Here is a 67,030-nt window from a genome sequence, read left to right as displayed (position 1 = left end):
CATTTTATTTTTTACAACGACTGACTTTAGTGACTGGATAACCAAGTGGGATACCTACATTTTACCAAAAAAAATAAAGAAAAAGCAATTGCCAAGGAGCATTAGATATATAACATAAGTAACAAAAATTGTCATTTAAAGAAAACTGTTTTTCTGTATCAGGAGTAGAGAATCATCATTTGTGTTAAAATGTCACACTAAAAGTGTTACACTCCTGACATTTTTGGGTAATTTTTTTCTTGCAAATTTTTCACTTGTAGCATGATGTCCCTTAAACTTGGCATATTTTACAACTCTGATAGATGCTATATTTAGCACATATAACAATATATACATCTATTAAAATATTAGTCTGGGTAGCCTTTAAATGTTTGGCCTCATTATTTTTGACTTTACCCAGATGTCATTTGGTATTTCATGCACTGCTACCGTTTTCACTCAGAATACTCAATGATTATTATCTATCCGAAAATTTGCAATTGTTCATAATTGGAATACACGGCCTACTATCATTGAGTTACATTGAAATGGCGGCCCCAGAACTGACACTGAAAATTTCATTTTAGGTATAGAATTCTGTATATTTTTAATTGTATTTCTATTTGATTTTCTTTTAAACTACTCATGTAGTCTATAGCTGGGTAAGCCAAACCCGGGCAAATGTAGGCAAAGCTTTTGAACCGGGAATCAAGAAAAAATTTGTTCACTTTTTTTTATTTTCGGTTTTCGTTTTGAAAGTGTCATTTCGGTATTTCTTGCACTTCTTTCAGTCAGAACACCTCAGCAATTATTCTTAAGCCAAAAAGTTGCGATTGTTCTGTTATCGAAATAGCATTTATCATTGAGTTACATTAAAAATGGCGGTGCACAATTAGAAATGATACAATGATATTGAAAATTTCACTGGATTAGGTATAGAATTATATATAGAAACTATAGTTATAGATATATTTATTATTAAAGTTTGATTTCCTTTTAAATATACACACAGGGCAAAAACACCATTTTTGGGGAAGGGGCCTCAGCCTTTTTCTTGGAGAAATATGCGTGATTTTGGCATACTTTGGGAAAAGGGGTCTCAAATTTAACACAAACTTTTAACAAGTTCTTCAAAATAGAAAAGTAAAAAGCACTGGGAAATACTAATTAAGCAGTAAAGACCTTAATTCAACACCATCATTTAATATTGTTCTAAATTCTATGGGAAATTTCAAAAGGCTGGGGATTTTGAGGACCAAACTGGGGAAAAAAAGAGGCTAGTTTGGTTGGGGAAGCAGCCTATATTCGGCCTCTACAAAGAAGGGTTTTTTGGCGCTGACACATGAAGTCTATAGCCGGGCAAGTCAAGTTATATTTATTTTTTAAGTTTGATTTCCTTTTAAATATACACATGAAGTCTATAGCCGAGCAAGTCAAAGGGCTTTTGTCTTGCCCATATGATATTAAATAACCTGCTGATGGAATATTTTTTTTCAAATTGGGAAGCGGCTCTTGGAGGCATGAACTAGGATTGAGAATGTGCCTTATTTTGTCCCTTGGTGATAGGTTGAAAATGCCCTGCCCTAAGATTGATATGACCATACATATTGATCATTATCATGATGTGTTTTGAACTAAGGTTATTAATGATTATGTCACTGAATTCAGAAAGTTGGATTCAAATTTCAGGATATTTTTACAGTTTAAGAAATTATGTGACTGCAGTCGGGGTTATGTGAAACCTAGCTAATGAAGCCTGAATGGTTTTACAGATTTTACAGACTGTTGTTCCTAAGTACTGTCAAACCATTCTTTTTGTTTCATTGCTGTCACTTAACCAGTTAAATATGGCTGTAGTCATATTGAGCATATCTTACCGTAACAAATTGCCAGACTGCATTTTCTTTAACAAACCCTATATATTTCCCAGTGTTTATTTTAAATGTTGTGTGGTGCCTTTGGGCAAATAAGCATGTGTTTGGATTACAGCAATATCAGCAACGTCTTTTTTAATTTCACTTTTTAACTTTTCTTAGTGGCTTGATGTGCCGACTGTCTACATGTAAACTCCACAGAAAATGAAGAATAGATAGATAGCTTTAAGCTGTTAACATCTGGAGAAAACATTCAGTCATTATATTACCTATGTCAATTGAACATTCTTTCAATAATTTGATTGAATATTCAAGTGATTAATCAAGAAATGCTCTATAATGGGTATGTTTGTATGTATTCTAGGCTTAATGAGAGTCCACCCGTCCTTTCAGGCACCAAGGATACGGACCTTGCAGATGTCACCATTCATGTTCTTAAAAGTTAATATTATCTTCCAAAAGGTGGCCTATAAATTTTGCATTCTGTTATTCACTTGACGATACTAGATATGTATGCAAGTCAATTTCCCCATAATGGGTCCGAGGATGTGCATGTTAGAAACAATGAGTCCCTTTTGTTTGTGCCATTCCCCCCCATTTTAATACATGTAGTAAAGTAGTAAAGATCCTGGTCAATGTTGTAAAAAAAGAGCATGTAAACAGCTTTCCATGAGTTGTATTGTAAAGTATGTTTACACATAGGATTTTCTCTCAAGTTTGTTTGTCCAGTAGATGTAAAATTCTGTTAAAGGCTGCTTATGTAAATATTTGAGAAAGGCAAACTGTTAAATTCTCAAGACACTATTTACAGGTTTATAGGTCTTATGCTTCCATAAAGTATCAATTAAGACAGGTTAACTTATGTGAATGTGCAATATGTCCAGATACTAATTGTAGCATTATTTTTTACCATCTTTACATTGAAATCTGCAACAATTGGCAATTGAAAAATTCAAAGGAAGACAGGTCTGTTATATAGATTTGATTGGGTGGGGGGGGGGGGGTGGATTTGAAGGGGGAGGCAGGGGGGGGGGGCAATGGTCATAACTACATTTCATTATTTTATAAAAGATAAACTATCAAACAAAGACATGTGTGACAGTGTTGTTTTTCAATCTGTGCATAACAAAATTTAATACATGCAGTCATGTTAATGTGGTATGGTAAATGTTTCATTAAGTGATTGATAAAAATCTAACTTTTTTTCTCTTAGGCTTAAATGATAATATTCATTGTGATGTTTTTTTGGGGGGTGAGTGAACAAAGGCTATGAGTCTGAATTTTTTATTTAAATTATGGATTTCATTCATATAAATCACAGGTAACATGTGTGTGACTTGGACTTTCGTTTAACAATCATTATGGCACTCATCAGAATCAATTATTTGAATCAATATTGTGAATTTGGCAGACATTGTAGTAAATGTCAGCCCCTTCATTGATGTAGTGTTAACAGATGTTTTTCAGTAAGGGTTTTTTTGGGGTTTTTTTGTTGATTTTTTTGTCGAAAAATTGTGTATCTTTGAAATAAATAATGATAATTTTTGCATGTGCATGATCCATCAACAAAACTCATTAAAATATTTTGGAATATGTTTTATTCTGTTGGCTTATAATATTCATGTCTGCTAGTTTAATCTTCGCTAATAAATAATATTATTCTTTTGTTATGGTATATTTAAACATAAACTTTGAATTCTTACATAAATCATCTCGGTCACATAAAACGGCAAAATGTGTCAAAGATAATAATAAAAATATACCCAGAATTATATTGAAAATCAATTGTTTGTGCGATTCTTACGTAGATAAAACACTTAAAACACTTTTTTAACATATGAAAATCAATTATTCTGGAAAAACAAAGTGAGAAAATGATCAGAAATTTTGCACACAAGTTATCAGACCTACAAGTTAAATGGTACATAAATCTTGAGAAAAAAATATTTCAAGTCAAAAAAACCTCAGTGGACTCTATTCCAGAAATCTATGTATTAATTATTCACAATGTAAGTGAAACTTTAAATGTATTTTATATGCTTCAAAACTAAAACGGCAAAAATCATAATATTATTGATTAAATTTTAAGTTGTCTGTGGTACATGTATTTATTGTCCAACCAAATGGCAGCATATTGTGTGCCAGACAATGGCACAATGCATTTATATCCTTAATTTAATTTTCTGTTGAAAGTAACACCTGCCCAGTTAAATATTGATAATACTGGTTAAACATTCAAGGTCCATTAAGTGGGATAAAAACATCTCACATTTTGCTGTCATATGAGTACAGTTCATTGATCAATTGTAAGTGAAGGATCGGGTATTATATTGTAACAGATGTGTTTAAATTCTTAAAACAAGAATGATGCTGAATAATGGAAATTATGAAATTCAGAATCATATGTCACATGTATATAATTTCTCATTTGTAGTTTATACAGAATTTATTTTACTCAACTGATAGTTTGATTTTGTAGAAAGCTATCAGCTTTTATATGCACTCTCAAACTCTCATTTTGAACTTGGTATTTCCAAAGAATTTTTTTTTATAGAAGATGAGAATAAGCTAAAAAATTTCCACCCTCAAACCAGAAATATGATAAAAATACAACTGTATTATATAAAGTCAATAAATGAAATAAATGATGATATCCCAATATCAGATATTGTACAAGTTTTAGGGGCAGGGGGCATTTATTGAAGAATATATGGTAGATAGTACAGTGGGTTGTGATAATGAATACAGTTAAACCTGAACTCAGAATCACTTAAAAGACAATATCTAAAAAAAACCTGTAAGACTCAGCATTTTTCTGTCGGGAAATTACAATGCTAGGTACATATAGACTGTTAACAAAGACTTGTCACTGATCCAGTTATTCGTGTTTAAATAATTAAAGATGGACATTGTTTAAACAAGAGATACTGTACATATGACAGAACAAATTGAAACAGTATTTATGAAATGAACAACCATTATAGCATGTAATAAGTAAAATTATAATTCACTTAAAAATAAATTTTCCATCGAGATATTTTTTAAGCATAACATCTAGTTTAAGAAAGTTCTTATGATGGTATCAGGGTTTTGTTTCAAATATAAACTAAATTTTTATAATGGACTTTAAATTTGGAACTGTTCATCATTTTTTCATACTTCATTTGAATGATCAGAGTTCATAGAATATAGGCTGACTGAAAATTATAAAAGTGGCTAAAGGGATACTCCGGTACTCGCCAAAATGTGGGTTTTTCCCCATCTTATCCCGGGATACAAATAAGCTTTCACAGTTGCAGCTTTACTAATATATTGATAAAAAGCACAATCTAATTGACCAATGGCCACTCTATTGTGAGCAAAAATACACAGCTAAAGGTTTGTTTGTACCCTGCCAGTACAAAAACACACATTAGTCGAGTTATAGATAATCAACTTCTGTAGGAAAGTCATTATTGTTGCAGCATTCAAAAGTTCACTAAAAAATTCATGATATTAACTAATTATGTCCAAACAGCGTTCAACTATTGATTATCAATGACACACCTTATAGGATAAGTAATACGTATCTGTCTATGAAACAAAAATTAATGTACAATTATGCAGTATGTTTACACAATTATTGATTGTCCATATACATGTATACATTATTAGCTGTTAAAATCAGCTGTTAATCATCTAAAGTGATTCAAGATGACAACAAAGGCTCAATAATTTAGGAGCCAGTTGATTTCTTAAGGGGATTAGTTGAATAAGATATGTTTAAATCCTTTTTGTATGAATTTTACAGAGAAAATGTCAGTGACGCTGATTGTATCAGGATGTAGAATTATTAAGAGGATTTATGAATACTTCAGTTTTCTATTTTGTCATTGTATGTCCTGAAACAAATCTTGAAAGTTCAAGGACTATCTTCAAAGTTTAAGGACTATCTTGAAAAACAAAGAAAGCCCCTAATGTTTGTACAATGACATGTACAACGAGGCTGTTTATACATACGTATATATGGCTGAGAACGGAAGTTAAAAGTTTAGATGGGGAACCTTTCATTATCTCACACAGTGTCTCATGATCAGATTCTGTGACGCTCGAGTGTGCAACTTTGACCTAATACCTAACCCAAAAGAATAAAAAAATGATAGAATAATGTTCAAAGTTTTGTTGTTAAACCTAGTGCTACAGACCACCTAAAATTGAACAAATACCACACATAAAAGTCTTGTCACAAAAGGCCAGTGCAATTGAATGATTGTTTTTACATTTGAATGTAAAGTACAGATATCAAGAAATATGTGAAATCCTTGGAGAATCGAGGTATTACAAAAAGCATGACGTTTAATGAATTGTAAATTTCTTGGACACAGAAGAGTGATTCCAAGACGATAGCATGTAAAAATTTTGTTTTCAGGACTTGCAAAATTTCCAAATAAAAAAGAATAACTTTACACTCATTGCTTAGTACTGATTGATTCCAGGAATGGATTCAAGAGTGTTCCAATAAGCTAATAGCTTCCAACACAATGGAACTAAAATAAATTCATATAAACTAAAATGTAAAGAAAAAGTGATATAACAAGACAAATCTTAAATTTTACATTTTAGGTTTATGTGGGAATGAGGATCTTATTGTCACAGTTGAGAATCGCGTCAATCTCCTTGGAAACAATGTCACCTTCCGATGCCTCGTGCAGAGAAACATGTCTGATGGCTTGCGAATGATTGACGTTCCAGAAGATATTGAATGGACGTTTCTGCGTGTAGCGTCAAGTGTTCCGGTAGTCATTCTTAATTCTTACGAGAAAAACCGAACTGAAGATGGCGTCAGCGGTACAAGTTCGGACAGCAAATCCGATTTTAAATACCACAAAGAGGTGTGGCCAGATATCACAATACACGCAACAACGGAGGCAGACGCTGGTTCTTACACTTGTAAACTGGTGAAAACTGGACAAACGGCAACAGCTCAGTTATATATTATTGGTGAGTATGTTTTTTCCCCATTCTTTTCATTATGAATAATTGGCAGTTAGGGAAAAAAAAGAATTCCTATGTAGGCTATTCATCTATTTATGCATACAATGTTCTCCTCCTTCAATGACATTAATTGACATTATTAAGACAAGTCTGTAATATATATCCTTTTAAGACTTGAAAGGAAATTATGGCCAAATACCGGTATGGATTTGAATGTGAAGTGTTTTTGAATCTTTTTTTAGGTGTAATTGGCTGGGGAAAGTAATCATATCCTTGAGATATATATTTACATTATTTAGTTTTATTGATTTACTGAGGAATTGTTCTTAGCCAGACATCCAAATGGAAATACTTTGTTTTTCAATGTTAAAATTTAGACTGACTTTAAATCTCTTTGTCAGAGTTGTTTAGGTAAAATCTGTACAGATTTCTTGCTGTAAATGAAATTAGAATTAATTATTAAGTTAAATACATGAAGTTTAGTGCATTAATAGTTTTAAATTCAGAAACATACAAATTTAATAGCTAATTAAGTATTTCTTTAAATATTGAACAAAATAAAGCATATTATGGAAAATCAAAATAGAACTTGCATACATGTATCTTTAAAGGCACATTATGCCTCAAAAACAAATAATTTTTACTTCTTTAAGAAGGGTAAACATGAATTTTATAACATTTAGATATCAGTTTTTGAGCATGTCAGATTCTGGTTACCTAAAAGAAATAGCTATAAATGTGAAATAATTTGTCTTCAAAGAAGGAAAATGTAATCAAAGAAGTAGTTTGACTTCCATACAAAATACTATTTCACTATAAGTGTACTTATTGCCAAAAAGTAACAGATGAAAAAGATGGTTCAGGTAATTGGCCAGTGACTGAGTAACTTTTTGGAATCTATAAAAGTACACAAAAATATAATAAAAGCTTTTCAGAAATAAAAATAACAGCATTTCCAAGGCATAATGGGCAATTAACTGACAAGAACTTTCTATCAGCAAATGCCAAATGTCTGTTGTCTGTCTGGTTTTTGAAGCCATAATCATCATCTAATCTGTATGTAGTTTCAACTTTATAAATTTTGGTCAGTTCAAGAATGATAGGTCCTTTCAAATATTAGGTCACAAGGTCAAATCATAGGCAAAGATTTTAAATCCTTGACTCTAGGTCAAATAAGCATTTGATTGAAAATTTGGTGAGAAAGTTAACATGGTGGTAAAATACATGTCAAGCTCAAAGAATAATTTATCCAGGTCAGAAGGGTACTTCCAAGGAAAGCTTTGATGACACTGTAGAAGGAATGAATATGGTCATAATGACACTTGGTAATAATGAATACCAAAATACATGTACATGTATAATATAAAAGATTATGACAAAAAGTTTAGTAACATTAAAAGTTACCTCACAAAGTATTGAAGTTTAGTGAATAAGTAGGAAAAATAAGCTCATACATGTAGGTTTAAATTTGTAAGTTATTTTTTTATTGTTTGTTTTTTGGGATTTTTTTTTTTTTTTTTTTTTAAAGAAAATCATCTTGGGAGCAATTCAAAGGCAGAATAGCACTTATGTATACTTACTTTTTATGTCAGCACAAGTGTTAACACAAGATGTATAAAACTGAATTACCACAAATATTTCTCAAGAAACTTTCTATAAAAGCCATTATTTCGTCTAGTGTTTTCATGTTTTCTGATTTTTACATTTTGGCAATTGTCAAATCATTTTCAGCTTTTACAGATTAAGAGAAAGTAAGAGACAAAAAAAATACCAGGCACGAAATGGTAGTTTTCATAGCTTATGTAGAAATAATGCAATAAAAGTAGTCTGGTTCACTGTCAAAGTTGAGAAAATGGACTGGTTGCAGACTTGATGACCTATACTACAGGAATCAATATCAATGATTAAATGAGACCCAGTCATCTAGTTGAGTCATTAAGAATTAATGATGATCCTCAGAAAGAATTTATTATGGCATTTTTGTTTTTGTTTCATGAACATTTGTATTTCCAGGCTTTAGTTGGAATTAAAGTTGTCAAGAATGCATTAATTATTCATTTGTTTAAAATTGTCTTTTGTGCTGTTTAATTTTGAGATGGAAAGGAGGTTTTAGCTTGATTAAATGTTGAAATGATTAGCAGCACTTGTACAAAAAAGTACATGTTTTAGTAACATTTAACCCTTACCATGCTAAATATCTTGAATGGACTTGCCCATCTTTCAAGTTGGACAAAAGCATTAATCACTTTTAGGGAATAATTTCAAAATTAGTAATGACTGAATAGCGAACAGTGCAGAATTTCATTTGGTAACACTGGTAATTTTAATCTGAATAATTAAGTTATATAATGTCTTGGTTTTAGACTGAACTATCATCACTTTTAAGTCCTATGTCCAATTTGCAAAGAATGAACTGTCTTTTGCTTCTGTTGCCTATGGGAATTAGTACAGTATTTTGTTTGGAAGTCAAAAAACTACTTTATTTACATGTTGCTACTTTTATGACAAATAATTTCACATTCTGTGCTACTTTCTACAGGTACGAAGCATTACATCATCACCTTAGTGCAGTAACATGTTAACTCCTAATATGTAATAAAGTCGTTAGCCCATTACTGCACTTCTGTGATGACATGCTCTGAAACCATTATTTAAAACACAGGAATGCCCTTTCTTAATAAGAAGGAAAAAAAACCATTTTTTTGAGGCATTTTGTGCCTTTAACTCTATTTATTATTTTAATAAGTTGGAAAAAGGAAAAAATAAAAGTATCAATGCACTGCTGTTTGAAGAGTACATTCTATGTATCGGTAATCATGAAATACTGAGAAATCAGATACAAGAAAATTTCACAGACAATATCATTTTCAAACAGGCAGAAAATTCCTGGATTTATTCTGCAAACAATTGAATTAATTGGCTGCATTGCCTGTAGAACATGAGCAAATTGGCTGATAACTTGTCAATGTAATAATAGAAACATTGTCTACATCACAAGTCAATATTTGTAACTATTCCAGGGAAGTCTGCAGGAATATATATATGAGCCGTGTCATGACAAAACCAACATAATGGGTTTGCGACCAGCATGGATCCAGACCAGCCTGCGCATTCGCGCAGTTCGATCAGGATCCATGCTGTTTGCTTACAAAATCTATATCAAGTAGAGAAATTGATAGGGAACAGCACGGATGCGCAGGCTGGACTGGATCGATGCTGGTCGCAACCCATTATGTTGGTTTTGTCATGACGCGGCTCAATATATATATATATCAACAGTATAGGAGGATTAAGGTTATAAAGAAGTATTAAGAGTAGCTTTTGTCTTGTAATAAAGTGTTATAACATTATTACTTTGACTGAAGTTAAGACAAGCTATTAAGTTACATGACAGATTTTACGTCTTGGCTGTATACAGTAGCTTTTCCCCCTATTATCAAATCAAACTGCCATGCTAAGTTTTTGAGGAAGAGAAAAACAGATTTCTAGAGAGAGAAAAATCAAACAAATAAAATCATTGGAAAATAATGCAAAAAAAATGAAGAAGGGTCTTATCCACATTGAATGATGGACAAGTCCGTTTGAAATAGTTAATGGGAACTATGGGGTAAGATTTAAAAATATATGAACTGTTTTATTTTTACTTTTTTTCAGATACCTTCCCAGTGTGTACTAAGAGTAATGATGGTCCTATCTACTATGAAAATGACATTGTGACCTTGACCTGTACAATGGGTTTCCATGGCAACCAGAAACCAAAATTAGACTGGAAGCTCCCAGAATACCATGTGGATTATGAGCATTTGAAGTTTAAAGAGGAAAATTCTGTAAACTTGGTAACAAAGATTATTCACGTTATTTTGTTGGATTTGTTTGTTTTTAGCATCCATTAACATTATTATGCAATTTCTAAATAAATGCACTGTGCTTTCAAGTGCTAGCCTATTACTTCTGCACAAGTAAATGTCAACGCTTTTACTGAAGTCGTTTGAAAGAATATTACCGGGTAAACATTGAAATGGAATCTATATCTGAGAGAAAATTTTTTTTTCATGTAAAATTTTAGCTTGATTAGATTGCATGTTGCATCACAAGCCCTTATGCACAATATGTTTAGCAACAAAATGTCATTCTCAGAGATCCAAATGTAATGTCTGATTTATTATGAAACCATTGATTAATTACTTTGCCTTTCACATGTCATATGATCAGATTTTAATCTAATCAATATAAAAAGTGTTTTGGAGAATTCAGAACTTTACAAGTTGAACAAATACAATACTGACTACTGTAATGTACTTGTTAAATTTCAGTTGCTAATAAGATGTGATTCCTATTTATTTATAACTTTACTTTGCTTTGACTGTGTATTGTTTAAGAGAAGTAACTTTTCATGTTTATTAAAAATATTCATGTAATATATAATTGCCATCCTTTTATTTACATCATTTCTCATACTGTTTATTTGTTTTGTTTAGTTTTATGTTTCTAATGTTTATCCACATGTTCTTTACGAGTGAGACTAAAAAATGTGTTATAAACGGGTGTTTGCAGTATAACCCTCGCCTGGCAACTGGGGTTATATATACAAACAACCATTATATAGGGCCATATAACCTGTCAAAAAATCTTAGTAACAAATAATATATAAATATGATTCTTTTCTTACAGATTTCATCTAGTGTTACACTTAGTTTACAGCACATGATTGACGGGAAAACTTTTACCTGTTATTCTTCTTTTGTAAACACTTCTTCTGAACCCTACAACTGTACGACAATGTTTCAGCCAGAAAGTGTTCTTTGTAAGTTTAATATTTATAAGTACTTTTCATATTTGAGAAAAGTAAGTGTTATTCAGTCTTCTTTTGTTAAGAATTATGCATTGATTTAGGTAATGTTCTATTTGTGGTGACCTGCTATAAAAAATTGAATAATGAATGGTGCATAATTCCGTATATCGAATGTGGTTAAATTTATAAAGCTTATGTCATAAATTTGAAGTGACATCACAGTTTGTATTTGTGGCTATGTTTAGTTTATAGTTGAATCTTTGTTAGAGACCACCTTTAGGTAAAGTGTAAATAATGAAAACATGCCCCAAAAAACTATCGCTTAATTTCCCATTAAAACAGTGCAACTAACAGATAATGTATATATTTTTAGTCCCCTACCGGTTTAACCGGAGGTGACTTTAGGTTTACCCTCCGTCCGTCTGTCAGTCCGCACTCACAGGACAGTAATTATGTGGCTAGAGGGACAATAGGTAACTGTTCTTTCTCTTTGATGTCATTCATTCCGTAATGCTTTTATGTGGCTATTTTCTTTTGTGTGGCTAAAAAGAACAATAGAGAGAACAATGGAGTAGCCACATTATTACTCTCCTGTTAGAACGTCCGTCAGTCCGTCCGTCCACAAAACTGGATCCCGCGATAACGCAAAAAGTACTGAAATATTTTTATGAAACTTGATATATGGATAGATGGCAGTATGGAGATTATGCACGTCTTTTTCTTTTCTTCCTATGTTGAAAATTCTGGTTGCTATGGCAACAAATAGTCTGAAAATATGGCAAATTTAACACATAAACTGGATCCAGTGATAACTCAAAAAGTACTGAAAATATTTTTATTAAACATAAAATATGGGTAGATGGCAGTCTGCAGATTATGCACATCTTTTTCTTTTCTTCCTATGTTGAAAATTCTGGTTGCTATGGCAACAAATAGCCTGGATTTCAAGATTTCTGATTTAATTTTTTCAGCTTTTTCGCTATAAGTTCTTTATTTCTTAAGGTGTTTACTTCAAACTTTAAATATAAGTTTCTGGTCATCAACCACATCATATGTGACAAGGTTTACAACTCTAGCACAAAAATTATCAGTATTACCTCCCTTGAACTTAGAATTTTTATGAAAAAAAATGTTGTCTTTTTTAAATAACTTCTTTATTTCCTAATGTATCTACTTCAAACTTCATATATATGTTTCTTATTATCACTCAACATTTTTGAGAAGGTTAAATACTCTAGCAAGACTATTTCCAGAATTATGTCCCCCTTTAACTTAGATTTTTTTCGAGAAATTGGTATTTTTTACTCACAACTTCTTCATTCCTTATAGGATTTACTTTAAAATCCCACATCGTAATAATATGACAAGGTTGTATAAACATAATTGCCTTACTAGGCAGGGAAACTTAACACATTACTGTGAAATAGACAAACATAGAACTCAAAAGATTTAAGTTCATTCATGTCATTCATTCACTGGTAAAATTGAAATCAGAATGTTGCTGGGGTTCTAATCGGTAGGGGACTTATGGATTGCTTGCAATACTATGATAATTGCTTGTTTTTTTTTAGAGAAAGATTAAACTGTTTATAAGGACCATGTTTTCTCCATGTTTTGCCAGGGTGGCTTCTGAAGCAAGGTTTCACTGTACATCATGTTATGTATGCAATGTGTATTTTACAGATCCTCCATACATTTCTCACATGAGAACATTCCCATACACGAAGGAGCACAACCGTCAGGTAAATGAAGGCTCAAACTTAACACTGGCTTGTGAAGCACATGGTAATCCTAAACCAACATGGACCTGGAAATTCTTTCCAAACAAGGTAGGTGTCGCTGTATGTGTAAAGTGAACTATCCAATAGCTGTTAAAATAATTGTCCATCCTGATTATGCTTGTCCGGGGCGAAACTCTGTCATTATTAGGCAGAATTTCAAATAACTTAGCACAAATGTTCATCATCATGAGATAATGTGTCACATGCAAGAACTGTGTGGCAAGGTCAAAGGTCAAGGTCATACTTTAAGGTCAAATGCAAAAAATTTAAATAGCTTGTCTGCACCATAACTCTATAACTAGCTGGTGGAATTTCAAATAACCTGATACAAATGTTCAACATCATATCATGAGATGGCGTGTAACACCCGAGAATTGTGTGGCTAGGTCAAAGATCAAGGTCATATTTAAAGGTCAAATGCATAGAAATGGTCTCAGACAGCTTGTCTGCACAAAAAGCAAAAAACTATAAAAACAGTCAAAAGGTGGTGACAGTGGCTTTATTACAATATTTATGATATTTACCAGCTCTTACAGTTAACAAAATGGTTTGTAGGCTTTAAATGATAAACTATTTTTACTTTCTTCTGCCTGAATTTGTTTTGTGTTCACCTCTACATATTTTTGTACATTTTACAGGTAAATAAGTCTAGATTGTTACCATGTAAGTTAGTGACATGTCCACTGAAGCACTTGACAGGGATAGACACAGGCTCTTATCAGTGTACAGTCACCAATACAGTGAAAGGTGTAAACAGAACAGCTACACAAACACTTTACATCAAAGTTAATGGTATGTTTGTTTAATTTTCTTAATAAGAATATTAATGTTTTGAATAGCTGAATACTTATGAGAACAGACTATAAAATCTAAACATATGCATCTGTGGTAGAATGGTTATGGTCTTTGACTTCAAATCACTTGTCCCTTACCGCTGTGCCTCTAAATCCCAACAGTGACTTTGGATTCATTCGTGTGAAGATGCTAATGCAGCTATCCAGCTAGCTTACAGAATGTCAGTGGTGCCTGATTTTGCCAGAAATAATGCATGGAAGGGCACCTAGTCTTCCTCCACCCGTAAGCTGGAAAGTTGCCATATGTCCTACGCTGTGTTGGTGTGACTTAAAAACAAACCAAAAGAACCTAAAAAATTGATTGCCCTAAATTTAATTTATGTCCTGAAATAGGTACAATTTAAGTGTTTAAGGATTTAAAGAAATATGTTTTAGAATAGTCCTGAATATAATCTTTGTTTCATTGTCAGAATATTGCCCAATCATAAAATGTTTATAGCTTATGATAAATAAGTTATAAACAATAACTCATTGTAAATTATTTACTTAAAGCATTTCAATGTGTTTTGCTAATTGTGTAGCTTTGTAAAGGTAGGACTTTCAGTTGGACCTCATTACCTTGACTAACTGACTAACAAAAAAAATCTTCCCCAACTGTCCCCTTCCCAATTACTTAATTACCTTCATATGGTAACTTACATATTGTTAAGTGTACTTATTTCTGTCTTATAATGATTGATACTACAAGTTTCAAGTCTGAATACCAGACAACCCAGAATCAGTTTCTTTTTTTTTGGAAACCTTGTTTGTCTTTGGAAGGTTTCAACCAATGTAATCTAAGTGAACAAACACTCAATTCATTACTGCCTTGCTGTCCTTTGATTCTGTGTGGTATTTGCATATTGCAAGCTTTAAAGTGCATATTGTTTAATGCAACTGTATATATATATTTTTTATAATATTTCATATGAATTATGATTGTTATGATAATGCCTGAAGAGAATCTAATGTATGGTTCTCAAATGTGTGTTTATATTCTAGGAGTGAAAGATTAGATAATTACCAGTCATTTTTTTCTATCACAGGTAAAGGACCATTTCCTACTGCAGCACCTGTTAATGTTGAATACAAGAAAGAGAAAGGATGTAAGTGTTTCAACTTCACAAAATATCTAAGTTAAAGTAAACATTTTAAAAATCTTTTTCCATAGATATTCTCCATATTATATAAGCTTAAGAACAGATTTAGCTGTAGATTGGTAAGGACTGGTCTGTTTTTAGCTCACCTGTCACAAAGTGACAGGGTGAGCTTTTGTGATCGCTTTTCGTCCGGCGTCCGTCCGTCGTCCGTCCGTCCGTCCGTCCGTCGTCCGTCGTCCGTCCGTAAACTTTTACTTTAAATGACATCTCCTCATAAACCACTAAGCCAATTTCATCCAAACTTCATAAGAATGTTCCTTTGGTGGTCACCTTTAAAAATTGTTCAAAGAATTTAATTCCATGCAGAACTCTGGTTGCCATGGCAACCAAAAGAAAAAACTTTAAATATCTTCTTTTAAAGAACCATAAGAGCTAGAGCTTAGATATTTGGCATGAAACATCTTCTAGTGAGTGTCTACCAAGTTTGTTCAAATAAAAGCCCTGGGGTCAAAATTGGCCCCGCCCCGGGGGGTCATTGATTTTCCCTATATGCATATAGTAAAAACTTAAAAAATCTACTTTTAAAGAACCCAAAGAGCTAGAGCTAAGATATTTAGCATGAAACATGTTCTAATAGGTGTCTACCAAGTTTGTTCAAATAAAAGCCCGTGGGACAAAATTGGCCCCGCCCCGGGGGGTCATTGATTTTCCCTATATGCATATAGTAAAAACTTAAAAATCTTCTTTTAAAGAACCCAAAGAGCTAGAGCTAAGATATTTAGCATGAAACATGTTCTAATTGGTGTCTACCAAGTTTGTTCAAATAAAAGCCCTGGGGTCAAAATTGGCCCCACCCCAGGGGGTCATTGATTTTCCCTATATGCATATAGTAAAAACTTAAAAAATTCTCTTTTAAAGAACTCAAAGAGCTATGGCTAAGATATTGAGCATTAAACATGTTCTAATAGGTGTCTACCAAGTTTGTTCAAATAAAAGCCCTGGGGTCAAAATTGGCCCCGCCCCAGGGGGTCATTGATTTTCCCTATATGCATATAGTAAAAACTTAAAAAATCTTCTTTTAAAGAACCAAAAGAGTTAGAGCTTAGATATTTAGCATGAAACATGTTCTAATAAGTGTCTACCAAGTTTGTTCAAATAAAAGCCCTGGGGTCAAAATTGGCCCCGCCCCGGGGGTTCATTGATTTTCCCTATATGCATATAGTAAAAACTTAAAAAATCTTCTTTTAAAGAACTCAAAGAGCTATGGCTAAGATAATTAGCATCAAACATGTTCTAATAGGTGTCTACCAAGTTTGTTCAAATAAAAGCCCTGGGGTCAAAATTGGCACCGCCCTGGGGGTCATTGATTTTCCTTATATGTGTATAGCAAAAACTTAAAATCTTCTTTGAAAAAACCCAAATAGCTAGAGTTTAGATATTAAGCATGAAACATCTTCTAGTAAGTGTCTACAAAGTTTGTTTAAATAAAAGCCCTGGGGTCAAAACTGGCCCGGCCCCAGGGGTGTCATTGTTTTTAACTATATGTGTATAGTAAATACTTTAAAAAAATCTTCTTTTAAAAAGCCCAATGAGCTAGAGCTTAGATGTTTAGCATGAAACATCTTCTTATGGATGTCTACCAAGTTTGTGCAAATAAAAGCCCTTGGGTTAAATTGGCCCTGCAACGTTGGGGGGGGGGGGGGGGTTTGGGGGGCCTATATACAGGTGAGCGACCTCAGGGCCATCATGGCCCTCTTGTTAGATTTTACTTGTGAGAATTCAGTATTTTAGTGATATTTAATGAGAACTACATATTTATATTTTTTCCTTTGATTTTATCTTTATGTGATACCAATACAGTATATCAATAGGGATACTCCGGAACTTGGGGGAAAAATATAGGTTTTTCCCGTCTTATTCCAGGGTACAATCAAACTATATCAGTGACATTTTGCTAAATATTTTGGTTTATAAGCATTACGTGTTTATCACATTATTTGCCCAGTTCCAGATATGATCATTTGGTAATTCATTATTTCATATAGGAAGTTTCCACCTTATTTAGGTAGTGTAGGAAAATGTAGGATCATCATGTCAGTTGTCTCAGCTGGCCCCTTTCTGCTTTTTTTCCTGTTTAATGGATGATATAAAATGTATATTTAAATGATATAATGTTTACCACATCTTGTTTCAGTTTCACCATATGCTATTGGAGCCATTGTATGTGCTAGTCTAGCTGTAATACTTATCATTATATTTATCTTACTGGCATTGAAAATGAGGGTAAGTGTAGTTACACGGTATATCAGCATTATTAACTGATACAGTTTAGCATTTTATTTTCATTCTTATAAAACCTTAGGAAATGTCTGAAATAAAAGTCAAATCGGACATTTTTTGTAAATATATTAGATTACTTTGATGACTAACAGGATTTTCTTTAGCTATTTTTATATGAAAAAATAAAATTAACCAGATTTACACAGCTTAATAGTCTCAGAATGCTTAAGGTTTTAAAAGGGATGCCAAAAGTATCTGCCACAGTTAAACCAAACAAATTTGGTTTAAAGAAACACTGTTTCATTATGTAAAATAACCTAAATGGAGTCCCTTTAAGGGTGTATGGTAGCTTTATTAAATTGTAACGTAGCTTTATACTATTTCGTACCGATCATTGCCATGAAGTATGTTGTTTTATTTTTTGGCAGAGAAGAGAGCATTTGTTACATGAGCGTATGACTAGAATGGGGGATGAAAACTTTGATGACCAGGAAGTTGAACTGCTCGATGAGAATATACAACCAGATAATACAGAATTGGTAAGTTTTATCACACACCAGTGCCGCTTTTGTGGCTGCGTAAAAATGGTATTGCATGGGTGTGCATATATTTTGACGTGATGTCATATGCATTTCATAAACATAGCATAAAGATGAGCTAAATGTTAGCATTATACTGAAAGCGCGTCAATGAAAAATTGTTCTTTTTCACATGAAACAGTCTTTATTTTTGGTATATGATAAATAGAATATTAAATTTGTGTACGCTCATTTACTGAATTTATTGAACGAGTTGATAAATGATATTATGCGAGTCTCTAAACTTACACTCATTCAATATCTTCTATTTGCTCGGACATATTAGATCGGGTATTTTTTTGTTGAAGAGATAATGTTTTGTTGATTTGACTATTCTGAACAGGTATGTTTTGTTGTTAAGAGATGATACAGAATTGGTATGTTTTGTCCATCAGGAATGTATTTATTCAATGTTTACCTTTGAGTTGGTCACTGACAATTTGTATGTTGTTGCCATGGTAAAACACATTTAAAACTTTTTTCCAATATCTTTGTGATCTGGGACAATGAGTCTTATGGTCATTTGTCTCTCATCATTGATCCAAAATGATGTGGGATTAGTAGTTGTTCACTTGCGGAGAAATTAGTAATTACTGGTTAGATATCCAGGAAAGCAGTTTAGGTGGACCAGCTTCTGAGATATCTCCAAAAGTGTGTAAATAAAAGCCAAACAGACAAACATTTGTTTGTACCAGGACAGCTTTTGGCACATTCTGATTTTATGAAATTGGACTTCAAAATAATTTTGACCTTTGGCAAATTCTCAATTTTCAATATTCTTTCTATATCATGCGGCATACTGATTTGACAAAATCAGGAATTAAAATAATTTTGACTTTTTGACCTTGACCTTGTAGCCAGCTGAGTATGGTAGATTGAAGCAGCAATGGGAGATAGCCAGGAAAGATATACGACTTGTTGACCTGATTGCGAAAGGATCTTTTGTTGAAGTATGGAGGGGAAGAATGAGAAAATATCCAAGAAGAAATGAAATTATGAAAGTTGCGATCAAAAGAATTGTTTGTAAGTCATGTTTTGTTTAATCATATTATATTGCTTATATATATGTGTAAATATAAACAGAAACAACAGGTTTTTCAAAAGCAATGAATAGCCAATGTGTTTATGATATATTTAAAACTTTGAGAGAATGGTGGGAATTTTTTTTACAAAAAGTAAAACTATTTATAATAGCTTTTTCAATATCTTTTGTAGATTTTTCTGTTATAAGTGCACCTGTTGATCTATGTAATAACTTCAAGTTCATTGCCAAACTTATATTAATGTAGATTTGTCCAGCTTTTTCATTTAGAAAAAAGGTCCATTTTTATTTTGAAGGAGTCTAATTCCAGGAGTCTAATTCCAAAATGATTAAATTGAACAGCCAGACTGTATGGAATCAGATATAAGTCAATGTCACCTCTACTTTTTCAAAGGATTTACCAAAAAAATATCATGGATGCATATTTTCAGGCTAATGTGAAATAGTTGTATAACATAAGAAGTTTGATTATTTTTTATAATACGGGAAGTATTTTGTTGTTTTATCTAGCTGAGGCGACAGAGAAGGAGCGAAGATTTTACCTCGCAGAACTTGAAGTTATGAAAGCTATACAGCCACACCCAAATGTCTTGCCACTGATAGGATGTTATACTGGTAGTGGTAAGTTTAAAGTGCATATTATGTAGGAATGATTTTAGAAATAGGGATGCCTTTTTTTAAAAATTTAACTTATTGATTTGCTGTCGGTACTTTGTCATGTTTGGTTAAGTTGTTTTAAGAATAACTTAAATATTAAATTACATTGATGTTAAGTTTTGTATAATGCCATTCAAAAAAAATCTGCATATAAATTTAAAAAAAAATAATAATCAGAGGCACACCTGTTCTCCCTATGAAGAACTGGCATATTGCCAAATAACTTGTACATTTTGTATTGAGTTAAAATTATATAACAATTAAAACAAGAACAAAACCCTATCAATATAAAAAAACGCCATGAAATTTATTTGTTTAGCAAGTAATCTTTGCTTAAATCCAAAATTGATTTATTTTATGAATAATGATTTAAAAATTCAAAATTTGAAATAACAACTTTTTATGTTCCAGATCCATGGCTAATAATGGTAGAGTATGCTGTAGAAGGAAGTCTTTATCAATATTTACAGCACCGTCGACCCGGTGACCTTCGTGTAGAGATCAGCACAGATAACCATGACAGCGTTAGCTTACGTAATCAGAATCTCACTGCCCATAAATTACTGTCACTCGCAGCTCAAGTTGTCAACGGTCTTATACATATCAACAGGTTTAAGGTAAATAACTAAGTTTTATTTTTCTAAACAGAAATAAAGGGTATTGAATTAGTGTTATAAATCTCTTACTGAAACTACATGAATGTCACCAGAATAATCACGTGACTTTTTTTATGATCTTTGGTTTTACACAGGTGTCAATTCGTTCATTAATTAGTGCACAGACGGGCACCTGAGGTTTTCCTCCACCAGTTAAGCTGGAAAATTCCATATGACTTATACTGTGTTGATGCGACGTTAAACCCAGCCAAAGAAAAAATAAAAAAATTCCGATCTTCAGAAAACGGTCTGGAATCTCTGGATAGTAATTTCTTCCAGAACATTTGTAATATTTCAAAAATTTCTATAAGATCAAGTTTAGAGCCTGCTTCTTCTAGTGAGAATCCCATACATACAATGATTCTATTTCAAAAAGTGAAACAGCATGCACATTTGGTAATAATACTTCCAAAATATCACGGTTTATCATTTGTTTGCACTGTTTTATTACTCTATTTTATTATGATAAAAAAAATTGCCTAATAAAAAGCAAATTATAAAGATTGTCTTACATAAACAATCAAGGTGGCCTTTGGGAGGCCTCTGCTAATTTGGCTAATTAAAGTGCCAAAAGTAAAGTAAAAGCAATGCAACATCACAGAAATTAGTTGGTCAAAAAAGACTGGATAGAATATAATTTGTCATTTCAAATTTTTATCTGTAAATTGCCAATGTCCAATTCCATTTTCATTTACAGCTCAAGAGAACTAAACGAGGCACTAAAAGAGTGGTATTATAATACTATATTAAATGACTTTGTTATTGTAGATGATATTTTACCGTCTTCGAGCCTCAAGCGTGCTGGTATGTAAAGGTGGAGTTTGTAAACTGTCGGGGTTTGGTTTTACACAGGACATTACTGAGCGGAATCTGTATGAGGGCGTAAGTGTAATTTTATGAAAAAATTGCAGTGTTGAAAAATTTTAGGTCACAATGTTTGATGGAAGAGAGGAATGAAAAGAAAATGAGTATTTGAATATATAGAAAAATCACGAAAAATCACGAAAAATTGGCACACCGCAGCTGGGAGACTTGAACCACTGGTCTCTGGATTGCCGGTTCAGTATTCTATATCACAGTGGCCCGTTTCATTTTTAGCTCGACTTTTCTATGAAAAGGGGAGCTATCCTACTCGCCCCGGCGTCGGCGTTAGCGTCACACCTTGGTTAAGTTTTTCGTACCACCCCACTTTATTTCAGAAGTATTACAAGTATGGCTTTGAAACTTACCATACTTGTTCACCATCATAACCTCCATCTACAGACAAGAGTACATAACTCTGTCAAGGTTTTTGACAGAATTATGGCCCTTTTTTGACTTAGAAAGTGTATTGAGCTTGGTTAAGTTTTTTGTACCACCTCACTTTATTTCAAAACCATTGGAGGTATTGCTTTGAAACTGACCATACTTGTTTACCATCACGACCTTCATCAACAGACAAGAGGACATAACTCTGTCAAGGTTTTTGACAGAATTATGCCCCTTTTTGACTTAGAAAATACATTGAATATGGGTAAAATCCACTTATTGCCTTAACCCTTTGAGATATTGCTTTGAAACTTTTAATGCTATTTCACATCATTACCCCCATCTGTACGCAAGAGAAGGTAACTCTGTCAAGGATTTGTTTTAAAAATTAAGGCCTTTTATCGACTTAGAATCTTGGTTAATAATTCTTCACTAAATATCTTAATGCTCATGGCCATTGTTCACTTTAAAAATACAGAGATTCTTGTATTGCCTTTTACTGCAAAAACTTTTTTTATTGGCAAGCAATAAAAAAGTCGAGCGCGCTGTCTTACGGACAGCTCTTGTCTTCATGCTTATTGACCTTATATATGCGTGTGTTTAGAAGAAAATTTCATAGAGATCACATTGTGAAAACATGACTTAAAAAGAGGGCTAATTAAATGTGATTGTAGGAAATAATCCTCTGCAGCTGATAAAAGAAGTTATTGTCAGTTGGTGAGGTTCTTATTTGGAACTTATTGACAAGTTCATGTCGAAATATTGTTTGTTACAGAATTTTAATGCAAAATGTTACCACATTTACACATTCAGTGTAAGATTATTATAAAGAAGTTAATTGTAATCATTTTCATTTTATTATAGAATTCTTCGCCAGTCCGCTGGATGAGTCCTGAAAGCTTGTTTGAGAATGTCTTCAATATTAAAACAGATATCTGGTCATTTGGAATACTTCTATGGGAAATTGTGCATTTTGGTAAGAAGTTTTTGTAAAGTGTCAACATGTCTGCCAGATTTGCCAGATTTTTTTTACACTTTTCTATGTCACTTAATGATAAGGGTAGATAAACAAGATCCAAGAATCATAGTGGTGTTTTGTTCTATTTAGAACCTGTACAGAGATCTTATCCATTTATCATTTCCTTGTATAATCCTGTACCAATACTAGCCTTAATTTTCCACAACCATGAATAAATTCCTTTAATGAATAAGCAACAAATTGTTTGTATAGAATTGTACTGAAATAAGGGAGGAGTGATTACAATGTCTAGTGTAAAATGATTAACAGAAAATATTCAAAATTTGTAAAATATGTATATGTATATAGCTTATTTCTGTGTTATACAAGTACATTCAATTTGTTTTTGATTATTAAGCTTTTTGGTAGCATTTTAGCCTGTAAAAATGTAATGTATTGTAATAAATATGATTTTATATATATTATAGGACATTTGCCATATCCTGACATGGGCCCTCATGAGGTGACAGAGAAAATACAGACCGGATATAGAATGTCACAACCTCCACATTGTAGTAGTGACATGTATGTATTATAGTTATATTTCATAATGAATCGATAGCTGAGGAGGTAGCATTGCCTAGTGGTAAAGGTTCTTATAGCATGGTTCGCATGAGTCTTGAAAAAAATCCTTGAATTTTATGTTTGGCATGAAAAACGCTAAAAATGATATTTTGCCCAAAGAACACTATAAAAACACATATAAAATTTAACTTAATGGTCTTGAAAAATCCTTGAACTTTATATATCAACATTGATTGTAAAAAAGATCATAAATTTATTAAAAATGGAAGGAATTTTATTTGTCAGTGATAGTTCTTCAAACATCATCTTGCTCATGTATAAGGGTTGGTCAGTATGTAATGCAATATGGTAAAAAAATTAAACAAAAGTGTAAATATTTTATAATTTTGTATTTCAATTCCTCGGAATAATCTCCTCCTCCAGAAATACAAAGTCTTATATGTTTATCTCAATATTGTGATATAAAGGCAAGAAATCCCTGTTTTAATTGCTGTTCAGTTGGTGATGATAATGACTTGTCTTGGTCACCTGTATAGAGATAGGATAACCTGTAATTCTGTGTAATCTTTTCTTGTTTCTATTGCCTGTATAATGTTGATATTGGAATGTTAAACTACATGTAATGTAATTATAAACTGCTTCAATTTTTGTTACATGACAAGTCCATGCCTCGATGTCATAAAACTTTTTTTTACTGAGTTCTGTCTCAAATCTGAGGATTTTCATTGGTCATTGAACATTCTATGGCAGTTTCTGACCAATCAAATACCTGAGATCTGAGTTTGAGCTAAGAGAATTTCTTTATTACCTTGGACCCAGGATTGTTAAGGTAAATCATGCAATTTTTATGCCCCCGCCATGTAATGGCCGGGGCATTTAGTGTTACCCTCTTCCGTCCTTCCGTCATGAGAAAATACAGGTCAAGTTCGAATTTGGTCATGGTTCAATGATTTTTGGCAGAGTTATGCCCCTTTCACTTTGAAAATAATATGAAATTTTCAGTTTCTGTTCATTATCTCCCCAACGGTACAACACATTCAACTCAAATTTGACATATGGATATGTTTTTGAAATGCCCAGGCCAAGTTCTGAAAATAATATGAAAATTACAGTTTCTGTTCATTATCTACCCAACAGTGTTACATATTCAACTCAAATTTGACATATGGGTATGTCAAAGGAATGGGCAGGTCAAGTTGGAATTTGGTCATGGTTAGATGATTTTTTGGCAGAGTTATGTCCCTTTCACTTTGAAAATAATATAGATACATCTTAGGAATAAGCAGTTTAAGTTTGAATTTGGTTGTGGTTCAATGATTATGGACCAACTTATCTTTCTTGAATGTTGGAAAAATTTTGAACTTTCAGTTTCAGCACTCATACTTTTGTTGAAATGTATGTAGCCATTATTTTGGCTACAAATATGCATTGAAAAGTTTTAAGGGCTTTGAACTTAAAATGAAAAAAATAATTTGTGCAAACAAATTTGGAACTAAATATTATAACATCTGAAATTTTGGCTGCATGCGGGGGCATCCGTGGCATGATGACACATTTCTAGTTTAATTAAATGCATAAAGGAGAATGACTTTGGTATCACATGAACTTGGCTTTGATATTTCAGCTACAATTTGATGTTGATGTGTTGGGCAGAAAATCCAGAGAATCGGCCATGTTTTGGTGACATCATGCAGAACTTGCATCATTTGACCCAGCAAGCGGACACACATATTGTTATAGACAAACTTCCCGATGGTCTCCGGAGTGCCGACATTATTGATAACACTGAAAGTATAGCTTGAACCAGACTGACAACAATATTTCCCAAAGTTTTTGCCATATTTTAGTTTAAACAATTTCTAATATTTTTATCATTTTTTATTTTTTTTAACTTACCAATACTGGTTTCATTTGAGGAAATATGGTCGTGACCTCAGTAGGTCTCAAACCCCCACTTCCTGGATGTTGTTTTATAGAATGTTAATTATCCAAAGCCAGTCTAAATCTCTGGTATTTCATTGGTTAGATTTGAAATATGAAAATAGACCAATAGCAAAACTGGATTTGAATACTGGTAGCATTTTATGTAAGATTAAAAATTTTGCAGCTAATTCTTGTTTCAGAAGGTAAATCTTCGAGTTAAGTTTAATTAGAAAATTATAATTATAGTAAAAACAATACATATAAAAGTTTATCAATAGAAATCCATTTTCATTTTGACATTGTATGCATGTTTTATAAGATTTGAAATATCTTACTTTATGTTTGTTATAGGTTTAAAATACACATGTTGTTCTAGTTACAATGTATAAAAGTTAGCTAACAAAGTACATGTAGTATGAAATGTAAGAAATTTCTATTTTGGTATATCAGAAATCCTTCAACCCTTGCATAGTTACACCTTAACCAGTCATATTGTTTTTCATTTATGCCACATTATGTATATTTTTTGCTGTCAAGCTCAGTAGAATTAGTAATATATTTCAAAAGATTGACTTTTTTAGTGGTAATGGACCAATAATTGATACCAAAAAATGTTTAGGATAAAATATAAAACTACACATGTACCTTAATTATAAAAAAATTGCTCCACTCATTCTAGAAATTGAATGCTACTGATACATTTCAAATGATATTTATAGAATTTTCCCTGAGTCATTATTATTTTTACATACCAAATGTAGAATTGAACACAATTATGGCAAAATTTAAAGTTGCTTTTGAATATTACTCGTGCACTCACCATTTACACTTGGATGGGCATAATGTCATTTTGATGAAATGTTTTTTTAGAATGCTAAACTTGTGCATATATTTGTGATAGAATCGAATTATTCATAGACCCATTTCTATAAAGCTCACTTTTAAAGATATATGTTCATATTGAAATGCTCAGATATTTATATAAAAAAGTGTGTGTCCTTTACAATTTGATTATCCCCTTTTAAATTTGTTAAAAGAGTATAAATTTATATCTTATGGAATATTTTTATAAGATTTATAAATGATTAAATTATATAGTTTCCATAATCTTATGGTTGATTCTCAAAAGAGTTTAACATGCCATGGTATGTCTCTATTATGTAACACACTTGAATATTGTGTGTAAATGAAAATAAATATTGCAGAACAAAAATATTATGCTACTATTTTAGGGAGAGTTTAAACCACTTAGCAACGATTTTATGCATGTGCAATTGGCTCTTAAAGGAAATATTCAAACATTTTTCTTTCGTACATGTATTTTGGATTTTTTCTTTTTTCAAAATTGAATTAATAATTTTGTAAATTACAAACATCAGATATTTATTGTGTGTAGAAAATAGAGCTGTTTATAAACTTTGATGAGTGTAATGAGTTAGAAAATGGCACAGAATCAGAATTATGAAGGAAAATTATGAGATTATTCCATTTTGACTTGCCAATAACATGTAAGACATGAAAAGTTTTTTTATGATATGCATGCATAGTGCTATGTTTTAAGTAAGAATATACTCATTTTTTATTACTTTTGAATAAATAGTTATTGTTTCTTCATTATTAGGTGGACTGTACCAGTTATATGTTAGCAAATTGAATTAGGATTGGATAGTAATGAAGTTTGATAGTAAAATATTGAGTTCCTTAACCCTTTCAATGCTTTAAGTAATGGGCTTGTCCTTTCAATTTTAGCAAGTACACATGTATGTATGAAGACTCCAGTTGGTATTGCTTTTGGACCCCCTGGGGTCAAGGTCACCATTGCTTAATATAGAAAAATGGTTTCTGGACAATAACAAGAGTTGGGAATGAGATATTGTAATCAAACTTTTTATATAGCAAGCTTATACGAAGACCCTGGTTGGTATTGCTTTTGGACCCCTGGGATTAAGGTCAAGGTCACCATAACTAAAAATAGAAAAATGGTTTCCAGACAATAACTAGAGTTAGGAATGAGTTATTGTAATCAAACTTGTAAGTGATGAAATTGTCGTTTTAATTTTTAAACAGTCCATTGGCAGTTTTAGAGTTTTCAATATTACTATGATAATATTAAAGGTCCTGATTAAACTGCAAGGATATTCAGGCTACCCTAACTGTTATACAGTTAGCATACGTCTGATACTTTGCTGATAAAGGAGATAGTTATGCTGAGCTAACAGGGTGATACAATGAATGAGAATAGTGCTTGTGTCAAAATGAAATTCTGTTATGTGATCATTTTGAAATTTGTTGTTGTTGTTGTTATAGCATTGGAATATCTGTCTCATGATTCCACTAGATGCAGGGGTGCTTATTTATAAAACATACATGTACATTAATAATATGCATATACTTGTACTTATTTTAATCATATATTTGTATTGTAATTTATACATTTTTTGTTGGCTAACCTATTCTAGGCTTATTTTCCATTTTCTTTACTTACACTTTTTCAATTCTGCTGACGTAAGCTGTATCTTTTTTGCTGATGTAAACCATATCACATGTTGTGATGTAAGCAGTACCATTAGTGCTTTTGTATTCAGTATCAATTATGCTAAAGTAAGCTGAATTCATCCTGTTATTGTAAACTGTAATGTGGGTGTGCTTATGTAAGCGGTATCAATCATGTCAGTGTGATGTAACTTGTATCAATCATATAAATGTGATGTAAGCTGTATCATTTATGTCAATATGATGTAAGCTGTATCATTCATGTTAATATGATGTAAGCTGTATCATTTATGTCAATATGATGTAAGCTGTATCATTATGTCAATATGATGTAAACTGTATCATTCATGTCAATATGATGTAAGCTGTATCATTTATGTCAATGTGATGTAAGCTGTATCAATCATGTCAGTGTGATGTAAGCTGTATCATTCATGTCAATATGATGTAAGCTGTATCATTTATGTCAATGTGATGTAAGCTGTATCAATCATGTCAGTGTGATGTAAGCTGTATCATTCATGTCAATATGATGTAAGCTGTATCATTCATGTCAATGTGATGTAAGCTGTTTCATTAATGTCAATGGGATGTAAGCTGTATCAGACATGCTTTACTTTAACATTTATGCTAATGTAAGCTGTATCACAATATTTTATTGTAAGTAGACCATATCAAGCATGCTTATTTATCCAATCTCCTCACACCGGTCATGTCATGCTTTGCTACTTAAACTACTGCCAACACTATAACACATGTGATGATAGGTATAACATGTGACAAGACCATGTGACCACTTGAATATGCCTGTTATCTTAACAAACATTCTTTTTTTACATATTTTAAATAACTCTTTTTTTACATTAAACATTATAATAAAATTTAAGACAGTTGGCATGATAGAAAACATTAAATTGAAAATAAAAGTGAAAAAATATTTTCAATTCTGTGACAGTCGAAATTTAACTCGTGCTGAGCCTGGCAGTGGTGTCTGTAAGAACAGGGGAAGTAACTGCTGCAAGGAGTTTGTTATTTTTACCAGGACCATGACATTTGATGTATCCTTTTGCCATATAAAGTCTTGAAAATCTTGCCGTCCTTTTTAAAGATATTATATATTTATTTATATACTGCTCGCTGTAGATTTCTTCCTTTTATTATGCAAACTTTATTTAACATGCTGTCTTATTCCCTGGGCACGTTGAGGTGCATAAGCTGTATTTATTTATCTATTTTTTACATCAAATAGAAATTCTTGCTTTTTTTTCAGTCTATGTTTTGCCCTATGCAAAGAATGATACTGAAGTGTTACCAAGGAATAAATTTTTTCTGTTTAACATAAGTTCATAGCTTATTTAAAAAAAAATATAAGTACTTCACTTGATTGCTCCAAAAACTAGATTACTTTGTGCTATTTTTGCATGCAAAGTGTTACCTAGGTATACATTTTCTGTTTAACATGAATTAATTGCTTATTTTTAAAAAAATTGTACTTCACTTAATTGCTCCAAAACTATTTCTTTACTGCAACATTATTCTGTGCTGTTCTTACATAAAACAGCTCATAATTATATGTATGTTTTTGAGGTCATAGTTTTTAAGATTTTCTTGTCTAATGCCCTGCCAGTCATAGTTTAACATGTCAGGTGTGTTTATAGTCTCTCTTTGGCATTACATGTACTATTCTATGCTGTAATAAACCTTCCTCAAGCCCTTTCGTTACCTGTTATATACAATCAGGTTGTAGGCAGGTGATTCATTGCTAAGAAAAGGTGAAATGTACCTTGTTTTAGGTTGTCAATTATTTTGCTTCATATTACACCTTTGTAAAAATTGTTTAGCAATGCCTACATCAGTTTAACAAGGGTAACCACAATTCCTTGAATTGTATGTTTCTTTCATTAGTGGTTTAATTCTAATAGGTTGTAGGCAGTATCTTCATTACTTACGTAAGCCTGTTACGGCTACAATTTATTAAATCATGCACTTCTTTCATTAGTGATTCAATACATTAAATGTTGTAGGCAGTATCTTCATTACTTACGTTAGCCGTAACAAGTCCTACTACATTTGTTGAATCAAACATTTTAGTCATTAGCTGTTTCATGCCATCTTTTCATTTGGTGTTTTATCCTTGCCAATAGTGGACATTATCCAACATTTCTAACTAACATATGCTGTTATATATCTTGTTTCAGTCCCCTGACTCATACATTCCATTTGTTAACCTTGTTTATGCACATTATAGACAATAGGTATATAACTGCTTCCGTAAGCTGTAACAAACCATTGTTCATTTACTTATATCATACATTCCTTTTAATAAACTCTTTCATACATGTCGTGTTGTTAACATTATCTCACATTTCTTACGTAAACTGTAACATGCCTGGCTTTAAGTCTTTTGACCATATTTTCATATATTAACTGTTGCTTATATCGATGTAGACTTTATTTTACATCTCTTCTGTACACTGTTCCACATTTTGCTACCTTGAATCATGCATTCCCTTTATTTTCATTTCCTACATTCCTCCTGTAAACTGTATCAAACATTGTTGATGTAAGCCGTATCAAACATTGTTGACTTAAGCCGTATCAAACTGTTAATCACCAGTATTATCACATGATACCATTTACATGTATAGTTTTTTTTTCCTACTTTATAATATGTTAAAGAACTAACATTGATATTGTGTGGCAAAATGAAAGTAGAAGTAGCCTTTATATTTTGATTTTATTGGTCAGTCAGTATGTGTGATATAACGAGTAATAGCAACAAAATATAGACATCATTTCATCTTTAAATGAATGAACATTTGAAATTGAAAAAAAAATGTGAAAATTTATCTTTTTAGTTTACGATAGTTCAGATTGCCATTGTTGTTGTTGTTATACCTAGTTTATATCAAGCACATATCACTAAATGTTGTGTAAGTTTTTACTAGTCTTTTCCATGTAGATCATGTGATTTATATACATGTATATTTCATTTTTTCATGCATCTTCCAGGCTTAATTGTTACTTTTATACTTGTTTAAACTGGTAATATTTACAAAAGGTATGATTTTTCTTCTTCTTTTTGTTTTTTTGTTGATGAAATTAGAATCCATTGCTTTAGTAATTATAATCAAACCAATCCTTTTCCATTACCAAGCTAAATATCTTAAATGGACTTGTCCATCTTCAAAACAGGACAAAACCATTCATCATTTTTAGGGGGAAACTTAAAAATAAGTACTGACCCAATAGCAAACAGTGCAGACCATGATTAGTTTGCACCAATGTTCCGGCTGATCTTGGTCAGCACTGGTCATGTGGTTTGAAGTTCAATTTTAATACTTTGAAATGTTTAATAACTATATAATTGTTAATGTGTTCATTTATTAGCCTTAATGCCCATCTATAGGCTAACATATTTTTGAAAAATACTTTCAACCATAAGTCTTCTTGTTTAACTTTAACTGTTTCATCTGAATTGTATTGAACTGTCATTTTTAGATTTACATTTTTTGGTTATTAGGGTTATGTATGCATGGACCTCTTGCTTTCATAATATTTTTTATAGCCCTTATGTATAATTTAGATTTAGTTGATGATTATGTTTAATCATAAATGTGCAATAGATATTTTTTGTCATTCTACCTCTGGAAAACCAAATTTACAGAATGTCAATTTTGTTTGGCTTTAATTTAATCGAATTTGTTTAAAAGTGTTTTATTTGGCTTTAATCCAAACTCTAGATGCTGATTATACTTAGAAATTTAAAGTGTTTTCACCTCAACATTTTTTTAATTGATTTAAATTACTTTTTTGTAACCCTAAAAGTCTTCCTTGATATTTTTTTTATCATGTCAACTTAATTCCTTAAATTATAAGTCAAATGTATTTTTTAACCAGGTTTTCAATTTTGAAAATCCTGGTTATTAGATTGGGGTATGGCGGGCGGATGGGCGGATGGGCAGATGGGCGGATGGGCGGATGGGCGTCAAACGAAATTGTGTCCGCTCTGTAACTCTTCAACCCTTTGAAGAATTTTGATGAAACTTCAGACAAATGTTTACCACATCAAGATGACGTGCAGAACGCATGTTCCGCATGGCTGGCTCCAAGGTCAAGGTCACAGTGACATTAACATTGAAAATCCTGTCCGCTCTGTAACTCTTCAACCCTTTGAAGAATTTTGATGAAACTTCAGACAAATGTTTACCACATCAAGATGACGTGCAGAACGCATGTTCCGCATGGCTGGCTCCAAGGTCAAGGTCACAGTGACATTAACATTGAAAATCCTGTCCGCTCTGTAACTCTTCAACCCTTTGAAGAATTTTGATGAAACTTCAGACAAATGTTTACCACATCAAGATGACGTGCAGAACGCATGTTCCGCATGGCTGGCTCCAAGGTCAAGGTCACAGTGACATTAACATTGAAAATCCTGTTTACATGATTTTAACTTCGGGCGTCAAACGAAATTGTGTCCGCTCTGTAACTCTTCAACCCTTTGAAGAATTTTGATGAAACTTCAGACAAATGTTTACCACATCAAGATGACGTGCAGAACGCATGTTCCGCATGGCTGGCTCCAAGGTCAAGGTCACAGTGACATTAACATTGAAAATCCTGTCCGCTCTGTAACTCTTCAACCCTTTGAAGAATTTTGATGAAACTTCAGACAAATGTTTACCACATCAAGATGACGTGCAGAACGCATGTTCCGCATGGCTGGCTCCAAGGTCAAGGTCAGAGTGACATTAACATTGAAAATCCTGTTTACATGATTTTAACTTGATTTGGCAGTCAAAGGTCATATCATCTTTGGAGGTAATTTAAAAAAGATATGATATATTATTTCATGTCTACTTTGTAACTTGTTTTTCATTATACAGAATTATCAATATAATTATAGTGAACAAATTCTTCTGTGCTGAACTCGTCCTACATTTCTCAACGGATTTTGTTCAAACTTTCACAGAAGCTTTGTCATCAAGCACCCTGGCACTTATTGTCGGGGTTTTGTGATTGGATAGTTTTTGACCTAATTATGGCCCTTTGTTTTTTTCCTTATACATAATATTATAGTGAACACTTCTTCAGTGGCAATTCCTCCTACATTATTCATGTTTTACATTGCACATAGTTACATTGTTTGTTGCTTGTATTTGTATTTCAAATACAACATATTTATCTACAATGGTGATAATTGAAAACCTGGTTTCATGGCATTGCCATGTTTCTTGTTCTTATTATGTTTTAGAGTGTTACATAGTCTCAGAATTTACTGATAGTTCTTGGGTTTGATTATGTTTTGTAACTTCTTAAATAACCTTAGAGCTATAACATGAAGGCAGTTTAGCAATATTAATAAATATATCCTTTTTATTTGCACCATTGTGAATGATCCACAGAAAATGTAGTGGCATTGGTTTATACAGCTACAGTCCTAGTCAAAATTTTGGATTAATCAAAAACTGTCACTAAAAGATATATTGATAAAGTATTTTCTTGAAACTAATGAGGAACATATGTGGTATTTTAGTCATAACATATCTATCAAGTATATGTTTCAGTGAAATAGAACTGTATTAAAAAAGAAAATATTACAAAATTGGTATCTTACACTAGTCAAAATTTTGGATAAAATAAAAAATCCTATCACCAAAATGATAAAGTATTTTCTTGGAAATAATGGGGAACTAAGGTGGTATTTTAGTCATAAAGATCTACAAAATACATGTTATAGTGGAGAGTAACATACATAAAATTTATCTCCATTTAAAAAGGTATCCTATCCTAGTCAAAATTTTGAATTAATCAAAAAACTATCACCAATAGATATAATGAGCTACAGACAAATTATTTATTCACAGATATCTACCAAATGCATATTTATAAAAAAAGACTATATTTAAAGTAAGACATTTAAAAATATTTTAGTCAAATCTTGTTCATATTCAGGACTAAATACTAATTGGTACTGAATTAATGTTATTAAAAAATCTTTTTCATACAACCATATTCTTATTTGGTCCTTTATAAGCCATTCTCCACATCAAAATTATTATCATCATTTTGTTTTTCAAAACCAAATGTATAAACCTTTCATTTATTTACTGTAGCCTTTTAATTAACACTTTTACATCTATAATTATGTATTAATATCCCCCGCCGAAAAATTTCGGCGGAGGATATAGAAATAGTCTCCGTCCGTCCGACCGTCCGTCCTTCCGTCCGTATGTCCTTCCGTCCGACATTTTTGTCCGGAGCATATCTCTAAAAGTATTTGAGTTATCAACTTGAAACTTCATAGGTGGATAGACCTCATTGAGGAGGAGTGCAGTGCACAAGAATGATAACTCTACCTTGCATGATTTTTGAGTTATTGCCCTTTGTTATTTTTCAAAATTGATTTTTGTCCAGAGCATAACTCCAAAAGCTTATGAGATATTAACATGAAACTTCATAGGTGCATAGATCTCACTCAGGAGGTGTGCAGTGCACAAGAATGATAACTCTACCTTTCATATTTTTTGAGTTATTGCCCTTTGTTATTTTTCATACCTAATTTTTCACCTGAGTGGAGCATAACGCAAAAAGTGTTTGAGATATCAACATGAAATGTCATAGGTGGATAGATCTTATTGAGGAGGAATGTTGTTGCGCAAGAATGATAACTCTTCCCTATACAATTTTTGAGTTATTGCCCTTTTTTTTCCCATGCTATTTTGTCCAGAGCTTATCTCAAAAAGTATTTGAGGTATCAACTTTAAACTTCAAAGGTGGATGGATCTCATTGAGGAGAAGTGCAGTGCTTAAGAATGATAACTCTACCCTGCATTATCTTTGAGTTATTGCCCTTTGTTATTTTTCAAAATTAATTTTTGTCCAGAGCATAACTCAAAAAGCCTTTGAGATATCAAAATGAAACTTCATAGGTGCATAGATCTCTGACTCAGGAGGTGTGCACTGCACAAGAATGATAACTCTACCTTTTATAATTTTTGAGTTATTGCCCTTTGTTCTTTTTCATACTTTAATTTTTTCTCAAAAAGTATTTGAGGTATTTACTTGAAACTTCATAGGTGGATAGATTTTACTGAGGAGGGATGCAGCACACAATAATGATAACCTACCCTGCATTATTTTTCAGTAATTGCCCTTTGTTATTTTCAGCCATCAGTATTCACATAGGTTTCAAATCTGTAATCACTATAGCCATCAGTTTTCATTACCAAAAGACCTCTTAAATTAGAATTATTCCGCTCTACTACATATACATTCTTCCAATGAGCAAACACATTCGGCGGGGGATGGCCATGTTGACATGGCTCTTGTTATGTTACTAAAGAAAGCCATATTTTGTTTTTTATATTGATATACATTTAGTTGTCTATTTAATTAATAGTATTAAATTTATGTTATTTTCAGTTAACATGCTTATATATACAAAACTTGTATCCATTTTAAATTTTTGGCAAACATTATAATGCTGTTGTTTAATTTTCTATATGGTTCAAAGGGGTATTTTTTTGTGATTTGTCTTTTGCTAATGAACCAGAGTGATTTGATATCTTTATCATTTTTACAAAAACTATTAAAATCATTGATTGAGCTGTTCAATAAAATGTGTGAACCCTAGATCTATGAGAATTATCCACAGGCACTTGGGGTTATGTGCGTGGCTCCCCTTCTTGATCCGCACTTGTATACACAATGTCTATTTTTATCTTGCAAATATTTTTGCATATTATTACGACTTGGTCATGAAACTTGTTTTCAGCTATTTTGACAACGTTTAAAAAACTCCCTGAAATATCATAATTCAGAAAATTGAAGCGTTGGTAAAAAATTGACTTTTTTAAAACGTTATGAAATTCTATTCAAACTTGTTCACGTGTAAGACAAGTCACTGTCTCATACTAATATAAGCAAAATTTTAAAACTAATTCTTGTAATAAAGTTTAACATTCAGGGGCGGAGAAGGGAGGGGTCTAAACTTCAAGTGTCTGTGATTTTAACTTCCTTACAAAATGCTTAATCACTATAACTTTCCTTTTGCCAAAATGCAAAAGAAGTAAAAGATGGTTATGCTATTGTGCCCAATTAGTATTTGTTTGAAACCTGTAACAAGGCACTAAAAATAAAAGTTGCTTAAAAATAAGAATTATAGCATTTTTGACTCAATAGATCTTTCAACTTGAATTCTGTTAAGAATGCAATAGTTTTTGGTAATTAATCCATAAACCATGAAAAAACGTCATATTGTTTTGAGTACAATGTATTTAACTATAACTTGGAACGGCCCATTATTTAGTGTCAGCATCAAAATGACAAAACTGCATTACAAACAGAGATGATTTTATTATGAACTTCTGGCATAGATGATCAATTATTGCTGATAGATAGCTAGGTAAAAATTTATTTTTGAAGTTTAAAGACTGTACACAAACCCAGTATGTCAAAAAAGGATAAACAGGTTCTAGAGAAAATTAGAGAAATTATTGTCACAATGCTTAGAGACAGGCGCTCTATGTTTTTTGTGTTGTTTTTTTTTACTTTCTAGAGAATTTCTTTTTTTATGTTTTTGTTTGCTTTGGTATTGGATATATGACTGTTTATGCTTCTTTGAAATAAAAATGAAAATTTATACTAGAGTTATGTTTGTTTGATATGCTATCTATCCCCTTGTTATCCATATAACCATATTTATGCAATACTGAGTTCCTTACTAAGATTGTACTAATGACTTATTAAAATATTAAGCAGCTGTAAATAGTAAAATTGAACAAAAGTACATGTTGTAGTGGCATATTGGCTGTATATAGATTGCCTAGACTTGTAGGTAAGTCTTTTCTGCTTCTGTTGTCAAAAGCTAATATACAGCATTATACTGCTAAAGATATTTCATGTAATCAAATGCTATTTTCAATAGTTAAAAAATATGGAAACAAAGTGATCCCTCGGAACCATTAATCACAACAAAATTACATGAAAATTGCAGACTCGGTTTGATTGAGTCTGTTCATGAGGGATAATGGATAAGTGCAACATCCCTCACACCCTTTATCACCGGCTCCAACGGTACTCAATTCAACTGTGTAGTGGACCTCTACCAAAATTTTTCAAATTATAGACCTGGGGTAAAAATTGGCCTTGGACCGGGGGTCATTGATTATTATTATGTACATATAGTAAAAACTTTATAAAAATCTTCTCCCCTGAAAATGCAAGGCCCATCACTTAGATATTTTGTGTGTAGCATCATCTAATGAAACTCGAAAATTGTTGAGGTAAAAATTGGCCTTGCCCCAGGAGGTCACTGATTTTCATTATGTACATATAGTAAAAACTTAAAACATCATTGACAGAGCAAGGCCTAGACCTTAGATATTTTGTGTGTAGTATCATCTAATCAAACTAAAAAAAATTAGCCATGGGGTAAAAAATGGCCTTGCCCAAGGGTGTCTTTGATTTTCCTTATATGTTAACAGTAAAAACTTAAAATTAATCATCTCTGAATTGACAAAGGCTAGAGGTTGGATATTTTGCATGAAACATTTGAAGTGGACCTTAATAAGATTGTTCAAATTATAGTCCTGGTGTCAAAATTGGCCCCGCCCCGGTGGTCATTGATTTTCATTATGTTCATGTAGTAAAAACTTAAAAACTCTTTAATTCTGAAGATATAAGGCTTAGAGCTTTTGATATTTGGTACATGATATCATCTATATGTTTTCTTCTTACAAAGTTTGCCTCTGGTGACAAAATTGACCCAAACCAAGGGGGGGGGGATAGGTGTCCAAATATGGATAAACACTTTACGGACTACTGTTTCAGTCCAAATATCCTGGAAATTGGTCAGGTCACCCGGGTCAAAATCTAGTTCACAAAGACCAAAAATGGAAAACATTTTGTTATCAATCTAGAGGTTACATTTTTAGCCCAAATATCCTGGAAATTGGTCAAAAAGGTTGTTTGTATAATTTTTAGTTCAGAATATGGGTCATATCAGGTCCAAAAAGGTCACGGCACATAAAAAGGCATATATGGCAAACCGTATTAACATTTACACTATTTCAGGTGCAGATTTAAATGTTATGATATCAGTGTAAGTTTATGGCATTATCAGTCTTTCATTCATTGCTAAAAATATCAATTTCAGAGCTTTAATAATTAGGTGAGCGATATAAGGGCCATCACGGCTCTCTTGTTTTACAAAAAAAGGTCTGAAGCATTGGTCTTAATCCGGATGACATGTCCTATTCGCAGGTTCGTCTATTATTTCTCTGTAACTATGCTGTCGTTTCACTTTTTCTTCCCATGAGAAGGAAGAACTATGTTTGATGAGACTGACTAAGTCGTGACGATATTAAACTTCTAGAAGTCCAAAGTATTCAGAATGTATCTACACCATCTTGATATTGGGAAGATAAACGTTGAGGAAAACTAGTAGCAGACGACAGAAAACAGTGCATTTGTGATGATTGAACTTTGAAGTTACAAAATGGTAAAATATATTATGTCTCATCTCATATTATCATATTATGCCTTAATGTATCTCAACTATGATATAAATGTCATTCTTGCTTGTTTTTATTATTTTTTTCGTTTTCTAAAAAAACGTAGTACTTCCCCTTCCAATATGCTTAATTGCATCATAAAAGCATCGTATGATCTATTGAGTATTTCTACAATTAATAGAGCGTTAGTGAGCGACAATGGGTTCTTCGTTTTTAGAGTTTTGAATGCACCATTCATTTAACGTTTACGTATGGTGGCACAGAGGTGACATTGTTGTTTTTATTTCTCTTGTGCGGACGAGTTATTAAGTCGTGCGCAAGAGATAACTAAGTGGTGCGCACGAGTTACTTAGTCGTACACACGAGTTGTCAGCTCCATCATCCCCTAACAAAGGTAAACAAAATTTATTTGCATGAAACAGTGGAATTTTTGAAACCAATTTCAGGTTCCACATTTGATCAACAAATAGCTGTCGATCTGCCGTAAAGTCCATAACAAACCTTTCCCCAAATATGTACTTCTGTTTATTTCTGCTATGCACTAGATCTTATCAGAAATTACCAGATCAGAACAATACAACTATGATCATTCAATAGAAATAGTAATAGTTATGCTTCAACGCCATTACTACATACTTAACTTCGTACTTAACTTCGGATAGAAATTGTTCGTAACCTACTTTTTATTACCAATACAATTAACGTATCTTGTTCTCATGATTAAAAACATACGTGTGTCTGATTTTATAGAACTAAAACATTGTTGTTCTTAAAAAGGTTTCTATTATAATTCCTCTTTTTTAAGTGATAAAAAATTTATCTGATTTAAAATAATGCTCTGATATAAGTCTACAAAAATCAAATTACCCCTGATGAGGGGCAATTTTAAACCATGGTGCATGATTCATATCAGTTATAAGGGTCATTAAGGCAATGCTTCATGCTAAATATCTAAGCTGTAAATATTGTAGTTTCACACAATGAAATCCCCGAGGTGGGCCAATTTTGATCTCAAGAAGACATAACATGCTTTAATTTAAACACAAAATTTTGAAATTTATACAAAATGTTGACCTTGACCTGAGAAAAATAAAACCTATGCTCTCTGCGCATCGTCTCATGATGGATATCATTTTTAACAAGTAGTTTCAATTTCCTTCCCCTAGTTCAAAGGATAGAGACCAAACATAAAACTGCTAACAAGCGGGCGGGCGGACGACGTGCAGGTCCATGTTAATTATACGCAGGTTTTATAACCTTTTAAAGCGACACTATTAAAGGTTAGATAAGATTACCGACGCGTTAACATATCGCCCTATGGTTCATAATTCTGATTTAAAACAATTACAGGTAAAGGTAGAGTTTTGACTTCCCACGTGCAATGGAACGTACGCGGAAGATTCGTATAATCACTGACATCAATGAACCGGCTTAACTATATAGCTAAATCGAAACAGCAGGATGCTTACTATGGGCGTCCATTAAGGTTTCCATTTAATCTGTCTTACACCAACCCACGTGCTGTTATAACCATCATGCATTACTGTCTTACTCCTTCTGAATGTTGAAATTACCATCATAACTCATCGTCTAACTCCATCATGTTAGATGCCTTAAAGTAGCTATGATAGAACACTGTCATACAATACTCTTCATGCTGCTTTAACCATCATACAAGAATGTCTCCCTCACCCTTACCTTCTTGATGTAAAATTCTGCCTTACAACACTCAACAAACTGCCTTAACAATATTGCAAAACTGTTTCACATAACCTTTGCATGCCAATTATATTAATTATCTAATTATCATAGATAACTATACTACTCCATCCTAAATATTGCTTTTACCATCATACACAACTGTGTTACATCACCCTTTATGCTGACATAAGTATATTATAAGCGTTCTTACAGTCCCAACTTAAAGGCAACCAGAATAAGGTGTCTTGTTTAAGAGTGGGTAACTGGCTCTCTGGAATATTACATCAGACAATTCAGTTATCATGCCGAGTACTTTCTTTATTGTTCTATTATAATATTATTCTATCCTCATTTCGTTTATGATAGACATGTTTTTACTTTGATGCAGCCATTGTCTTTCAGATATCGTACAATTTCTCAAAAGGAAAGGAAGGGAAAAGTTGCCCCGTTGTAACGGGGTAGTGATTTGCTGAACCAAAACTTTTCACTGGTAGCAATGTAACCACTAGTTTTACCAAATAGCTCGATTCTACTTAAAGTGGGCAATATTTTTTAAATGTACATGTAAGGTTTCCTTGATATATTTAGAAATACTGTCAGGAATAATTACTTTACTTTTACAGATAGAAAAACAATTAGCAAGTTGATTACACATTTATTTTAATATTTTCATATACAGCAAGGTAGTAAACATGTTCGGTGCCATGTACATTGCTAAAAAAACACGCTAGTGTACATCTTTAGAACTGAAAAGCAAACTTTTGAAATCAATCATGGCACGTCGAACTGGAATGACGGTAGAAGAATATCTGACAGTAATGGAAATGATACTGGCTGGTTTGTCAGTGAGAGAAGTCGGTATACAGTTTCATCGACATGAATCAACAATAAGTTGCTTTGGGCACAGACTACAGCAAACAGGTTACGTTGTTGACACGCCTATGACAGGAAGGACTCGTAAAACTTAGCTGCAAGAATACCGTTTGTGCCACAAGCTGCGTGTCGCTCGACTCAAAGCATGCCGACCATACGTTTGTAATTCATTGACGCCAAGGTACAGTGAGATAGGGCTTGACAGTATGCTTGATTCCATCGCGGCTGGGCACGTAGACAATGCAATGGCGTTTTGTACACTGACGAATCCCGGTTTTACGTTTCATATTCAGTGTACGTGTGTGCATAAGACCAGGCAAAGGTTTTGACACTGTTAATGTCATGATTTTGGCTGGTATATACCATGATGGGGAGACTGATCATGTTACAGTGGCATGCAATCCAACCACACAAAGGAACTTTGACGAACAAAATCATCCAGCCCGTTGAGGAACCGTTAATGCAACCACATACCGTAAGTATTTTCCATCATGATGATGCCCTCCAGCACATCGCAAGTTACACACGACAAAACAATGTAAAAGTCCTACAACTGCTTGCAAAATCACCGGATCTTTCGCCCCTTCGAAACAAGTTTTTGGGGAACTTTTTTTAGGTTTTTAACAGCTAAGGAACATCGTTACGTCAATAACGTATGTGACCTTGAACACGCTTTCGATATCACTGGGTCAGAATCCCTATACAGGCTATTAGAAAGCTCGTTGCAGCAAGAGTTGAAGATGTTTTGCAGGTTTTGGCTGTTGATGGTGGGACACAACTCACACAAGGTATTCAAACTTGTGTGGCTTTTCTGTCTGACACCTTAGCATTTTCCGGTTAGACGCCCAATTTATCTAGCAATATCACGGAATGAGAAGAATGCGTATCGACTGCAATTAAAGATCTTATGTATGGTATAAACTCGTACTTGATTGCATGCTTCAATGCTAGTTCTCCAAAAGTTACTTGCTCTACTTTTTTCTATCAGTATATGTACAAAACGCAACCCATAACCGTATTATATTCTACTTTATTCTTTGATGCAATTCCCTTGCTACCTTGCAAAGGGACTATGTTAAGTTTACAACATTTCCTGCTAGAAGAACATAATAAAACACCAACGGTTATATTGTAAATAAATAAAATTGTGCGGCGTAGTTTATACAGTAAAAGTTTTCGTACACGATATATACGATATAAACAGTACGAATTTAATGCATTTGTGATACACAACTTACGAAGATGGTCGCTTGAAATACATGCATGTACGTTGTGGGTCACTCGTAAATGAAATTGTATATGCAATTTCATCAAAGTTTCACATCATATTATTTTAAATATACACAGGTAAATGAATAGACCGTCTTCTAAAAAAACAAGGGGAAATTATCTTAGTTTTACGTTTTCAAGTAGGAATACGTGTATAACAGAAACAAAGAAGAATCGAGATTAAAAAAAAGATAACACGAGCAACTAAAGGTTACATTGAACAGTAATTTTTATCAAAGTTTCGTTTTCGTAAGAGAATAAATATACATGAGTAAGCATTAAACTTCCGTAAAAAGGCGACCTTATTGTCTTATTCTTGGAAGGTATTTGGTTAGTGTATTATTAGCAAGTCTATTCAATTGAAATGAATGCATAATGTCCCGGTACAAAGCAAATAATTGCATGTTTTAAAATTAAACATACATATACTTTTGAGGCATTTATTATTCAAACCAAATAATGCGGCCGGTTTTATCAATTCCATTCAATGTTTACTTCCTTTTAAAATATACAAGCTTTTGTGAATTTTAAAATATTTAGTCCGAGGATTGTATTTAAATTTAAAAATAAATAAATAAAGATTTAATGACAATACAGCTTATAAGCTATGTATGTATTATATGCTATTAGAATGTTTCCTGCTTCCAGTTTCATTTCATAAAATAAAGTTAAACGTAAAATTTCAGCAACCGTTAATTGAACATGTATATTTGTACTTTCACAGAGAGCAAAAACCTGGACAAGTTTCGGATGATGTTTCTTTACTTCCTTGAGCTTAAGTTTCACATAAAACTTCCTCCTTAGTCAAAAATCATTATTCTTCAGAGATAGCAAATCTTTTATCTTCCCGATCGGAACACACAAGGTGACTTCATAAGTCACTTCTTATGGACTTGCCGGAGAATGCCGAATTGTTACAAATACTATAACTCACATGGTCATACTCAGAACGCTATCTTCATGACTTTTTAGAGTGCACACTTGTTATCCCGCACCTTTTGGGTGCCAAAAATTCTTCCTTTTAAATAATTATCCCCTAAAATTCAGTCTAAAATCAGGGGGCCCCCTGATTCTTTTTTTGGGTTTTTTCCCAATAATTTTTTAAAAATGATGAAAAATTTCAACTTAAACTGACTTTTTAAAATGTTCAGAGCAAATTTGCCTATTTCTTGCTTTTTTGGGCATTTATACAGGGATGAACGGGGTTATAACCGGGTACAACCCCTCGATATATATTAAAACTATAAAACACAATCCCCTAAAATATCTCATAATTAAATCTTTTGGGCAAAATTTTTTCCCAATTTATTATGGGGCAAATTTAACAATAAAATTTTTTTTTAAATTTGCATTTTGTAATAAATTGAATTTATGAATGTAATACATTTGCTCAACACACTTTCTCTTTTTAATTAATTCAGATAATGAATAACGTGAGACTTTTTTTAAAAAATATTTTAAAATAATTATATAAACCGGGGGAAAAGTTTATATAACCCTTTTTACCCCAATCCTGAAGGGCAATTTTGAAATTGAAATGGTTTTTGGAAAAATATGGGGGGAAAAAATAGTTATTTTTAAACCCAAAAAATAAAATATCACCGACGTCGGTGCGGTAATATGAAACTTGCAATGACATTTTTTCAATATGACATAGCCTCTATTTGTACCACAAATACATATTTTTGTGGAGTTTGTTTATATTGTCTTAACTTATTTCTTCCTATTGTTTTGTTATAAAGAAACTTGATTTCGTTTTTTTAGATTTGCTCTGCTTAAGTTACCGTTTATAATTTTTACCTGTCCTGAACGTAAAATGGTTTAAATTTTTGAAAAGGGGACCAAACCATATAAAAAAGGTTTTTTTTGTTTTTTTAAACAGAGGGAACTTTAATAAATAAAATTTTCAATTTAAAAATTTCAGTATTTAACTCAACGGTAAAGTTATATTTCATTTGGTAAGCATTTATTTATATACAATTTAATCTAATTTTTTCTTACATAATGAGTTTCGGAAAATTATGGGTTTTTTTCTCTTAAATTAATATGAAAAATAGAAATCACTCGAATGTATTATTCTGATTGCATCTTTTACAATTATTGAATCTAAAGATTCTTGAATAAATATATCATTACAAACAAAATGGTCTTATACAGTAATATAATTTTATTACAGGATGCCTTTTTAAACACAACAGAGAAAGAGATGGACGTCACACTTCGGGTTATCTTTCTACTGTGTTTATGTCAACTTATTTCACCTACAGCTGCGACTCCGTCGGACAGCAAATTAGAAAAATGTTCCTGGTGTCCAAGTTGTTATTGCAAGGACGAATCTGTGTATACTAATGGTTCATATTTGTTGCTTGTGAATTGCACTGATGCTGGCCTTACGTCCGTTCCAACAAATATTCCGTCGAATACCACAGTTCTCACCCTAAACGGTAACAATATCACGAAAATTGGTCCGAGATCATTCGAACACTTATCGAAATTGCTGTATCTGGATTTATCTAAAACTGGCTTAACTTCTTTACATAGTGAAACATTTGCAGGACTTGGCAACCTTAGAACCCTTGAACTAAATGGAAATAAGATACGCTACAAAATCAAGTGTATTCCTGACGGAGTTTTTGCAGAACTCAAATCTCTAACACGCCTGAACTTACAGCAAAACTTTTCCGCTGATGATGTTGAACCAAAAGAGCAATACCCCACTAAGGCTCTTTCAAATCTAAATTTTCTAGAAGAACTGCTTATTGACGGCTTGCAAAACCGGACATTTGCTAACCACATGGAGAAAATGAAACGTTTAACGTCACTAACACTTAATGGTTTTAATGGACGCTGTTCTGTAAAGAGTATAGACCCAAAAATGTTTAAGTTCTGTAAGCGGATAAGCAGCTTCACAATGATTCAAAATTTTCAAGTTGAATTTTGTTCAACAAGACCTTTTGAAGAAAACTTTCAGAATCCTTACATTTTTTTATTTAAATTTTTTAGATTTCCCGATATCAAAATTGATGGGGTTTGAAATAATTTAACCTTCCCGGGTCAGAAGCAAAATTGCAGAATTGAGGGTTATAAAAATACCCTCAAAATACAGCGAATTGGGATTACAATTGAAGTTTGGGGGCATTCAAAATTTATGAGAAAATTTTTTGGCCTTCTCTACCCTTTTATTTTAAATCGTTTAGCAACTACGAACGAGGGCCTTGCATACCCTTTCCCAGAAACATTTAAAAGGTTCTTTCTATTTTTAAAAATTTTAAAATGGTTTTTTTGGGGGATTTCCCATTTTAAATTTTTTCAAACAACAGATTTTTCCCAATTTTACATTTATAAATCTTCTATGGGAAAGTATTAAAAATTTAGAATTTTTATTTTTTGCTTTTAGGAAAAAGTCAAAAAAAAACTCTTTTCAACGGATGAAATGAAAAAAAGGAAAAAAATTGGGCACTAAATCATTTAAATTTGTATTTAACCATAATTTAAACCATTTTCTAAGGGGGAATTAAAGCAAAAAAATGGTTTTTTAATGGGCCTTTACTACTCCCTTTTAAAACCCCAGAAACGGGTCGTTGATTTTTTGGGTTTCAAGGTTTATAATTGGGGATACGAAAGGGAATTTTAAAAGACCCCATTTTTGTTTTGTAACCAAAACCCCCTTACTAAAATTAAAATTTTAGAAAAACATTAATTTTTGGGGATTGGGACGGAAACATTCAAGGGGTTAAGGGCCTTTTGGGAAACTTTTAATTTTTGGGCCCGGGAAATTTTTGCCAAAAATTTTTTGTCATTCCAGATGTTTTTCATATATTACCAAATCTTTTGTCTGTGAATTTATCGGGAAACTTTCTTGAAAATGCTTTTAGAAATGACTTACAGGGCGAAATATTTAAGAATCAGGCAAAGTTAGAATTTTTAGACATATCAGACAATAAGATAAGGACCTTACCTCAAAAATTCTTTACAGGTCTTAAAAGATTGATGAAATTGTGCATATCGAACAATTTTCTTCTGACTTTTGATGTTAAAATTAACCACATGAATTGGTTAACTTGGTTAGATATCAGTAATAACCTCCTGGTAACAATTGCCACAAGCACCAGGGAAACTCTTCTGACATTATCCCATGACACAGAGCATGACTTGTCTGTTAATTTACAGAATAACAAACTAGTTTGTTCGTGTTCTTATATTAGATTTGTCAAGCAATTCTCAGAGATGACACAACATTTTCGACGGCTAAAGTCGTACACTTGCAAATACGAATCGGGTGTTACAAAGGATTTAGCGTACGCGAAAACAATTTATGAAACTCTTCAGAAAGATTGTGCCGATTATAAAGTAACTATAATAACTATAACCTCACTTTCCTTTCTACTTGTTCTAGTAGTCGTTGGATCTTGCATTATCTATAGATATAGGTGGAAACTTCGCTATTTATACTACTCTGCAAAGATGAGGCATCGGGGATACACACCTGTGGACAGTAGCAATGATGATACAACTGAGTTTGCCTACGATGTTTTCATATCATACAGTGACTCCAACAGGAGATTTGTGAAAAATGTTCTTGTACCTGAATTAGAGGCAAAAAGGCACCACGTAAGAGTTATGGATCATATGCGTGATTTCATTCCTGGAAATTTCGTTGTCGACAATTTTTATTTAATTTTCAAAAACGAAAAATTTAAGAAAGACCATGATTTTTCATGATCCCGATTTTTTTGAGAAATTTCGTGGGCGGGCCCTGAGTCACTTTTTGCAAAAAGAAAATTTGGAGGCTTTTTTCACACAGAAAGGAACGTGCCTGTTGGTTTTGAATTCTTGAACCTGGGACAGTTTAAAAAGGGTTACCCCCCCCGGGAAATAAAGGATTTTTGGCGAAACCCAAAACCCTACCTAGAACTTCCCCCGAGGAAACCCGGACATTTAGGAAAATCCTTTTCTGGGATAGGGTGAGAATCCTTTATTATTTCAATTTGTTTTTATAACTTTTGGGGATTTTTTAAAGTTGTAAATAAAATTTTTTCACCGAAAAATTTTTAAACAGTTTTTTAAAAGAAAAACGTACGGGAAAAATATTTTTTTTTTGCAAATTATTAGGGCCCCATCGAAATTTTTTCTGGTGTTTTACATATGAATACTTAAATGTAAACAGTAAATATATATTACTTACAAAATGTGTTTTGTCATTTAACCCATTACTGCATGAGCATTTTGTGAAAGATGGCTTTTTTTCAGTGAAAAATCTCCCGTTACAAGTTCAAATTGCTATAATTGACTGGGCCATTGCCTTTGTAACATGTTCATTCTTAAATTTCCTGTTACCATAACAACGAGGGGACATCTCAAAATTGCCAAAAATCACTATTTTGCGTTGATTTTTCCATCAAAATTGATTTCAAAGTGCTGTAACTTCTCAATGGATTGCGATAGAGTCAAAAGTTTTTCAGCGTTGGTTACACATTTTAGCCTCCCACAAGTCCAACATTTTCTAGGCGATGAGGAGGGCTGTCGCCCCCTCCAAACGAGGCACATCCGCCTTCTGGCAACCCCCTGCTGTATTTTTAAAATAAGAGGCAGTCCTGAAAAAGTGGTCACTTTTTTAACAACAGTTCTCATTACAAACAAAATCAAGTGTTCTGAGCAATAAGGCATTTTTTTCACGATTTGAGACAAAAAGTGGGTGAAAAAGGCGTTGAAAGACGTGTATATCTGGTAATGGGTTAATTCGAATTAAAATCATTTTAACTTATTTTAATATAAATATGATTCAACATTGCCAAATATAGGTTTGCTTATTTCTAGATATAAAACAAGTATAATTAAGGGCTTATACAGGGTTGTAGAATAAAGTCACATGTACATATAATGCAACTTTCCAACTTTTGGATTAGGACCGTCAGCAGTATGTTTGAAGCCTTCAGTTTCCCCTTTTTCATTATTTCAGACATATGAACACTGAGAAGTATTATCAATGTTCCATCACATTGTTGAATAGCTTTCACATTAAAGAATCAAATGTCAAAATTGGGCAAGATTCGAGATCATGTGTGCACTTAGTTGAAGAATGACACAACTTGGCTAAGGAGTACTCAAAGACAAATCTAGGTCCACGTTTCATATTGACAAATATCTCAGCTTTAAGCATTATTATTTCGTATAAAAGGTTATTCGAGATATTTTCATTTAAAAGTTAAGTTACCCAACGGCGGGTTCATTTTTTAATCCAAGGGACACTGCTTGTATTACTTAATAAAGAGGCCAACTTGGCAAAGCTGCGTGTCAATAAATGAGCCCCGAGCAATGTTATTTCACAATTTATCTTCCTATATAAGTCAATTATAAACTAAATAGAGTGACCCCCGATGCAGGACCAAATAATGGCCAAAAGGTCATAATTTAAATAAATCTTGTAGAAGACCACAATATGATGCTTACATGCCAAATATCTAAGAATAATAGTTTCTGAGAAGCAGATTTTAAAGATCTATTTACAGCTCTTGAGATCTGTTAAGCAAAATTCATTAAACTTTTGTACACTGATCAAATCTTGCTATGGTCCATATAAAAACGGTCTCATATTTGGATCAATATAGGCCTGATCATGCTGAAATATTCAATGATTTGAGTTCATAGACATGATATTATATCCTATTTATATCATTTCATAACAAACACAAACTTGACATAAATGCGCATTTAATGTGATGGTTAGTGAAAAGTAAACCTCTAGTATAGAACATTAAACAGTATCAGCTATGTTTTGAATCAACTCTGAGCATTGTTCTTTCAGGGTAGAAGACTTTTTAGGACTTTTTGCTGAACATGTCTAGGTAACATAAATGGGCCAAAAGACATGACCATTTTTACACACAATCTATGTTTCTTATGTAGAGATCCATTAGACTGTGCTATATGCCAAATATTTAAGCTATTGGCATTACATCTTTATGAGAAAGACTTAAATGTAGTTTCCTACAAAACCTACGTTAACTAAGTGACCCTTTGGGCAATCCGTTTTTGACCACTAGGGCAAGATTACTTTAACTTATGTTGAAAACCATTCATGTGAATTCATCTCCAAATTCCTCCCTAGGCGTGCATTTCGCAGAAAAGACACACGGCAGGTCAAGGTCATGTCATCTCAGGTACCAGAGACGATTAGTTGACCTGTCGTGACTACCTCGTAAGGGTAGGCTAATAAGAGCCGTTTTGTTATGATGCCGTCAGAAATGTGATGCATTCACACGTCAAATGTGTAGTTCAGGAGCAGATGTTTTTCAAAGAAATAGTGGATAAGGACAAATGGTAAAAAGCAGACCCACAGTTATCACGAAAACTCACTTCTGAACTCTGTGCGAAGGTGAGCTAAAACAAAGGAAAATGTGATCACACTGGTCATGTGTTGCCGAGGGGAAGTACTGACCAAGGAACAAGTGGACCCGACATCCAAACTAGTATCAGATATTCTAGTAGTACAGCAGTAAAAAAGCCTGGGGTTCCAAATTTGAAAAGAAAAACATAATTATGAAATTTTGTTTATATTTATGACAGCAAATGGTTAATATGTACTGTTGAAGTTTATTTATTTCGGAACCGTTGTAAATATTGTATGGATCGATGCATTTCAAAAAAAGGTAAGTCAAGTGTGCAAGAATAGTATAGTAATACTTATTGAGCAATGCTTTTGTATTGAGACGCTGTAGTGTATAGTGATAGACCGTTGGTGTCTCAATCATACTTGTGCGGGTTCAAATCCCAGTATTTCCATTTTTTTTTGTTGATTACAATTCAGTTGAGAATTTGTGCTACACATGTCATAATGGCGTGCAAAGAAAATCATCTGTTTTATTGCGAACACGCAAAAGCGGTTATTGAAAGAGTTTTGAAGGTTCCATCTTACTATCCGTTACATTTGTACTTGTATATATCTTTCTTTCAGATCGTCTCTTTTTTACTCTCGTAAATAAAATCGTGGAAAATATATGTAAAAAATAAACAAGTAAATAAACAAATAAATTATAAATGAATGAATAAAATTTTAAAAAAAAACTGAAAAGACTTTATAAAAGTATTACCATTAGAAATAAGTATTACCCGTATGGGATTTGAACTTAAACCCTCCGCATGCAAAACAAGTACACAAACCACTACACTAACGGGCAAGATAATATTTTATTCAACTGTTTTCCTTGTAGTTCATTTTCGTATTTGACTTTTTCCTGCCACCCCTATGTACTTTTGTATTTAGGATTTCCCATTCTCGATCATATTTGAATCGACAATATAAAACAAAATTTATTTTCAAAACAAAAGATAATCTAACAAATCATATAATAAGAAGTAATTATAACATCTAAAATAAACAGTTTTAGTTTTCTTTAGTTTTAAGTAACATTTTTTATCTGAAAATGGGGCTGACAGATAGAACTAGAACTGTGTCCAAAGGACACGGATGCCCCCACTGACAACATATATATGGTATATAGTGAAAAAAACAACATAGGGCCATAATTCTGTTTGGTTGTCCTTTACTAAGGTTGTTCATCTCTGGCAGTTTAAGCAAAATCTGCCATCCGGTTTAAGAGGAGTTGCGTACACAAGGTTTCGGGACGTACGGACGGACGTATGGACAAGTGCAACGCTATACGCTCCCCACTTTGTGGGGGCATAAAAATATCTTTAAGAAAAAATTCATGTTTGTATACTTCTTTGGGGGTGAATGGCACATGCTTAACAGTTAAAACCCTACTAACTTGGTGAGGGGCTAGTGGTTTGAAATCAACAAAACCACTCGGACGAGTACACCCCTACTTAAGTGCTTTTACAAATGATAAAATGGTAGATATTAATTTTATTTAGCATATACTTTTTAATTATTTAGAACTTGTTTAAGATGCTTTAATTTAAAATTTAGAATTGTGATGTGTCAGTTAAAATCATTATTTATAACAGATTCCTGAAGGACAGCCTGAGTCAGATGAGATTCCTTTCAATCCTTCCACTTCCTAATGGCAAGTCAGACACCATTACCAGCAGCTTGACCTTCAAGAACTACAACTTCTACTCACCAAGATGTGTGCCTTTAGAAGTGAAGGGGCAAGTGTAATGGTTGGCCAGCGAGAAATGGTGTAACAGCTCAGCTGAGACAACTTGTCCCTCACCTGATCAACAACCATTGATTTGCTCATCGCCTCGCTCTGGCGGCAGGACAAGCATCAAAGGAACTCCCCTACCTACAAAAATTCAAAGACATCCTTGGGGACCTGTATCGATTCTATTGCAAAAAGTGTTGTTTAGAAACGGCATTGGGAACTGCTTAAAAAAAAGAAAGCCAGTTTTAAATAAGGAAAAACAAAAAATATTTTTTTTTACATGTTCCCTAAAGAAATGAAAAAGGAAATTTTTAAAGGAAAATTTCCAATTTGAGGGGTGAATTAAAAAAGGTCCTTTATTGTTGCTTCGGTCTGACTAAATGACAATTTTTTTTCTTTTCTTTATCTGTCTTTAAATTTTGCCCAAAAATTTTGGGAAATTTTAAATATGCTCAAAGCCCTAAAAAAAGACAAGATAAATTACTATTTTTTAAAAAAACACATCTGTTATTTAAGTTTTTCAAATGTTTTTAAAAATTTGCTACAACTGAATAATACCCATAATAAAGGGCCCAAAGCGGGTTTACGGGGCCCAAAAAAACTTGTCAGCAAAAATTTAGTCTTTTTCATCATTTGGGTTTTGTTTATTTTCAGGAGTTGATGCATGAGCCAGGCATCAAATTAGTTGAGGCCAAGAATGTGAGATGGCTGTCGCACGATAAAGTCACTACCTCTCTGAGGAGTAGTCTCCCTTCCGTGTACACTAGAGCATGAGGCAGAGGAAAGCAATGATTCCAGGGCAGAGGGCCTCTCCAGCTTCACAGAATTACCAGTTTGTACTGACAACATGATGTGTGATGTACTCCCGCTTCTGTCTGACCTATTCAAGGCTATGCAGGTGTATTTTCTTCTTTTTAAGCTTAACAATGGATAGAGTCATTATTACTTAAAAGAACTCATTTTAATCCTTCAAGTGTACTTCCTTGAACTGGCAAGTACTGGTGTCTTCTGGGCCTGGTGTCGCACAATGACATAGAATTTTGACTGAAGTTCAGTTCGAACCATAATCCTTTAAGATGTACGACACTACTAATTTTGTCATGTCTTTCAGAAAGGGGATGCGAGTGGGTTCGATCCCCGTGAGATGCTTTGGTAGTTTAGCACGGAGGAAGGTAGACTAGTACTGGTGTAACTCTCCAGGAACGATGGTTAGGAAACTGCCCGCATATATGACTAAAATACTTTCGGGAAAAGGTGTAAAATGAAACAAACAAACAAACAAAACAAAGGGATGCAATCTACACTTGTGTCAAGCCACTTGTCTGTTATACTGTGGCAGTACTTCAGGGCCTCATGATGACAACAGGAATGCTCTTCGAGTCAGCCCCAGATAGAGTTGCTGCTCTTACGGCAGAGGGTTTCAGCATCACTGTGCAAACACCAGATCAGGTTATCAGGTACAAAGAACAGGAGTACACACCTTTCATTCACCAGTTGATCACCAATCTAGAAGAAAGATTTCCTGACCTGCCCGTATTTCAGCTCTTTGATGTATTTGACACAACAAAATTCCCAGACGGTGATCAGGGTAACCATGGAGCGAATGAAATCAAGGTAACATACATGTAGCTGAATCTGTGTACTTGATTATATTTTAGCAAGGATATCTAGTATCTAGTATTTGACTGAACTTAATTGACAAGTATTTACAAGACAACAATAAATGTATTCAATTTTATTGATAAACAAGCTTTAATTATTTAAATTGTTTTACTGATAATCTCGTGTTATTTCAGAAACTAGCTGAGCATGAGTCCACTGTGTGACAGCAGATACGTGGTGCACCAATATGCAGATTAAGCCATGGAGTGGATAAACAAGAACCTACAGACAAGCCACCAACACTCGTACAAGCTGGCCGCTGTAGGTCTACTGCTTCCTTCTTCAACTGCTGGTGAGATATAGTTAAAAGTCGCATTTGCCCGTACAATAAAAATTAAACACTTAACAACTGACCATAAATCTGAAGAACAAAAAAATGATTCTAGCTTTAGGGCCAAAAACTAAGTGACACTGTAAATGAAATTATAAGGTGTACATGATATCATTTTGAATCTTCATGGTCCTTTAATTAATTTAGAAACAATCTTCTAAAAAGTTCCTTAAAAATAATAACATATTTTAATATTTCTCTCTATATATTTGGATCTTAAAAATTTACATGTTGAAAGAAAATCATGAAATCATGAAAGTATGTTCTATATCAGACTGTGAGAGGGGCTTCCGCTCTATGAAAAGGATAAAGTCAGAGAATTGTGCATCACTGAAATACACTGTCCTCAATGCATTGATGATGGTAAGCACGGAGGGCCCTTCCCTAGAGGCAGTGGATTTCAGCGAGATTTTTTTTTTATTTCTCAAAAGCTTATTTATTTTTTGTGTGCTGTAATAGTTTCAAAAAAGTTTAATCATTGGCCAATTAGCTACACCATCTATTGCTTCTGTGGCCTTTTGGTGATTAAGGCAGATATGGTAATTTTGTATTCTGTTTGGAAGTCAAAATACTACTGAAGTCAAAATGGTACTTTGTTTTCCCTTTGCAACTTTTTATGACAAATAACTTCACATTTGACGCTATTTTTTTCGTGTTATTAGCATTGTACATGCTTTAAAACCATTATTTCAACATGATAAAACTCATGTTTGCTAATTCTAAAGGGAGAAAAAATTATTCATTTCTGTGACATAATGTGTCTTCAAATACAAAAGGAAAAAAACATAGTACTTAGTTCTTACCATGTACAGAGGATTTCATTAATACCTTGAGTTCTCTATATATCTAGAAAAATTAAAAACTATTTTTCTTACTTTAATACTTGTGTGACATTAATGAGCCGCGTTAAGACAAAACTAACATAATGGGTTTGCGTCCAGCATGGATCCAGACCAGCCTGCCCATCCGCACAGTCTGATCAGGATCCATGCTGTTCGCTAACAAACTCTATATCAAGTAGAGAAACTGATAGCGAACAGCATGGATCCTGATCAGACTGCGCGGATGCGCAGGCTGGTCTGGTTCCATGCTGTTCGCAAACCCATTATGTTGGTTTTGTCGTGACTTGGCTCAAATGAGGTCACTTATTTTCAATATAATATACTGTATATTGTCTTTTTAATATAAAACATTATCATGACCCAATCAACCAAATGTATGGATATAAAGTATAACATATAATATACAAATACTTATTTTTAGCTTTTTCATTCCCATCCCTAGCAATTATCCATATAATATATATGTATGAATATACACACCAAGTCCCGCTTTCTATCTACTATCTACATTTGAGCCTCGTCATGACAAAACTGACATAATGGGTTTGCGACCAGCATGGATCCAGACCAGCCTGCGCATCCGCGCAGTTTGATCAGAATCCATGTTGTTCACTGTAACGTGTCCGAGCTTCTGTCTTATCATTTAGGTAGCGTTTGAACTTTGCAAAATTATAGCTTTGGCTATTATAATATATGTAATTTTTCTCAGGCTACTTTGCCTTATGATTGGTAATAAATGATTCTTAAATGATTTAAATAACAGTAAAATCAATGGGAATTAATTAAGATACGATGTTTTCAATATAGCTTAAGCAGTTTACTTTATCAAGTCAACATCTTCTATTTATAACACAACCAATGGGAAATACTATGTCACTCTTATGGTTAGCTTTCTATAAATATTCCTACCTAAATTTACACATCAGCCTATAAGAACTACTTTACATTCTATATGTTCAGCCTTTCATTAATCTCACCAGCGACCCATACAACTAAAATATAACTAAGATTAAACCCTGAACACAAAGCGCAATGCTTTAATGTTAAGATATCAGAACGCAATGCTCTAAATATCTGAGCCAATCTTATTATGTTGTATTTACGGCACAAAGTCCCCAGTATTATATTAATTAGCTGATAATTAATACTTATTTATTTCTCTGACCTTCCTAGACGACGTCTCAGCTGCAACTCCCAAATCTGTCTGTGTGTCTGCTTTTATATTAATGCAAGAACCACGTGATCTCTGATAACCAATGAAAATCAATCTACATACCTTACTGTATTCTGATTGGCTGGCTAAGAACCATTCTTGCTTCAAGAGCGTCTAAAGGCTTAATAATTAACTTGCTTGGCAAGTGTCTAAAAACATCTATTACTTATAAACAATAATCATATTTATATTAGCTTCATCAAATCACTAATTCTAAAATGTTTAAGAGATCTAAAACATAAACAAGTCACAATATATTAAGCGAATACTATTTATCTACGTTGCATATACGTTTGCTTTCAACCATACAAATAGTGTTTCTAAAACAAAGGGGAATAACTCTGTTAATTAATATAGGTATCAGGCTATTTTCGTCACATTACCCACGCCTCCGGGCTCATGCGTCCCGCATGATTTTCTATTACATTTTATCTTGTTTTAAACAAATATAAAACGAAACCAACATTTCACTTTTATTTATTGACAAAATTTAACTTTTAATAACTATAAATGTTTCATCTTTCACTGAACACATATTTCAGATTGAAACGTTTCTGTTATATTTACCTTTGTCATTTCCGTTTACTTCTCTGTTTGAAAGTTTTTCTTATGCACTTGTAAATAAATTATCTTTTTGAAGGTTTTGTTACAATCCTCACATTTAATCACAACTCCCTTACATTGTATAATATTTTGCCGAAAATCTTCAGTTTGATTGCAATTATCTTTCGTTCTACATGTTTCCTTCGTTTGGCTTTCATTGTCATGAAATTTGGTCTGAAAAGTATCTCCCTCAGTTTGGCATGCACTATCTTTCGTAGCATTTAGGGAAATATCTATTTTTGGCGGTTGTTTGGTGTTTTTACGTCTATACGTAACAAATCTGTCTACAGGTGGAGAAAAATCATTATGCGAGATGTTATCTTTTATTTCTGAAAAATTGCTTTCACGAAAATAGTCTGGTGTTGGTGGAAGTCTTCTCCGCCTTCGTGTATCTAATGGTGTAGGTAGTTTATGTTTTATCGTAGTTGGTGTCGAGGTTGGAATTTTATAACCTATAGTTTCATTTTTATTCTGGTCCAACGATAATTGTATGTTATTAATTTCTTGTTCTAAAACAGAAATTTCGAAATTCAACTTTAAAGCTTCGTTTTCTCTTTTCACCTCTAACAATTGTTCCTGTAACAGACTCAAACTATTCTCAGGATCAAGTAATGCCATATTCTCGGCCATAGTTCTATACATGTAAGGAAAACCGATGACCCCCGGGGCGGGGTTAGTTTTGACACTAGAGGCAAAATTTGAACAACTTTGGTAGAGTACCTATAGATGATATCATATACCAAATATCAAAGCTCTAAGCCTTGTACCTTCAAACAAGAAGTTTTTTAATCTTTCACTATATGTACATAGTGAAAATCAATGACCCCCGGGGTCGGGGCCAATTTTGACCCCAGGGCTATAATTTGTACAATCTTGCTTAAGGTTCACTACACAATATTTCATGCAAAATATCTAACCTCTAGCCTTTGTTAATTTAGCAAAGATGATTTTTTAAAGTTTTTCTATATAACATATAAGGAAAACCTATGAACCCCGGGGTGGGACTGATTTTGACACTAGAGGCAAAATTTGAAAAACTTTGGTAGAGTACCTATAGATAATAACACATACCAAATATCAAACCTCTAATTCTAGCACCTTCAGACAAGAAGGTATTTTTAGTTTTTACTATATGTACATATAGTGAAAATCAATGACCTTGGTGCGGAGTTGGTTTGGACCCCAAGGCTATAATTTGAACAATCTTGGTACAGGTCTACCAGACAATACCTTATGCAAAATATCTAAGCCCTAGGCCTTTTGGGTATTTACAAGAATTTTTTTTTAATTCCTTTTGGTTGCCATGGCAACCATATTTCTGCATGGAATGAAATTCTTTGAACAACGTTGGAAGCCCTTCACACAAGGATCAATCCTGCCAAGTTTGGTTAAAATTTGACTAGTGGTTTTTCACAAGAAGATTTTTTAAGTTCACTATATAATCTATAGAACACACACACAAACACACACACACACACACAGGTGAATCGCTATATTCCACCGCATCGCAGATGCTGCGGTGACATAATAAATCTGACTTAAGGTATACCATGGGTAATGCATTAACCTCCACTCTGAAGAGTGGAATAATTAGGCTAGAATCACTTACCAACTACATTGAAATTGAAGGGCGTGGGTTCAAACCCCATAAGCGGGCAACTTTTTTTTTCTTTCTTTTTTTTTCTTTGAAACATTATTCATGTATCTTTCTGATCCCTTACGGAAGAAAAAAGGGTTTAATTTAAATTATATAATTATTGTAGGTATTTATTTGCTAAAAATGCCAAAATTTATAGCAAATATGATACCAGATATTTTCAAAGTTTAATTAAATAAAAAGTACACTGTAAAAGTATTTTATATTTCGCAGGATCAACCAATCTACCTTGAAGAAAATTAAGGCAAACTTTGAAAACATCCCCTCATTATGGTAAATTTTAGGGATATTTTGAATAACCCATTTTAGATAGGGAAATGATAAAATTAGTGTTCACCGTAGGGTTACAGTATAGAATTTTCAAGATGGAGGATTGTTTATGGGAAGAAAGGTAGGTGATTTTATTAGCTCACCTGAGCTTGCTCAGGGTGAGCTTTTAGGATCGGTGAATGTCCGTCGTCCGTCGTCCGTCCACAATTGCTTGTGAACACTCTAGCGGTCACACTTTTGAACCAATCATCATCAAACTTTGTCAGGATGCTTGTTTAGTCAATTGCTTGGATGAGTTCGAACATGGGTCATCTCCGATGAAAATCTAGGTCACAGGAGCTATAAATAGCAAAACCTTGTGAACACTCTAGCGGTCACATTTTTGAACCAATCATCATCAAACTTGGTCAGAATGCTTGTCTAGTCAATTGCTTGGATGAGTTCGAACATGGTCATCTCTGATGAAAAAACTAGGTCACAAGAGCTAAAAATAAAAAACCTTGTGAACACTCTAGTGGTCACATTTTTGACCCAATCATCATCAAACTTGGTCAGGATGCTTCTCTAGTTGATAGCTCGGATGAGTTCGAACATGGGTCATCTCGGATGAAAAAGTAGGTCACCGGAGCTAAAACTAGAAAAACCTTGTTAACACTCTAGCGGTCACATTTTTGCATTAATCATCATCAAACTTTGTCAAGATGCTTGTCTAGGTGATAGCTCGGATGAGTTCGAACATGGGTCATCTCCGATGAAAAAGTAGGTCACCGGAGCTAAAAATAGAAAAATAGAAAAACCTTGTTAACACTCTAGCGGTCACATTTTGCATCAGTCATCATCAAACTTGGTCAAGATGCTTGTCTAGGTGAAAGCTAGGATGAGTTCGAACATGGGTCATTTCGGATGAAAAACTAGGTCACAGGAGCTAAAAATAGAAAAACCATGTTAACACTCTAGAGGTCACATTTTTGCCTCAATCATCATCAAACTTGGTCAGGATGCTTGTCTAGGTTATAGCTCGGATGAGTTCGAACATGGGTCATCTCGGATGAAAAAGTAGGTCACCGGAGCTAAAAATAGAAAAACCTTGTTAACCCTCTAGTGGTCACAATTTTGACTCAATTGTCATCAAACTTGGTCAGGAAACTTGTCTAGGTCATTGCTGGGAATGAATTGAACATGGGTCATCTCGGATGAAAAAGTAGGTCACCGGAGCTAAAAATAGAAAAACCTTGTTAACACTCTAGTGGCTACTGTCGTGATCCAAATATTCTGTGAATTGGTCTGAAAGTTTGTTTTGATGATTTCTAAGTCAAGTTCGAACATGGGTTATCTTGGATGAAAAACTAGGTCACACCGCCCAAATATGGAAAAACCTTGTTAACATTCTAGGGGTCACATTTTCGACTCAATTATCAGCAAACTTGGTCAGGATGCTTGTCAAGGTAATTGCTTGGATGAGTTTGAAATTGCATGTGGAACTAGGTCACCGGAGCTAAAAATAGAAAAATCTTGTTAGCACTCTAGTTGCTACTGTTTTGATCCAAGTATCCTGGAAATTGGTCTGAAAGTTTGTTTTGATGATTTCTAGGTCAAGTTTGAATATGTGTCACCTGGGTAAAAAACTAGGTCGCACTGCTCAAGTATGGATAATCCTTGTTAACACTGTAGTGGTCACATTTTTGACTCACCTGTCATGAGACTTGGTCAGAATGCTTGTCTAGGTAATTGTTTGGATGAGTTTGATAAGCCAGGTGAGCGATCTATGACCATCATGGCCCTCTTGTTCAGGTCCATACTACTAGTAGTAAACTTTCTAAAAAATGTTTTTGTGCTTTGCTTGTAAGGAACAGAATCCGGTATCTAGTCATATATTTCTTCAGACCCTGCACCGCAGATTTAATTCTATATTGTCTTATAAATGTGCAGATTTGACGGTTTAAAAATTTGAATCGAGAGACAAACGCATTTTTCTCCCATTCCGAAATTGGAAATTATAAAGCCATTAGTATAGATAAAACTTAAGATATTTCCAACTTGCCGTTTTAGGTTAACCATTATTCATTTTCTAAGTGCTGAAAAGGGCCATAACTTGTTAGATATCAAAGCCAGAGTTATGTAACTTGCCCAGATCATGTACTTTGTATTGATTAGTAAGTGTGTAAACTTTAAAGCCATTGGTACAGGTAGAACTTAAGAAAAAATAAAATCCAACTTGTTGTTCTAAGTTAACCTCGTACGGACAGACGGACAGACGGACGGACGACGGTTCAATTACTATATGCCCGGGGGCATAGAAAAGAATCCTTAACAGAAGTCCAACACGGAAAACATGAAAATGTTGCAGGCTCAGTTTGATTAAACCTGTTCATGGACGGTAGTGGTAACTGGAAGCTACCGTCCACGCCTCCTAGCACCGGCTTCAGCAGAATTCACATTAAACATGAACTGGTACACTTTAGATTTACAACATCTGTGGATGTGTTCATATGGCGGTGATCATGGAACCTTCAATGTGACACGTTATTGCCATTCTATGAAAAGCGGCATATTACCCCCAGGTTAAAAATTGCATGTGCCCTTAACGAGAATAATGAGTGAAACTAAATAAATTGAAATTTTGAGGAAGATCAGAAGTTATGAATTCTGCATACCATAGATAAGCTGTCATAAGACACAATTAACAAGCAGGCAATACCCTAAGAATGATTAAACGAGCAAAACTGCAACCTAAATTTTATTTTAAGTTGGAATTTCCATCTACCATAATGTATTTTGTAAGTATTTAAAAGGGTTTGTTACGTTTGGCTTTCTTGGATTTTAAGTTTCAACGACACTCAGGTCTTGTGAAAACATTCCTGCTTTAGTGTAAAGAAAGACAATATAGAGATAAATCTGTGGTGCAGAGTCTGAAGAAATATATGACTAGATACCTGATTCTGATCCTTACAAGCAAAGCATAAAAACATTTTCTAGAAACTAAACTACTTGTAGTATAGACCGGAATAAAAATCACCTACCTGTCCTCCCAATAAATATTCATCCATCTTTAAAATTCTATACTGTATCCGGAATACGCGATACTGTAACACGTTCCCTACGGTGGTGTTTAAAGTGGTGGGGTAGAGTAACATTTTTATACATATTAAGAACATTTTGTTTAGAAACAAACATTTTGCTTGTGTAATTTGTTACCTGAATGTTATTATTTGTTTTTTTAACAATGAGCAATAGAAAAACATTTTTTACAATGATGATATTACAAATTATTAAGAGTTTCCTCATTTCTAAAAATAAGCCCTTCTAATGGCAAAGTCTTAGTTCAGCAATATATCCATAACTCATAAACCACACGGTAAATTGTATTTAAATTTTGCATACAGGTGACCTTGAAGACATATAACTGTCTTATGTTGTCAATTTTACAGTTCCTTATGGTACCCATTACCCATGGTCTACCTTAATGTCAACAGGTTGGCATTTTGTACTTTTGGTTCTATTACCATAATAATAAATTTATAATTAATGTATTGTTTACTTAATCTATGAATTTACTGATTTGAGGTGGACTTTTACTTGATATATTGGAAAAAAACTTGTTAACAACTACCAGTATTAATTCACCTTTTGTTTGCATGTTTAGTTTCTTAGCATAGGTAAAACCGAAATACCATATCCAATCTGTGTATTCATACTATTGTGTTCCATCTTCTTATCCGAAGACTGACAATAAGTTTTATTTATATTTTAACTCACCATTTTATTTTTTGGAGTGTAAAAGTCAGACACTGCTGCCGCTAAGTACAATGAAGCTTTCTTCCCTAGTGTAGACAGTATTAAAGAAGAAGCTCTCAGCAAGTGCAGATAATCCACCAGAAAACTCTATCATGAGTAGTCTCCCTTCTCGTTGAACTGCATGGTATTTCTGAATTACATTCAGCAACTTTGATGAGCTCTCCTGTTTGACTAGAAAACAAAAATCTAGAGCTAACACCAAAAGAAACGATATTGATGTATCACTCATTATAAAAAATATCTGCATTTTTATCAAATAAAAAAAATCTGCATTTTGTATTCCTATTAATATGTTCTTATTTTTTAATATAATTTGAATATTAATATTACAGAGTAAATAGATAAAATGTCTTTTCACAGATCAAATCAATGCGCCTGGAACTCTTTCACTTCTATCTACATCTTCAAACTTCTCCCTAAAAGGAGCTGAAGGAGAATTCTCTCTAAAATTTTGGTCAAGCTAGAGCCCTCTATTGATAACTTTCTGTCAATTCAATATTGATTACGGATACAAATTCAAATATCAAAAATTTTATTCATATATAAAATGTTTATAAATAGAAAATAGTATAGAAAATTCACTCAAAACATTAATCAAATCAGTTGCCTAATCAACAAGGCATGTTTTAATTAAAACTACAAGGTTGTTACTTAATTTACAAATTTCACAGGAGTGATTGACAAACTATGGGCTGAACAAAAATCATTCAGAGGGCATTTATGTTTGATTTGGGTTTTACGTCAGATCGACACAGTATAGGTCATAATTATCGCGACATTCCAGCTTTACTGGTGGAGGAAGACCTCAGGTACTCTTCCGTGCATTATTTCAGGCACGAACAGGTACCTGAGTAGAACCACTCACGTTCCGTAAGCTAGCTTGATAGCTTCCTCACATGAAAGAACCCAAAGTCCCTGTAGGGATTCGAACCCACAGCCGTGAATGGGGCAAGTGGTTTGAAGTCAACGACCTTAACCACTCGGCCACAGACGCTCCGCATTTATGTAAAACAAATACACATCATAATTTTAAGCATATACATTGTATTGAAAGGTATTTCACTAAAATCATGAAAACTGGTACAATTAAAGTGAAATTATAGATAAATAACTTGTTGGTACATTGTCGATATTCGTTGTCTAATATATTGATAAAATGTCAATATGCTTATTGGACAGAATAATGACAGCTCTACTTAATATATATTATCTCCCCTCTTGGAACATGCCATTGTTGGGGCACACTTGTACGACTCAACTAGTCAGGTACATTACTGAAGTTGTGTAGTTTCAGTCCTTGAAATGTTTTCACTAGACCAATAACGTGGGAAGAGTGGTTTGTTAATCTAAATAAAGTATCTTTAAGTATTTCAATGTGTAGAGTGTGCAGTTTCTCGCTTTTTCTCATCGACCTCCAACACCGAGCAACAACCTTTACCTTAAGTTTATCGTCAATATGGACCCTATAATTTGGTGAATATAGCCTTGGAGATAGTAGTTTGAAACCTCTTTTAATAATCTTGTCCGTAAGACTTCTATGATTAGGAAGAAAACTAATCGATGTATTATCGGGTTCATCTTCTAGCGAGTCGGTTCTTGTTGATATTTGGATGCTGGCTTGTGGGGCATAGCATCAATCACTAGGGATTGCGCAATAGGCGGGAATAATCGAAACGGTCCATAATGCCCGACATCTTCCTCCCACGGATTTTCAAGTAGAGTTTTAGTCCAACTGGACACAATGGAAGAATGGAAAATCCCATGGGATGCCACACTTCTAATGCTTTCCCAGCGCTTTATAATTGTGCCATTTTTGTATAAACGGCCAATTATCGTCTATTCTCATCAAAATTACTGTTTGAATTAACATTTTGTATTGAATTGTTATTAAATTAAAAAGGGTAGTTGAGATTGCGAAAATTCCGCATTTGCAAACTACAAAACCTTTGCACAGGAAAAGTTACATTTCTTGCATGTTACTCTCAAAAAGCCTTCTTTACAAACTGTTTTGTAAAACTGTATACTATTTGGACCTGTGACGAAGTTTGTAGACCACTCTCTTTTCTTTTAGACAATATTTATGTCAGGTTTGGTAATACCCTATTGAAACAAATCACAGGAATTGCTATGGGTACCAATTGTGCAACCCTGGTCGCAGATTTGTTTTTATATTGCTATGAAAGAGACGGATCTTCATATTACTCAAAAAACAATTCTATTCACAAGAAAATTTATGATAAAAGAGATGACTTTGATTTTGGTATAATAAATTATCCACATTTGGATGGAGACGTACCGCATGCAGCATCTTACGGTGTTTATGTATCTCAGTTAATTAGATTCGCTAGATCTAGTAGCAGCGTAAAGGATTTTAACGAGCGTAATATTTTCATTATAAGCAAGCTACTCAAACAGGGCTACCGCTATTATAGTTCACGTAAATATTATACAAAATTTTACAATCGTAACCTTGATTTAATTTCAATATTTAATAGTGATCTAAAAACACTTCTGTGACAAGGGATTAGCCAGTCTGATTTTTACAGGGATGTTATTCGCAAACTTCGTAAGATCTTGGGTCATTGCATTTTTTCTATTGTCTTTACTAAAATTATTAAACGTTTTATTAAAAGGGGTTATGACCCTAGTATTTTAAGACATACCGCATGCTTAGTTTTCAACTCTTTACAGTTGTTCGCTAAGCTCTTCTCTTTTGATAACATCTGACGGACCAAGTGGGATACTCTATGATGGACAGTTCTAAAATCCCCTGGGACTGAATTGCTTTAATGTTCGTCTTCTGCCTTGCTTCGACGGGCCCTTGTGGGTGATCTTCTTGTTGCGCCGTCTTCCTTTAATTAAGACATTGAGTACTTTTGTTATGGTCATTGGGTTTTCTTTTTTATGTTTCTACATGAGCATTTCGGTGTTTTACTTATTTCACCTTTTGTAACCATAACAACTGTTAGAATTTGACTTGGCGGGGATTTATTTTATTTACGCTGTCTCGTTTATAGGAACATGATGGGGCTAAGAGTGAGGTAGGTAATTTATATGTGTGTGTGTGTATAAAATCTTGTTTCTACTTCTGAATTATGTTTTACGTTTTATTGTTTATCACAATAAATAATTGTGAATTCAGGAAATCTCAAAACGAACACCTAGTACACATGAACAGCCAAGCATATCATTTTGGTTCATAACTTTTGCTATCTTCTTAGTCAGTTCTCATTAAGATGTTTATGTATTCATCTGTACTCGCTATGCATTTTCAAGTTAACAACACGTGTTGTCCAATGTTCAGGTCAGGAATATAGGGATAGCAAATCTATGTTACTCGTTCATATCTCAGTACTTCCAAGAAACCGATAAACACTTCCTACGCAGGTCACAACATCATTTAAATAACGCGATGACATGACATATAAAACAACGCAATTGTATGCGTAGTGAAAATCTGTAAGCATACAATTGATCTTGTCATTTACATCATGTGATTACCATCTCTCATCAAAGAGGCCATTATTTTCAACAAATCTTGGTCAAGTTCATCCTTGTTCATTTCTGTCAAATCAGGTAATATATTTGTAGATACTATATTTTAAACATATAGGTAATATACATAAGGTTTAATTGACGATATTCTATGCTCATTCTTGTTTTAATAATGATGTAGAAATTTTATGAGACAACAATTTATATGTCTTAACTTTAGCTATTACTCTTTCAGCATGAACTCTGTGTTTGGCAATTTTTTTTTGAGTTAAATAAGTATCAGAGGAAGACATCTGTGATGAACAAGAAGAACTAGCCAGACTTACACCAAATCAACTGTAATATGATCCTGATGAATTTAGGAAATCTTCAAACGATAACCTAGTACACATGAACATCCAAGCTTATTATTTTGGTTTATAGGTTGTGCTGTCTTCTTATTCAAAATACGTTCATATTAAGACTAGTGTAGAATAGTTTGTGACTTTCATAGCAATGTCACTTTTCATGTTCTCACCTAATACTCCATTCATTTTCAAGCTCACAACATATGTTTTGCTCTACCTTAACTGATCTTTGCTCTATCTGTGTTACCTCTACCTAGCCTGAAAATAATAAAAACTTTAGAGAAACGTATGTTTGAGATAAGCTCATTTGGGATAATAAACCAGAAAAATAAAAAGGGATACATTGAAGAATAAATATGAAAATGAGGGGGAAAAATGATTAATTTGAAAAATATATTATTCATAAAAGCAAGCTGGGTAAAAAAAATAGATGAATGATGACTCGACATCTTTATGTAAATCGATATACTTATCTCATTTAGACAATTATGGAGGCAAGTTACTTTTTGAATGGGAAATAAATGACTACAAAAAAAGCTACACAAAGCAATTTTAAAAGTTATCCTTTTTAAAAGATATATAATTTCATCCTGGAACCAAATAAAAGTTATACCAAAACATAAACCGAAATAAAGATAATATGAAATAATATGGAACTAACATCAAAAAAAGCATTCTGCTATAATTCTTGGTATGAAAAGGGTATTGTATATTTGGAACATCTGTTTGACTTTAGAATTAATCAATTCTACACTTTTGAAATTTTTGAAACAATCTTCAAATTTCTGGTGTAGTTTACCTTAAATATCAGACTTTAATAAGAAATATACATCCTGAAGTCATTACGTGTATCAATCTAGACAACGTCAATGTCAATACCCCAAACGAAAAAAAAATTGCTCATTTACTTAACCAAATAAGACCAATAAATTTCTATATGAATATCAGTTGAAAGAAGATTACATAATCAAAAATACTGCAGAAAAATACATAGGAAAATATCCTAGAAAATGAAAATAATGTCCATTAATCTATACATATATACATTAATCTATTAAACACTTCTTTTGGCAACGTTCTGACAAGCGGCTTTTTGGATAGAATATTATTTTTTTAAAGAAAAAATGTTAGTTTAGAAATTAACTTGAAAAAATTCCCACTTAATTACAAACACAGATACACATAAAGATGCAAAAAAATATTTTTGTGACAAAATATAACATAGTTGCAAAATAGGAAAACGCGACACCGCAATTTAAAGATCCTGTATGATTTGTGATTGATTATTGTTATTGTTACTGAGTGTATACCACACTTGCAAAAAATTATATATGTATATAATTATGCAAATAAAACAATTTTTCAAACACCGAAGAATATGTAAAATGTGTATTGCAAATATTTGTGCACATGGTATGTAATCATTAAATTACATGCATTCATTTCTTATTGGAAAATTTGACTTTGAGTAAAATCTTTATAAATAATGCTTATTAGAACTTACAATATTGACAAATCTTAATTTGAGCATCATATTTATGAAATAAAACCATGAAAAAATTGTGTTACAGGATCTTTAACTTATGTTTACA

At 33.1% G+C, this 67,030-nt stretch overlaps 2 protein-coding genes across 2 annotated transcripts; both read left to right on the top strand.

Annotated features, from left to right (window-relative positions):
• Positions 1 to 6,455: 6,455 nt before the first annotated feature.
• Positions 6,456 to 26,282, top strand: LOC132752455 (fibroblast growth factor receptor-like; the record flags this gene model as incomplete). Its single annotated transcript, XM_060742781.1, is given in 15 exon segments — positions 6,456 to 6,833; positions 10,482 to 10,663; positions 11,499 to 11,631; positions 13,303 to 13,448; positions 14,039 to 14,192; positions 15,280 to 15,339; positions 17,528 to 17,616; positions 18,042 to 18,152; positions 19,049 to 19,214; positions 19,744 to 19,854; positions 20,302 to 20,507; positions 21,315 to 21,428; positions 22,659 to 22,770; positions 23,241 to 23,337; positions 24,962 to 26,282. Coding segments are annotated over 15 exon segments (2,237 nt in total), but the record flags the coding sequence as incomplete, so codon positions are not given.
• A 17,770-nt stretch (positions 26,283 to 44,052) lies between these two features.
• On the top strand, positions 44,053 to 46,838 carry LOC132752454 (slit homolog 1 protein-like). The gene is made up of 3 exons (XM_060742780.1): positions 44,053 to 44,074; positions 44,293 to 45,016; positions 45,922 to 46,838. Exons 2-3 carry the CDS (start codon positions 44,323 to 44,325, stop codon positions 46,836 to 46,838), a joined length of 1,611 nt encoding a protein of 536 aa, XP_060598763.1. The 5' UTR covers positions 44,053 to 44,074; positions 44,293 to 44,322.
• Positions 46,839 to 67,030: the final 20,192 nt, after the last annotated feature.

The sequence above is a fragment of the Ruditapes philippinarum genome, unplaced genomic scaffold (assembly GCF_026571515.1).
Source record: "Ruditapes philippinarum isolate M1 unplaced genomic scaffold, ASM2657151v2 ctg8559_1_1_1_1, whole genome shotgun sequence".
In the NCBI taxonomy this organism is placed as follows: domain Eukaryota; kingdom Metazoa; phylum Mollusca; class Bivalvia; order Venerida; family Veneridae; genus Ruditapes; species Ruditapes philippinarum.
This window is presented reverse-complemented; position numbering and strand designations above follow the sequence as displayed.

Bases quoted from the DNA above. Each gene is read 5' to 3' on its own strand.
- LOC132752454 (XM_060742780.1), top strand. From the start codon at position 44,323: ATGGACGTCACACTTCGGGTTATCTTTCTACTGTGTTTATGTCAACTT. The intron at 45,017-45,921 runs GCAGCTTCACAA...TTGTCATTCCAG, and splicing joins TAAGTTCTGTAAGCGGATAA to ATGTTTTTCATATATTACCA.